Source organism: Sorghum bicolor, chromosome 1, assembly GCF_000003195.3.
Source record: "Sorghum bicolor cultivar BTx623 chromosome 1, Sorghum_bicolor_NCBIv3, whole genome shotgun sequence".
Classification (NCBI taxonomy): domain Eukaryota; kingdom Viridiplantae; phylum Streptophyta; class Magnoliopsida; order Poales; family Poaceae; genus Sorghum; species Sorghum bicolor.
In genome coordinates this window covers 62050832-62115230 of record NC_012870.2, presented here as the reverse complement: position 1 = coordinate 62115230, position 64399 = coordinate 62050832, and the positions used below count along the sequence as shown (strand labels likewise).

The following is a 64399-nucleotide window of genomic DNA, read 5'->3' as shown; positions in this document are numbered from 1 at the left end:
CATTATCAGAGTTTTGATAATCAAGGATTTGTGCTTTTCTTTTGAGGTTTCTTAATTCTTCCTTAATCTCTTTATATTCTTTTGAAAGGTTATCTAGGTCTTGCTGCTTACCTTTTGTCTTTAGATATTTATCTTTGGAACAAAACACTTTTCCTGACTCATCTTTTTTGTTTTTCACTTTTGATAAGAATTTTTCAAGGATAAATCCTTTTTCTTCTGGGTTATGCACAATATCAAAGGTATCTAGCAAGAACTGATCTAGATCAGTGAGAAGAACTGATCTAGATCAGTGAGAACCAAGATGTTTTCAACAATTTTTACTTTGTGCCTGCATTTTTTATGTAGGCTTTTGATTTCAAAAGGGTCTCTGAAACTAATTTGATGGCAAAATTTTTTCAGATTTCCGTTCATACTACCCTTTTGGTTTTTGGGCTGGTCTTTAGCGTCTAAGACACTACAACACTCAGCTCCTTCTATACGGATTATTTTCTTTTTATCTGATTTTTGATAGCTTATAGCTTCTTCCTTCTCGAAGGATGGGGAAGGCCAGCTAGAAAAATATTTTTCTTTCTAAAAATTTTGATTAGGTTCTGGAAGAGTATATAATTTTGATAGGAGATAATCTTTATACCCATTTGTTGTGGTTTTAGCTCTCAATTTTCTTTGGGTTTCATTAAGGTAGTGATCCCACCAAAAACTTATGTCGAACCTATAGGCAGCATTTATATTTCTACCTATTATGCCAGTCTTTGTACTCATAGTTATTTGATGGCTCTTAAACATTTGATAATCTGTGAGCCTTTCAGGATTCCTTATTATGTAGGGCATTTTGAATTGAAGGTCCCAAATAACATTGGATGGATAATTTATCATAGCAATTTGTACTGTTGTTGTGAGAGAATTTGTCACCCTTTTGCTATGTCCATAGATTTGGTTACTATTTTTATCAACCGCAAACTTTCCCAAACCATCTGGTGGTTCCTCTAAAATAGAGGATCTAATGGCCTTTTGTTTTTCATGTTTGAAGTTGGGAAAGATCATTTGTGGGATGAACAGTGGAATAAGTATTTGAGTATGGGGAGCGTTAGGATGAATGCTAGATGGAAGATTTTCTTTGACTTCACTTTTGCTAGGTTCTATTCCATCTACAACAATGGCTTCTTCATGCTCCGTTTGTTGGTTTTGTTGTTCCACCATGTGACCCTTAGGTTCAGACCTTATAGGTTCAGCATAGGTAACTTTGGATATACTTTTGAGTGGACAGGCTTTAATGCTTTCGACTTTTGCTTCTGATTGGATGGGTTCAAAGGGTGGATGAACAGCTTCAACCTGTTTACCACTGGTGGTCTTCCAATCTTTAGAAACCTTTTCTATCATGGTTATTTTGTCATTATCAGACTCAGGTTCTATCTTATCCTTTTGTTTTGAATCTGGTTTAAAGAATTCTTCAAAATGTCTGATTTGACTGTTTTCATACCAATCAAAGAAGAATATGTTCTTCTTTTGCTCAATCATCTCTTTGTGCCAAAGTTCTCTAATTTTCAACCTAAAAGGCTGATCCACATTTTTGAAATACCTTTCCTTTTTGGCTTTATTTTTGGGGAGTGCTATCTCTCTACGGAGAAGCTCTTTGTCTATTTGGAACTCCTTTTCCCTTACCACATAACAGTATGTTTGTAGTTCAGGATCATCAACCTCAATGACATTGATGTCAAAGTCAAAGATTGACGGTTTATGGGAGTTATCTTGATGGACAATATTTTGTAGTTCATTTTTTGTATTATTTTTTGAGTGGAGAGATTTATGCATACTAGTGATTTTTTTCAAAGCATTTATATGATATATTAGACATATCCTTAACCGACCTATCACTGCTACACGAGGCTTCAGACCTGTCAGAAGCACTAAGTGTCCTTACTAACCAAGACATCTTATACGAAGACAAAGGAGTTTAGATGGGGTAGTTTCCAGTCCAACGGCAGGGATAAACCTCACAATTAAGATCACCTTGTAGGGTATATGGTTTCCAGTCCAACGGCAGGGTTAAACCTCACAATTAAGATCGACTTGTTTCTATGTTCGAGCTGCTAGTCCAACGTTTCACTGCCTAAGCTGCTAGTCCAACGTTTCACCGCCTAAGCTGCTAGTCCAACGTTTCAACGCCAACAAACGCCTATCCTTCGGCTAAACAAGGCTAACGGGTCGAGGCAAGCTTAGACTAACGGGTCGAGGCAAGCTTAGACTAACGGGTCGAGGCGAACTCTTACAAGAGGAAACAGGATCTCCACGACTTCGGCGTACCAACACACTACGGGATCTCCGCGACTTCGGCCTACTACCGCACCCTCTCCCCCCCCGTTCGGAGAAGATGGCTTGGGGAGCTCGGGCGAACCTAGTGGCTCCGATACCAGCTTGAAAGGATCGAGTCCAGATCTAGGTGGAATTAGGATGGTATATATATATATATGCTTTATTTTGATTCTTTCTCAATTAAAAGGAAAAAAGTTCGATCTAAACCTATTAATGAAGTCCTTTGTCAATCTATAAGAAAGACAACCAGTATAGGAATTTAATGCAAGTGATGTATTGTTATCCTGTGGAGGAGAACCTTAGCAGCCAAGTTCTCGGAACATAGGGTACGTGGTACGGGAACGTGGTACGTGGTACGACATTCTCATAAACTCTGGAACGTAGGGGATATACAGCTTCGTCTCGTTCCTTTAAGTTGCGGAACGCGTTCCACTTTCTAAAGGAACGTGTGTCTGGGACGTGGTGGTTGGCTCAGTTAGTTTTACGTGTTGTTTTGAACCAAATGAGTTCGATTCCTAGCGTGGTATAGTTTATTGTTGTATTTTTTGTTTCATTTTGGGCTGTCCAACTCCAACCATAAGGCTCATTGTAGGTCCAAGCCAATGAGTCAATCACCAACTAAATTTTTTGCTGGTCGCCGCCGCCAGCTGCTCACGGACGGGTATGGCGTAGTATGCACGCACACCACGAAGTTCCATAGTCACTTGGGACTGACGTTTCTATGATTGTTTCTGCATATGATTCGTGTTCCACCGCATTTGAAAACGATGTTCCATGATGTTCTCGTTCCACGTTTCGGGACGAAGTTCCCGGAACGGGGAACGTGCCCATGTTCCCGTACCCTGGCTGCTAAGAGGAGAACTAGAGAAGATAAATCAAAAAATGATCTCGTCTATTCGTTTGGCTGAAAAGCTATGGCTGGAACTGAACTGAAAGTAATGACTGACAGATTCGGTAGATAAGCTTAAGCGGACAGGCTCAGTCATGTGGTCGTTATTTTGCCAATTGGAGTCTCAGGTGGTAGATAGTATGGGACTCGTGAAATTGTAGAAATATACATGTGGTTGGCATCACTTAAAATATATCAGTCGATGTTCACCCGTCGCAACGCACGGGCATTTACCTAGTAGAAACTAAACAAGGCCCAAAAGAATGTGGAACGGACCCGCGGCAGAGCAGGCGAAACGCGCGGGAGCTGGCAACGAGGCGGCGATGCGCGTGGGGCGAGTTCGCGGTCAACGGGAATGGGGAGTCCGAACCCTGGCGAGGCGTGCTAGTGGAAGCGCTTGCGGTTGCCGCCGGTCTGCTCTGTTCGTTCGGAGTTGTGAGCTGCAGAGCTGGCCTGCTCCTTCCCGCTCACGGCGACGGAGGGGATGGATGTGGGCAGCCGAGCGAACCGACACGAAGCTGTAGAGGGATCCAGCTAGCGGTGGCCGGCCGCGGATGGGACCGGGGTGGACGGCGGCGCTCGAGCGAGGGAGATGGGCGAGCGTCGGACGGACGCGTGCGGAGAGAAGCGAAGTGCGGGTTCGTCGGTCGTCTCCCACCAGCCCACACCACCCACTCGCGCGGCCACCAGACGCGCAGCCCATGGGCCCAAGGGCCTGTTTAGATTGGGAACGAAAATTTTTTTGAGTGTCACATCGGATGTGTCGGAAGAATGTCGGGAGGGGTTTTTAGAAACTAATAAAAAAACAAATTACATAGCTCGTCAGAAAACTGCAAGACAAATTTATTAAGCATAATTAATCTGTCATTAGCATATGTGGGTTACTGTAGCACTTAAGGCTAATCATAGAGTAACTAGGCTTAAAAGATTCGTCTCGCGATTCTTAACTAAACTGTGTAATTAGTTTATTTTTTTATCTATATTTAATGTTCTATGCATATGTCTAAAGATTCGATGGGATGGATGAAAAAATTTTGGGTAGGAAACTAAACAGGGCCTAAAACCAGGTGCGCTTCAGTTCGTACCGCCGAAGCCCGAAGTCCATAGCCCATGCGAGGTGGTTTTGTCTTTTTTTTTAATTTATTTCGACTAAATCTTTTAAAAATCATAATAAATTATAGGAAAATCATAAAATAGAAAATATAATTTTATTAGACTCTACATGAGTAGATTTACATATATTGAACATATAATATAATATACTTTAGTACAAAGTTTTTGCTATGAAGATTTTGTCTTGTTCTTTTTTTATTTGGCTGAATCTTTGAAAATCATAGTAAATCATAAAAAATCATAAAAATGAAAAATATAATTTTTTAGACTACATGAGTAGATATATACAATGTACATATAATATATTATGCTTTAGTCCAACAAAATAATTATAGAAGCTGCAGTTATGAATTATGTCAATTAATTACAGAAAAATATAGATCTCAAGCTACAAAAAAAAGTTGTACTAAAGCGTACCATTATATATTCACTATGTAGATATGCTCATGTGGAGTCTAACAAAAATTGGTTTTCCCATTTTTATGATTTTTCTGTAATGTACTATATTTTTTCATAGATTTAGTCAAAATAAATTAAATAAAAAGACAAAACCTTCATAGCAAAAAAATTGTACTAAAACATATCATATTATGTGTTCACTGTGTACATCTATTCGTCGGAGTCCAACGAAATTAGATTTTCTATTTTATGATTTTTATTTGGTTTTCTATGATTTTTTAAAGATTTAGCTGAAATAAATAAAAAAAAGAAAAAGACAAAACCACCACCACTGTAGCAAAACCGCCTTCAAAACCACTCCAGGGAGGTAAAATACACAGTTTGAAGAGTTGAGAGAGTTGGTGTACCCAGTTTTGGAGTTGAGGGAGAAAAAATGGACTATAGTGAAAGTTAAGGGAGGAAAAGTAGATTGTTTTTCTCCGTGCGTCGACCCTAACCCTCAAAGGAAACAAAAGAAACTTTCATTTTCAAATTTGGGTGACCCATATCTTTTTGGAAAGATGGTATGGGACTACCTTCACCACTTGTTACCAAGTTTCATAATTTTCGAGGTCATATGAAATAACTTTGGATTTTTGTAGCAAGTTCCCTATTTTATACAAAGGTCATCAATTTTCGAATTTGGGTGACACGGTTTTTCCGACCTGCCCCTCGGAGTTGATCAATGTTAGTGTTATGAAGTTTTAGCTCAAATTTCACAACTTTTGGAGTCTGTTGGAATGTCTTTTGTCTTTTTCTTCAAAACCTTGTTAGCTCAAATTTCACAACTTTTGGAGTTTTAGCTCAAAACTTGTTAGCTCAAATTTCACGGTTTTGCTATGAATTTCTTGCATTAAAATACTTACAATCTTTAGAGCAAGGCTAGTACTACAAACTCCGTCCCAAAATAAGTGATGTTTTACTTCTAAACATCTTGATTGACTATTTGTCTTATTAATTGTATTGCTAGCTCCATATATCATAACAATGTTTTAAAGCCTTTACTTGGCTAAAATATTAGGAATTGTTTATAGAATCTAGAAAAAATAAACTAATTCCTATAAAATTTCTTCTTGAAAAATTCTGCCTCCAAAAGCTCTCTTAGGCCCTGTTTGGTTCTACGTGCTAAACTTTAGCTCTCATCACATCAAATGTTTAAAAATATGTATGAAATATTAAATATATTATTTATAAAAATAAAAACACAGCTAAAGAATAATTTGCTAGACGAATCTTTTAAACTTAATTAGTCTATGATTTATCAAATAAAATAAAAATACCATAATTACATGCTTAATTTTATCACCTCCAACTCCAAGCCATCGCGTCTTAACCGCAGCAAAACTTCGAGAGCTGGTCCGCTCTCCCGCCCTACACCCTCCAGAGGCTCCAGTGTCCGGTCGATGGCGAAAGGGACCATCAGAAAAGAACTTTTCTGCGAACACTGGTCGAAATGGAGATGCGAAGCGAAGCAGTTAAAAAGCTCTGCCGTATCTTGGCCTTTGTTTAAATCAAGAAGTTTTTGGACTTTTGTTTATATTTGTTAATTATTGTTTAACTATAGACTAATTAAATTTAAAAGATTTGTCTTGTAACTGTATAATTAGTTATTTTTATCTACATTAGTTGCACTACATGTGAACGTTTTTATTGTTAGGCCTTGCTTCTTGGGTCAAAAATTGTTGTTACCCCAGGAATTTTGTTTGATTTGATAATTATTGTCTAACTATAGACTAACTTAGTTTAAAAGAATCGTTTTATAAATTATAGATAAATTGTGTAAGTAGTTATTTTTTATCTACATTTAATGCTTATATATGTGTCGCAAAATTTGATGAGATTGAGAATTTTGAAAAGTTTTTGAATTTCAAATGTAACTAAACAAGACCTTATTCTGAAAAAACGTTTTTATTGTTGGTATATACCGTATATGTAGGTCCCGCTTCCTGGTACTACTAGGGATAATTGTTGCAAATTGCAATGAGTGTTTCACGTTGATCGACAGTTCACGACAGCTCAGTCATGCATCATCTGTTCCGGTTGCATTTTTAATGTACGATATGATGGACCAATATTGTGTAGTGCAACTAACGTAAGCACACGTTTGTTCTAAAAGTAAAACACTTAGTAATAAAACACTATCACTAATCATAATAAACAACAATTCTCACTATAATATAGTTGGTAGGTAAAGTTTATATCAAATATTGAATATGAAAACACTAGGAGAACCCACTCAGTAGGAGAAGTTTAAAATTCTTTTTTTTTGGAAACAAAAAGTTTAAAATTCTGGTTTTGGCTAATAGAGACGCCTAGACCTGATATATGCGATGCAGACGGGTGGGCGCGATGGCACCATGGTTCTTGAACACCATGTCATGGGACGTGTGGGGCCGGCTAGGCATTTTTAGTGGCAGGCAAAAAATATCAGCACGTGTATATGTGTGCGCACTACCTGTTCTTGTAGCTCGAAAATGTTCGATGGGTGACATGAAATGGATAGGAGGAAACGACATAGACACCTTGTTGATGTCATCAAGTCAAGATTTAGCTACAGTGCATCGAAATCGAATGGTCCGTTAAAGCCAAAACACGTTACAAGGGCACGATCGCGTGTAACTAGCGTGAAAACAAATCGGATATAGACAGATATGACTTATATCATATTTATTTTCATATTTCTGATCGGATTACAGATAATGTCAATCATGTCGGATAAGATATAATTGAATGTCGACATCATAAATATACAATTTAAGTATTCGGATACGGATGATGTTGAATATTAGAATTCGGGTACAGATAAATTTAAACTCCTCTAAATGAATTCGGTGTCGAATACGATCGAAAAATATCCGTACCGTTTTCATAACTCACAAAGGCCTACCTCATCACAGTGCCTATACAGAAACAGGTCTAATTGTTTTTTACTCTCTCCATCCAAAATTATAAATTATTTAGGAATTTTGGAGAGTCAAAGTATCTTAAGTTTCACCAAATTTGTATAATCAGATAATAATATTTATGATACCAACTAATAAGTATCATTATTTTAGGGTGACAGGCTTACCATTGAGATGAATGGTGAGAGAGGTGATTACTTTACAAGCTTTAAAGGATTTAGACACCCGAGGATCCTCACTCTCCTTTGCTATTCAACATAGTAGCTGACGCTTTTATTTTTTTCGATAAGAAAAGCTCCATTAATTTTAAAATCGTTACATTGAGGTGATACAATGACCTTGAAACACTTCTGGCCTCTGTATAGCTGATGCTTTTATCTGCTCTTCTTCCTAGAGCTAGTAGAGCCTAGAGGTGGTTTGGTAAGGGTTTAGTCCCGAATTTAGTTGAAGGAGGTCTAACTCATTTGAAATATGATGGCGGTACAATCATATTCCTCTAGAATACAGAAGATAATCTACATGGCCCTGCCATCCCTCCACACCATTCGCGCTGCCCTTGCATGACCGTGCCGCCCTCCACACTGCCAGCCGCACTGCCGCTCTCCGGCTCCTGCACCGCATGCTCTCAAACGCGGGGGGAGGGGCACACTCGTTCCACGTCTTGACCAACCAAACACCACCATATATATATCATAAGTTACTCTAAGTTGTAGTGGTAAGAAAACAACCTATGAGGCCTCAGACTGTGAGTGTATTTCGTGTAAAAAATATTGATGTTGGTGTATTTTTCTATAAATTTAATTAAAATTAGAAAAGTTTGAGCTAATATGATCTATAATCTGAAACAAATGATTTATCCTATAACTTTAAGTGAGCTAAGATGAAATTTAATTCATGGGACAACTTCAGGAGCATGATGAAACGTCCTAATATGGCTAGAGGGGGTGAATAGCCTATTTAAAAATTCTACAAACTCACTAGAGCAAGAAGTTAGTAAATAACAATGCGAAGCTTTTTGCTCTAGCTCTAAATGGGTTCTTGCAAGCCACCTATCCAATAATTCTAGTTGATATAATCACTAGGCACACAAGAGCTATGTCACTACTTACACTAGAAAACTACCTAAAGTTTCTATACAAGTAAGTAAGCTACTCTAGTTTGCGGGAATGTAAAAGAGATGGTTTGAACTTTATACCGCCGCGTAGAGGGGATGAACCAATCAATAATATAAAGTCCAATCACCGGGAGAAATCCAATGAACAGTGACAATGGAGACACACAATTTTCTTCCGAGGTTCACGTGCTTGCCGGCACGCTACGTCCCCGTTGTGTCGACCAACACTTGGTGGTTCGGTGGCTAAGAGGTGTAGCACGAACCTCGTCCTCACTAGGACACCACAAGAACCTACCCACAAGTGAGGTAACTCAATGACACGAGCACTTTACTAGAGTTACCTTTCGGCTCTCCGCCGGGGAAGGTACAAGACCCCTCACAATCACCGGGAGATGGCCACGAACAATCACCAACTCGTGCCAATCCTCCTCCGCTGCTCCAAGCCGTCTAGGTGGCGGCAACCACCAAGAGTAACAAGAAAACCGCAGCTAGAACGATCCCCAAGTGCCACTAGATGCAATCACTCAAGCAAATGCACTTGGAATCACTCCCAATCTCACAAAGATGAATAATCTATGAAGGAGATGAGTGGGAGGTGTTTGCTTAGGCTCACAAAGATGTCTAGTAGTCAAGAATGCCAAGAGGGTGAGCCCCAAGCCGGCCAAACACGTATTTATAAGCCCCTCAAGCAAATAGAGCCGTTGGCTCTTTCACTGGGTTGAACACGGGGTCACCGGACGCTCTTAAAGGGGCACCGGACGCTCAACACCTGCGTCCGGTGCTTCAAAGTCAGCCACGTGTTAGAGTCTAACGGTAACCTGCAGAGCACCGGACGCTGAGCAAGTTACCACCGGACATGTCCGGTGCACACCGGTCCTAAACTCAGAGAGGTCTGCAAATGTGCAGGGTCACCGGACGCTAAGCATCGGACCGTCCGGTGCTCACCGGACTTAAACACAGAGAGCTCTACAAAGCGCTCAGGGCACCGGACGCACACCACCGGACGCTCCCTGAGCGTCCGGTACTTCCAGTCAAACACACCGGCCAAAGTCAGATAGCACCGGACGCATAAACAGGAGCTACCCTGCGTCCGGTGCTTAACCCTAGCACCACAGCACACCGGACGCACAGCCTCTGCGTCCGGTGCCTCAACGGCCAGCGTCCGATGAGTGTTTCTCAGCGAGGAACACTCCCACGACTTCTCCAAACTTCCCACCGGCACAATAGAAAATATGCACTTCATTTTCTCAAAAAGCACCGAATCCCGCCTCGCAAGCTCGGCGGGAGGGAGAGAGGAACCCATCCTCTCTCTACCCTTCAAACTTCAATTTCCTTCTCAAAGTGTGCCAACACCACAATGTGTAAACCAACATGTGCACGTGTGTTAGCATTTTCACAATCATTTTCTTCGAAGGAGTTAAGTTAGCTCACTAAGTTCTAAATGCATGCACATGAACAATGACATCTAGTGGCACTTGATAACCGTTTAGCCAAAGAATTCCCCTCTTTATAGTATGGCTATCTATCCTAAATGTGATCACACCCTCTAAGGTGTCTTGATCACCAAAACCAAAACCCTAAGCAATACCTTTTGCCTTGATCTCCATAGAATTTTGTTTTCTCTTTCTTCTTTTCCAAGTTGAGCACTTGATCATCTTGTGGTCATTACCATCATTACCATGATCATCTATTGCTCCATCACTTGGCATGCACCAACCTCATTAAGTCTACACACACTTAGTATAGAGGTTAGTACTTAGGGTTTCATCAATTATCCAAAACCAAACTAGGGCTTTCACATGCTCCAATATATAGTTTGTTAATATTTTCTGCAGATCATTGTATAGACGTAGATACTTACGGAGATGTTTTTTTTGCCCTTAAGGGCACATGCGCTCACTCTCCCATTCATTATATTCGCTTTGAGAAGTGTACAAACACATATATTAAAGCAGTTTCGCATTGAAATGTGTGTTTGTATACTTCTCAAAACGAATCTAATGGGTTGGAGAGTGAAGTCATATGCCCTCGTGAACAAAATAAACTTTACCATATACTTATACATGTACACATGCTGCCTCCTATGAATCGTACGTACACACCTCCAAGAGACTTAGACTAAATCTTTAGATATCGAGATTAATAGTCAGTTAGTCACTATAAATATCTGATTACCCATGGGCGTTTCATCTATCAAGAATAACACTATTAAACCATAGAATATATCATCTATAAATATATACCACCTAGTACATATACTGCTAGTTAATACTACGACTATATGTTAGGCTCTTAAATAAACACGACGAGGGATGGAAGACTACTGAGTCTCCTATTTGATGAGTTGGTCCATCCCGGAACGACTATAGTAACCATTGTTTTCTTATTGTCAGCGTGGTTGCATCTCGGTATCACACTATCACTTAGTGAGGTGGATATTATGGTTTTTTATGTCTCTGTTATAGATTTAGTTACAGTTTTCAAAGATGAGTATCTCCAAAAGGTTTCAAAATTTAATTATCAAAATCCTTGTTTTTCAAATGAGTAAAGTACGCTAGCTGTCCACCCAACAGTCGACCACATCATCCACGGCCTTGTTTAGTTACAATTTTTATTTTAAAATGAACACTATAGTATTTTTATTTATATTTAACAAATATTATTTAATTATAGACTAACTAGTTTAAAAAATTCGTCTTATAAATTATAAATAAATTATATAATTAATTATTTTTTATCTATATTTAATATTTTATATATGTATTGTAAAATTTAATATGATAGAAAATTTTTTAAAAAAATGTAAAATTTTTGGGAAGTGAACCAGGCCCAGCTGCCACCTTTGGGCGTTGGCTATTGAACGCCTACTCGCGGTAAATCCGTCGTTGCCATTCCTGGCGGAGCGGAGGCGCCCCCCGGGAGTCAACGCGGCCTCCCGCTTCGCCCTTTTTCTCACCGCGCGGCCGAGACCGGGAGCAGGCAGAGCCGGCCGATACGTGTGGTCCCCTACCCGCCCACGCCCGCTCGCTCGGGCAGCCGCGGCTGGGCCCACTCCCCAGTCCCCAGAAAAAGGGAAGGAGGAAGCCGCGCTCCAGCACAGAGCCGCACAGCTCCTCGCTGCCTCTCCCCCTCCCCTACTCCCCTCCCCATGGCGGCCCGCGAGGCCTCCGCCGCGGCGCCGGCCCCGGGCCCCGCAGGCGACGGGCCGAGCCGCCCGCCGCGGCCCACGCTCGCCCTGCCGCCGCGCTCCGCCGTCGAGTCCCTCTTCGCCTCCTCCGGCGCCTCCTCTGCCGGCGCCGCCGCCGAGACCAGCCCCGGCCCGCTCACCCTCGCCGCCGCGCTCTTCCCCGATGGCGCGCCCTCCCCGGCTTTCCACGGCTCCTTCACCCAGCTCCTCGTCGGCGCCATAGGCTCCCCGGCCGCCGTACCCTCGCCGCCCTCTCCGTTCGCCGTCCCGCCGGGGCTCAGCCCGGCCACGCTCCTTGGCTCCCCCGGCCTCTTCTCTCCCACGGTATTCCCTCAACCCCCGTCTACGAATCGGACCACCTCACGCCCTGCTCTCCGCTGGCTTGCTGCCTGCCTGCCTCGCTTATCCAGTTGTGCTTGAGGGTTTTTTCTTGCCTGCCGCGTCACGAGTCATCACTCATGAGTAGTACCACTGTACCAGTACCATTTAATCGAAACCGCAGGGAATATGCTTGGTACTACTATTACTGCTTCCGTAATAGTGTTGCGGATTCGTGAGGGGAAATACGGCGTGGAGGGTGCCTACCTTGGACCCGCCCTGGGAGATCTGCCCCAGGAGTGGAAAGGTCAAGCTCGATTACTAAACTAACTCGTGCCACTACTCCCTCCGTCCCTAGCTATTTTTAGGAGAAAATTTTGTCCACAAATACTGCTATTTCTACTAGCATACTCAGTCCACCAGCCCATTTAATTTCTCCTCGGAACTTCCATAGTCCACCAGCTCATTTAATTTCTTCTAGGGAATAGTACTTTGACGCATGGTAATTGTTTGAGCCTGTTTAGTTGGCATTAAATGCAGCTCGTTGGAACTAGAGAACCATGACTTAACGTGCATGATTAAATGATGGAACCCAAATTAAGTGAGGGTAGAATGGTCTTTTGTTTGCCACACTAATTTGTCTGAAATCTGCTAGAAATAGCGTATTTGGGGACGGAGGGAGTACTTTGGAATGTTGTGCGTTACTGTTCTTGATGTGAGACATAGTGTCAATGATCTCTCTGGACTGGACTTTAGCAATTTGGTTTTTTGGGATTACGCTCATATACTTCTGTTCCTTGTATAGTTGATGTCGGTGGAAAAGTCCTGTTCTCCACTTGGTTAGCATGAAAATTATAATATCTCATTTAGGAGAAGTTATGGAAATGGAACCTCAGTAGTTACGCATATTTCAAAACACCATTATTAGATATATAAACTTTGAAGTAGGGATAAATTGAAGATTGTCAAATGCTATATAGGCTTGTTTGACACAACTCAACTTCACTAGTAAAGCTGTTTTTTTAGAAAATAGCTTCATGAGCAACTTTCTAGGTGAAGCTGAGCTGTTTTGGAAAAAGTGTTTGGTAAAATAGCTTCACCAACTACTTCATGCATAGATGAGAGAGAGAAATGAGGGAGTGCAGTAAGCTACTTTTTTCAGCTTCATCCCAACTCATATCTTTGTGAGAGAAGAAAAACAGCTTCACCCATGAAGCTGTTTTAAAAATAAGTGTTTGGCAAAAAAACAGCTCACAACAGCTCATGAAGTTGTTGTGAGCTGTACCAAACAGGCCCTTACATTAAGAGACCAACTTATGCAGCTAAAAACTTTTCCTTCTACTGCTTGGGCTCTCCACAATGTGTGCCTTGAGTGATGCCCAAAATAGAGGGAGAGGGTTGGGGTATCACCCCTAACGCCGCGCCCGCTGGTGCCATCTATGTAAAAAAAAAAGTTTCCATGCTGCTGTCCCAACAGACACTCACTGTGATGGCACAAGGAGAGCTTGAGGACGTTCAGCCCAACGTGGAGGGGCGGCAGCCAGAGTCATTGGTGGCGTGGAGTTCAAGCGCGAGTTGGTCGTAGGTATCGTCATCGTGGTGCACAACTGCAGATCGATGTTGAGATGGCCATAGAGCCTTGACGTTGGGCGGCTCAAAGCTGCTGTCTAAGAGCTTCAGGTCGCGTTCCCTAGCATGGCCATCTAGGCCACCGTCCCCGCGAAAGGTGGCGCTGCCTTGTTAGAATCTGATACCCCTAGTTATGCGCAGTAGCTCAGATCTTTGAAAGGGTATTGCCTGTATGACACAAGTTTGCACTGTATCAAGAACGACGTAGACGAATCTTGTAGAAAACCCTAGAAGATGATGTTGAAGCAACCAAATACAAGAATCTAGTGCAATAGAGCTGGCTATCCTAATTCTCTTTAGCACTTCCAACTTCTCCTTACAAACCTTCCATGAGACATTGAGACCCTTGTGTGGGTTTGGTTGATTCCTGTGGCCTTCACCCCTTGTTTATATAGCCCTCTCCAAGACAAATACATGAAAGTAGGAGTCCTGTTCTGGTGGAAATTCAGAAACAGCCTGCAGTAGTGGTGAACCTGACTGCCTTTCATGGACAGTTGGTTGAAGAGCAGAGCTGGTGCTTGTGAGGAAGATGAGAGGAGTTTTTGCTTCTATTTTGTTTTTATTTAGCACATGTTTCCTGCCAGTGACACCTACATGTTGCAACCTTTGAAGCACAATACAAGTTTTTCATCGTGGGGCCTGACTTTTTTTTCCAACTTCATGTCCATGCTGTGGAAGGCCTTCAAGGCCATATAAAACTAAAACTTATTGGAATCAACTTAACAAAAGAGCAAGCTTTCTTTTGTTTAATTTTTTGAGGGAAAGCAAGCTTCTTAGTCTTGGCTTATGGGGATAAACCATAATTGCAATACATAAGCTTATGTTGCTCAGTAAGCATGCATTGCATTTTAAAACCGCAATACTATTTTGGTGATGGGAAATAAATTCCAAATGTGTTTTGCACACTCCAATTTTCTCTTTCCCAAGAACTTCAAAATTTGGATGCTGTGCATGAAACTGAGTGTCTAAAGCTCCACATGCTTTGCTCTCATTCATTTGATGCCGTCACATCACTGTCATATAGTTTTATTTTACAATTGTGTCAGCAAGCAGAATAGATGGCAAAAAATTTTTGTTTGCTAATCTCAAGGATAGAGATATTTGAGCTTGGGTAGAAAAGTAAACATTTTAGGTATATCCATTTTTCAAGTTTTTGATGCTGCTGCTATAGACTTGAAACAATGTCATAGAAATACTGTGTTGTAGTAGAGCACACAGTTTGAAGTGTTTGTTGCCAGTAATTGTGTTATGGTGAAAATTATAGTGATCTACAAACTTCGATAAGCACATTGTTACAGATCTGTTTCATGCCAAACATTTTCAGGTTACTCCTGTTTAATGTCTTTGAATGTCTGTTTTTTACTGTTTTTGCTAACAATTAGGTATTACATTTACAAATAAATATGTTAGTGCTTTGGATTAAGTGCTATTATATTTTTTTCTGCAGGGGAGTTTTGAGATGTCTCATCAACAAGCCTTAGCACAAGTAACAGCACAAGCAGTCCATTCTCAGTACAATATGATAAATCACGCAGATTACGCTATCCCTTTTTCGTCTACAACAACACCAGCTTTGATCACAGCACAGCATGCCAATTCTTCTGCCAATGTGACATCAGCACAGGAGAAACCAGCTCTGCCGTCACATACAGGTAATAGCAAAATTGAATCAAATGAGGTTTCACAAGGACTCAAACCTTCTGCACCCACTTTTGATAAACCTGCTGACGATGGGTACAACTGGCGGAAGTATGGCCAGAAGGCAGTTAAGGGTGGCGAGTATCCGAGGAGTTACTACAAATGTACCCACGCGAGTTGTCCAGTTAAGAAAAAAGTGGAGCGCTCAGCAGAAGGATACATCACTCAAATAATTTATAGAGGTCAGCACAACCACCAGCGACCTCCAAAAAGGAGATCCAAAGATGGTGGTGGTTTACTAAATGAAGCAGATGATTTCCATGAGAATGAAGACACTTCAACTAGATCAGAACCTGGTTCTCAAGATCACTCTGGAAAACATGAGGGGTCAAATGATGGCATAGCAGGGCCTTCAGTGTCAAGAAGGGGAGAGGGACATGAGCAATTGTCAGGCTCAAGTGATAGTGATGAGGAGCGAGATGATGAACAAAGGGCTGGCAATGGAGATCCTGGCTATGCAAATGCAAACAGAAGGTGGTTTTTGTCATGAACATTTTTTAATATGTTTTTCAAGATTCGATCTATAATTGCTAGTTTTATTGAGCAGACATGTGCCAACTCCAGCTCAAAGGATAATTGTGCAAACAAACAGCGAGGTTGATCTTCTGGATGATGGCTATCGATGGCGCAAGTATGGACAGAAAGTGGTAAAAGGGAATCCCCATCCGAGGTAACCACTTTTTTTACTTTGGCTTGTTGTCTGTCTTATTTGACTGGATCTAGTCTGCTGTCAGTTAGAACTTGCTTTGAAAACAACATTTTTTTTAATTGGTTAAATTCTGAATGGTGACATTCATCTGTGATCCGTTCATGATTCGTTACCGGAATGTAATTGTCGATGCATGATAATACCAGTGTTCTGCTAGTCCTTAAATGATTACCAACATTGCAGATGAATACACAGATATGATATAGGAATATACATGCTCTTTCTATATGGTGGTTTAACAAATGGTTTGGTGTCCTGTCATTTTTATTATATTACATCATAATACAGCTGGTGTACAAATGTAATTTGTTCTTTAGTGTGAAATCATAGGCTGTGCGCCATACAGTAACATACCTGCTTTTATTGCATCTAGTATATACTATATACGAGGATTTGCTTCCTTAGTCTTCTTGAAAAGAAAAAAAAAGAATGCATATTAAAGAATTACTAGCTCTTATCAGTTATCAGTAGGGGTAAATCGTAATGAATTTGTTAATTTTTATTTTAAGAATTCCTATACAGAACCCACAAGTTATGGAACTATAACAGCCTTCCATGAATCCACCCACTGTTTTAGTAACAAATGAGACCATTTGATACTCAGTAAAGCCCAAACATGTACATCACTGCTCAATGGTGCAACTCTTAGGGACTGGCACAATGTCACATCAAGCCTGCATCTTTTGAAAGTTAATCTCAATGAACCTGACGATGTTGCAGTTGCTGAGAAAAACTGACACTATTTCTCTTATCTTTGCTACATTTACCTTTAGTCCATTTCTTTGATGTTCAGTTAGAACCTTTCAGATTCCTTTTTGTTTGGGACCAGAAAGGATCTTTCAGAAAGTGACAAGCTTTAGTCCCTCTGATCCAAGAGATTTCATTTTAGTACCTGTGTTATAAAACAATTTTAGCTTTGGCCATCAGTAAAAACTACTTTTCACGATATTCTTTTATTTAAATGCATTTCACCCTGGAGACCGTGCCAATGAATTTTATTTGGCTACTTGCCCCTCTCAGTTGACTGAAATTAGAGAATATTTCAGTGAACAGCTTGAGCTAGTTGGATTCAAATCGAACGTGCCATGCTCTTTCTTCAACATCTAGCGCCTCCTCACTCTATCTTCAAACAAATCAGCACTGATGAGCTCCACTCCCTGCCTTGTTGACTGAATTTGCTGCAGGACATATTATTTTTGCACTGTTGAAATTTTGTCATATATTGTCTATTCTCCTATTGAAGTTGAACTGGAAGTTTTTCTAGTTCCTTGGTAAAAAGTGGACAGAATAAACTAGGTTTATGGGCTCAGTGACTTGTTCAATGTGCTGATTTAGCTCTCTTAACAAACCTTGTGCATAAAATTCTGATAGGAATATATGTTGATGTACTTATGTAACTACTTTGCTCAAAGTATCAAATTTCATGTTCAAATTCATCACCAAATAGGAATTACAAATAAGTTCTGACAAATACCAAACAGGAGGAGAAAGAAGAATAAAAACATTTACAGTTTATGCTAACTTATCACTTTTACTCTTCGAGCATTTTTCGAGTTCTTTTATTTGGTGAGGTTTGTGCATGTTCGCTAAATGGGGCTTGTGGAAGGTAGACACTAGCTGGAAGGCCTGGACTTTTTAGTGCTCTCTCCAATCCCAAATATAATTCCATTTAGCCTTTTTCCTAAATGCAGCAGATAAGTCAAATGACTCCAATGCATCTTTTTGCTTCATTCTTCCATGTCTGTTCTCTACTTAAATGAGCAATAATCAGTGCAATACACTTGCCACCCATCTTAACTCTAGCAATGATTGATGGCCAATATAGTCATCATACCTCTCACCTTAATCCTTCTTTACACATACTTGTTAACAATAACAATTCACAATTAAAATATGGCTTGACCAATAGCAGTGAACAATTCACACTGGTTCTATCTGATGATGATTTGTTTGGGGGAATTTGCACGGAGAAACAATTTTAGTTCTATTCATCCTTCACCTATATACTTTGTTTGCACTATGTAGGAGTTACTACAAATGCACCTATCAAGGGTGTGATGTGAAGAAGCATATTGAAAGATCATCCCAAGACCCAAAGGCCGTCATAACAACATACGAAGGGAAGCACAGCCATGATGTTCCAGCAGCCAGGAACAGTAGCCATGCTGCTGCCAATGCAAATTGTTCATCTTCCACCAGTGTACCACACAGGGTCCAGAGTTCAGCGTCCAGTAGTCGCAGAGTGGCAGACTTACAAAGCACATCCTCAGCTTCTTCTATGCTACTAAAAGAGGAAAACGAAATAACATAAGAGTTTTGGAGTGTGTAGCAGGGTAAATTATCTCTGTTCTCTCATCCATTTCCTAGGTGTGCTGCTTCACGCTCTGCGCCGCAGCAAAATTGGCATTGTAAGCTCCAGTCTTTGGTTTTAGTCAAGAGCGAGCTCTTTCGTTTGTGCCCTTCCAAAAGCCTGCACACCCAGTTTGGCTGCGTGATGTATGTTATGATGTGATTACGCCCATCGGTTGTAAATGCTATCAGTCGTTCCCCTGGAGAACTATAGTAGATGACAGCCTTCATCGGCGCAAGCATATATACTCGATTTAAAACCTTTAACTGAGATATGTTTGTAGATACACGGCTTCCTTCCTGGTCTTTGTAAGTGCTATTTCGACAGGATATACAAAGTTATATAGTTGCTGATGACTGATTTGCCGTTGGCCTCAGGCTGTGAGCTCACATCCAATTTTCCAGGTCTACTACCACGAGTTAGTGTTTTTTTTTTTTTGCAGACTTAATACCACGAGTTAGTTGAACCATGCTTTTATGATGTATAATTCTCATATGAAACTGGAACTATATTTTTCTGAGCGAAAACATTTTTTCTATAAATTTTCTAATATTAAATCAGATTTTAGTATTTTTCAAATTCAAATGCATGTTTGTTCTAGAAAAATATTTGGACAGTTTTTTTTTTTTGAAAAGAAAGTCTAATTGGCTTTCCTGAAGTATCGTGAAAATTCGATTATCTCCTTCGTTGTTAACGTGGTGTCATGTACGACAGCTGACGCAAGGAGGTAAATTGGATAGTTTCACGAGTTTGGGAGCATAAACATTCGGTTTTCTAGTCAAAAAGGGTAAATCGGACTACCCTCATAGTTGAGGAGAGTCAGGAGGACTTTCTCCCATGCAATTGCGTATGCCCATGTTGAAAACAGAGGAGCTCTTGGACCTTGGGTATGTCGTAACCTATGGGCTTGTTTAGTTCCGAGAAGTGAAAAGTTCACTTTTCGGTACTGTAGCACTTTCGTTTGTTTGTAGCAAATATTATCCAATCATGGACTAACTAGATCAAAAAATTCGTCTCGTGATTTACAGCTAAACTGTGTAATTAATTTTTGTTTTCGTCTATATTTAATGTTTCATGCATGTGCCACAAAATTCGATGTGACGGGAAATCTTGAAAACTTTTTGGTTTTCAGGGTGAACTAAACAAGGCCTATGAATCCATAATGGAAAAAGTCCATTCTACCTCGTTGACCCATTGCTATAGTATGATTTTTCTCTTTGAACTCTAAACAAAATTAAACATTTACTCCTGAACTCTTAAAACTGTTTAAATTACTTCTTGGTTTGAAGTGGTTTTGAAGGCAGGATGGGTAAAATATCTTACAAGGTTTCTAAACTACAAAAATATATCTAAACTTTCAAAATTTCCAAAAGAATTCTAAAGGTATATTAGGATAATAATCAATTTAAATAAAATACTTAAAACTCATGAAAACAATTTTAGAAACTATTAAATAAGGTTCAGCTCAGAAAAATAGGGAAATATCCATAAAAAATCCAGAAAACTCTCAAAATATTCTAATCGGTGTACAACTATGTGTTTAAAACCTTTGCACAATAAAAATCTGAGATGAAACCAACACAAATGCAGCTTACCTTAGTGTTGATTGCGAAAGATTTTCAAAATATGTTTACATGTCAATTTGTTTTGAGAACTTTCAATGCTATTTAGATTTTTTCCATTTACCTAGAGCTAAATATATTTTAAAAAGCATCTATACATATTTCCATGAGTTAAATATTATATTTGGATTTGTGTTATCCTAATCTATCACTAGATTCTTTTATCGGAATCCGTAAAACTCAGACACATTTTTCTGTGGTTTTAAAACTTATCAAATATTTGCCGAATTTTTTAAAATAAAAATTAGATAAAACCGCCTTCAAAATCATAAACAAGAACAGGAAAATAATTTGAACATTTTAAGAAGTGAGAGTACGACGATGATCCATTGAGATGGAATTGACCTAGCAATCTTCTTAGCTTGTGCGGAGAAAGCAGCAGACCTGGATGAGTCTCCTTGGCTTATCCACCCTTCTAGGTAGCAGAAGATCCAGAAACGAAAATCCGGGAGACCTCGGCCGTCGCTGTCCACTACATGCTCGACAAAATGCGGCCCCGGAACCGTGGCCTCCGCATCGCTTGTCATCGGCCCGCCCGGACACGCTTGTGTGCCACCGCCTCCCACGGCGCCGCCCACTCTCATTGTACTACATCGGTAAGCTCGGGCTTCGGTGACCTCGCTGTCCCGTTGGTGCAGGCGCCGGTCCGTTTCGAGACAGCGTGCTTTGGCCTTTGGTTGCTTCCGCAGGGAACAAGTGGGTGCGGTGTTCTTGACCGTGAGCCACCTACTCACCTGCTGCATTCAGCTCAGGATAATTTCGGCTGCCGATTTCTTCTTGGAGGCATAAAACTAGAACAGGCGGTGAAGAGTCTAAGAAAGCAGGTATGGCTCATGATTTCTGTCTGAATCTTTTATTTTACTCTTTTTTTAAATAAAAAAAACAGGTTGCCTCTGCTTTTATTACCGGAAGGTCCGGAACAAAAGCTTACAAAGTTTTAACATCCTGACAGGCGCGCCCGCAATTTCTGTCAGAATCTTATTATGAATGTTCAAGGCTGTCTGATGCATGGACATTTGAATCTTGTCAGGTTCAGTGTTTTTCTGCATCTAGAAGTAGGCATGTTGCAACCAGCAAGTGGAGTGGAAAAGGTTAGGATCTTGACCAACACCCGAAGGGTTGTATCCGCTTGTATATATACATTATTACAGTTAGAAAATTTCCGCGCTTAAAAGTAGGCAGAACGTCGAACATTTTAAGCAGTAACTAAGATGTGGAGCCATCAGTTTTTTCTCGCTTCCTTTTATCTGAACTCAATGGATCTAGCTTTCCAATTACTGGCTCGCACATGTGATGACTATGATCAAATGTGTCACTTGTCATCAGCTGCGACTATTGTTGGAACTCCTTCGTTAGTGAAATCAATCTTGTTCAGCCTAACACAGCAGAGGACCTGCTCAGGGAGCTCCGACTGCTTCTGGGCCTGCAAGGTTGTAATGATTAATTGAAATTTAGATGGATTGAATAAGATATTTCAAGAGTAATGCCAGACAATAATCTGCAGTGTTAGTTATTCATTCATAAGATAGAGTTTTTGGTGCAAAATTGGCCACGTAAAACTGTGATAACTCTATGATTAACAACTTAACAATATTTGTTGAAAATCTGTAATTTAGCTCACATGCAAATATAAGATAATACAAAAAGAAGAGGAGTACATAACAAGGACAACAGTTATATATGTATGAAAATAAATAGGAGAAGCTGAAGGAGATTGATAGCTTTTTTGTTGGAGAATCTAAAAAAATCTAAAGGAAAACTTACCTGAATTGTTAACCCCATATCGAGGATTCCATTCTTTAGGCGTTCCCTGAATGAGTCCAGTCCCTTCCTAGCAATGTAGCTGAACCGGTGTATGTCAAGGTCTACCTCAAAGTAGTTCTCTCCCTGGTGATGTAAGAGGTGAAACATTAACCAGTGTTTTTTCATGCACCTTTACAATCTGATAACCACCTAATGACATCGAGTGTGCTAAGGAACATCATTCAGTACCTCATAGAAAGTATGTTGGGGCCGTGAGAGGACTGGCTTCTCATTGTATGCTTGGACAAGCTTCTTCTCTGTAGAACCCAACTGGAGGTCATCTGGGTTGACCAATCCAGCCATGATCTTCAGTCGATCTCTGTAACTGATGGTAGATTCTGACGTAAACCCCTTTACCTTCTCAGTTTCATCCTCAAAAAATCTCTGTCATCAGAAAGATTCTATTAGACCACAGAAAATAATTGTGTTTGACAAGTACAGATGGTGGATTGAAAAGGGCCAACCATGATGGATTCCTTGAAATGTTCAGAAACCTCTTTGTCATAGTATTCAGATACCCTAAAGTACAAGACAAGGCTTAAGCCTTCTCCGTCACTGTCACCGAGGAACATAGCAGCAGGATAGGTAGGCATCTGTGAGTGAAACAAAACAAAAGCTCTTAACTTCAGAACTACATAATAGTCAACTATACTATACCTACTTCCATGCAAAATCTGTAGGGGAATACCTGGATGTTCACAATCAAAAGTGATGGGAGCTTGGGGTGTGTTTTGATTTGTGGAAGGTCGAGGTGCTGAGCAATGTGATGGACCTTCTTGGGGCAGGCAAACAGGTCAACACCTATTGGATAATAAGCAGCATAATTTGGAGCTGCACATTTCTTCTTATCTCTGAAAAGATTGAGATCAGAGGTTCGGTCTGTACAGTTCATGCTCATGCTTAGAGATAAACATATTTGATGGCATTATTTGTGAATTTCTTGGCATACTTTAGGAAGGTCTCACTCCTCAACTTGAAGATGGAAGGATCAATCCGTGACCAACATCCTGTTGTTGGCTTCTCTCCTCCATATGGGATTGTTTGCCCTACCTTTGGACGGACAACAAATTTCTTCGATTTACCTACAATGAGACTTTGCTCATTAGCTAGCTGAGAGGAATATCAAACTGAAACAGACACTGTACTTACCGCATTCACCGCTGTCTTCATAGTCATCACATGATGTTGTCTTGTATGAGAGCCGGATGACTGTGGATTTCCTTTTTGCAGGGCTGCCACCTGTCAACTGCTGCATCTTGTCATTGAAGCTGATAGAGTGCAGCAGCTGGCGTAAGCGGGATGGCGTGGAGCTCTCCTTGTTATCATCATCTGTATCATTTTTATCCTTCAAGCCCTTGAGGCTAAAGGAGGATGGTACACACTTGCTGGTACGCACGGTCATGCTTTGGCTCCTACGTCCAGGATCATCACCTTTCAATGCAAGAATATCAGATAAAGGTGTAGATGTTGAATCTTTGTGATGGTTATTCTCTTGACATACGATTGTCCATACCATTATCTTTTTTCAGGTACTGTTCAACAGATAATGTCATGGGCACACCACGGCACATGTCTCCAATGCGAGAGAGTGCATCAGCAAAACTGGAAGCGCTCTCATATTGCTTTTTCTGCTCCTCATCTTCGTCCGAACTATCTGCAGAAGAGTTCAAACCTTCAGCATTACATATACACCTTACCAAGACATCAATTTGCACAGTGGCCATTCCTAAAGGTTTCTAATATTCTTATTACCTCCATAGACACTCTTGAATTCATCATCAGAATCATCTTCAAGGATACTGACAGAATCAAACCAGGCATCTTCATTGCTGCAACCTACAACGGTATGAGAAAATCTGGTTGATTGTTGCCTCTTGCTTATCATCTTAAATTAACTTTTACCTTTAGAGTCCCTCTGGCTGTGGTGCCACTCCATCTGCGTAAGGTGGAATGTCTTGGAATGCTCTGACTTGCCTCTGTTGGCCGTCTCCACATGGACAATCTCGCTCATGGAGAAGCCGGTCATGCGTCCTCTGGGATCGCTCAACTGTTGTGACTGGGGTGCCTCTGGCATGATGGACCGACGGCTGCGGACTCTTCGCCCTCTGGTGTAATACCTTGCTGGCCTCCTATGCTCAAGGGCAGACTTGGAAGTACAGGAACCCATGGTGGATACTTGTGTGTGGTTGCTGTTTCTGGTATTTTTCAGTACTCTTTTAATGTAATTCACCTTCAGACTCTACAGGGTGTGGAGGTACAAATGAAACCCTAACCTGCAATCACAAGAAGCTGTGTTTGATGTATGCTTTAAGCGAGCTTGAAAGATTTGCCTGCACCAAAGACGGTATCCTCAGCTAGACAGACATTTTTTTTTATAGAAAATGGAAGATACTTGCCGCTTCTGCGTCAACTAGACAAACAAATGTGTGGGCAATGTACCAAGAAATCTGGATAAGAAGAATGGAGAATTACCAGATTGAATCCAAGAAACGCAAATGGTGTTGAAAAAAAAGCAGACCTACAAAGGAGAGGGTGGGGCGTTGGAGGAACCTGCAGCTGCTCTGCTATATAGTGTTCTAGGTTCATGATTGGTGTACTAGTTTATGGATCATGTGCTTGTTGGTAGGTTGCAATTCTGCGTTATAGGAATTATTCTAATTATATCAAATATATTCCTGGACAAATAATTAGGCCACTCTGAACTTCAGGGAAGGTTCTTGTTCAGTATGTATGATGAAGAAAGATTTTGCAGTTGAAGAGAAATATGGTTAAGCAGATTGTCTTGTACTGTCGGTAGGGGATACTATAGTATGCAATGAATGGATGCCGTGTTTAATTTGCAGGTATATCTACATTTTTTTTGAAAGATTTGCAAGGTCAAAGAGAAGGAGATATTCGAGAATCATCAATCGGACAGCCAGCAGTGAGCTGGAAAGAATTGATACCTGAACAAATGAATTATATGTTGGCCAAATGAATTAGGGAGTAATAGAGGTATCAATGCTTGCAAGAATTTAAGAATAATTGCTCTTGCTGCATTCTTTTCCTTTCTGTGTACAGCATATCAATCTTTGTTTTGAGAGAAACTATTCATCTATTCAGGAATACACCATTTGGGTGTAAGTTTAAGGTATTCCGGACAACTATTAATTACATTAATAATGTGTTTTATAATGACAGAAATATGCTGCAAAATATTAGTCCTATGTTGAAATGAGTACAAAACTGAGTGGTCGTTAGACCTGTTGCCTGTTGGGATGCAGATAATAATCTACGAACGTGTGCTTGCTCCTAACGTTGGTAGATCTTCGTTTGATTATTGTAATTATGTGCACATGCGACGCATATGATTTTTTTGTCTCTAATTAGGTGAGTACAGTGGGTCAAATGCTGGCACATGCATGGGCACTCACAGAAAAATAGACACTGCCCATTGTCTGTCTCCCCCAAAAGTGGTTGTTTGTGGGTATTATTAATTGATTACGTAAATATTTGTTCCTTTGCTGAAATCCATATATACACTAGAAATATGCAAATTAGCCCTTGCAGCCAGCTTAAGCGACCATTGAAAAACAGTGAAAACAAGAAACAATTTAGTAGAAATCAGTTCATTTTTTATAGGAAGAATGCAGAAATAGGAAAAAGGATCACGCATTCAAAGGGGGCCTAACCAGGCAAATCGTAGGCTTAAAAATTGACGAACCTAATAAGGACATGATGTAAGCCAAATCACTTTAGTTCAGTATCAACAGTACTATATCCCACCCGCAAAGAGTGATCTTTTAGTTTTATTCTAAATAAAAAATATCTTACATTTCATTAAATTTATAGAGAACATTATCAACATTTATAACACTAAAAAAATATTTTGTGATGGGTCTAATGATGTTTATTTGGTATAATAAATCTGGATATATAGTTTTAATGAAATTTAAAATAATTTGACTTAAATTAAAGCAAATGATGCTTAGCTAAAAAAACTATGTTATTTTGAAATGAAAGAATACAAAACAAAGCAAAGGAAGATAACACAGGAATAGGGAAATGAGTAGGTAGAAAATAAAGGATTGAAAAACAAACAAATTTTATAAGAATGAGTGTTTGGAACAGTGGCGGAGCTTAAGCCAAATTCTAGCAGGGGCCAATAACGAAAATAATTAGGCTAGTTCTATAGAAAATCTATTGGTCACTGGTTTAGAACAATAGGAATACTATAACATATTTATTCCTCCATTCTAGGCCTTGTTTAGTTGCTGGCAAAAAAAACTTTCGGGACATTGTAACACTTTCGTTTGTATTTGATAAATATTATCCAATCATAGATTAACAAGTCTCAAAAGATTCATGTCGCAAATTATAGGCGAACTGTCCAATTAGTTTTTATTTTCGTTTTATATTTAATGCTTCATGCATGCGTCTAAAGATTCGATGCGATTGAGAATCTTGAAAAGTTTTTGGTTTTTGTGTAGAAGTAAATAAGGCCCTAGTGAATAAGGATGCGCTCATCCCTATTTACATATGGATAATTTTTCAAAAGCTTGAAATGAATATTTTATTTCCTCCGTTTCATGAAAGAAAGAAAGAAAGCCTTTCCATATATGAAAGAAGAAAAAAACTTCATTCCTCCATTTTTTTTTGGGGAACCTTCATTCCTCCATTCCAAACACCATGCGATGTAAGCAAAACAAAAGGAATCCGATTCCTTTAAAATTTCTAGGAAAATCCTCCAATCAAAACAAGCTCTGAAATATGTTAGGTGAACCGAAATATACCCCTAGATTCATCAATTTGCACCCCTACGTACAGAATCAAATGTAAACACCACCACCAAAAGGCATATAAAAAAAAACAAAGCAAATGATGAGAGAGGGGGATGAGAGGACGGAATGGAACCTATGAATGCTCGGAGCAACTGCGAAATGCGTGCGTGCATCTGCACATTGATGAAGCAACACAATGCAATGGAAGCCCCACGCCACGCCTCTCCCTTCCGCTTCCGCACGGTCGACGTCGGGTCGCCGCCGGCCGTCGAGGTGGGGGAGGACGGAGGAGGGCGGTAGCTAGCTAGCGCCTAGCGGGAGGAAAAACGCTAGCTGTGGCAGACACGAAGCGGCCGGTCAGATAACGGGGCCCATATGCATGCATGGCGAAGCGCCACCGCCGCTTGTGCTTGAATTACTATTAGCAACGCCCCTATGTATAGTATACCACACCACTTTTTCGCCCTCCTCTTCTCTTCCACCTTGCATTATTGGGAACAAAAGGAATGGAACGAGGAAGGTGTGTTGTGCGCCCTCCAAATTGTTGATTATTATTGCTGCCCGTCCAATGTTAAATTTCCTCATCATCTTGTCCTATCTGCATCTTGACTGTTATAATTCAGATTCAAACTAATTATAAGTAAGCTATTACTCCCTCCATGCATAATTATGTTTTTGTTTAGTCTCTCCCTGGGCATGCAAGTATTGGATTGGGCGCATGTGTTGTTGTCCCGTTGTGCTACCCAGTATGGGTTCCTACCTGATTCGTTTCAGAAAAAAAAAAAGAGTATGGACTTGGTTCTGGTGCAGCCACAGTACCAACCACATCTTGCGCCATATATACTCCAAGCCCCAAATGGGGTACATACTATTCTTCATCGATATCATCAGATAAACATACTGGTGGAACTCATTTCTGTGGTATTGACAAGAAGTATCAAGCAATTGCAAAAACAACCTCTCCTCTTTACAATAGCATACGGATTATTCTTTTACTGACCGATAAAGTAATATCATCCTATAAACACAACAATCATTTGAGCCACTACATCTACATGCTAAGTCTTTATCATTAACATTGGTTCCCAAGGGAAGTTTCAAGTTGCTTGCTTGCTCATTATCCTTACAGCATAAGTGGTGCAAACTGAAAGGCTAATAATCTGGTATGGATGCAAAAGTGTACCCTGGTGCTCCCCGCCATGAATAGTAAGCAACTCGAGTCTCGTAGAAACCTGCAAGTATGTAAAAAAGAGAGAGAGTAAAGCTTCCACTTTCCACAACAACGATAGCACATAACTCCTTGCGATGCAAAAGTGTGAACAGTTTGCTTTCATCGATAATAAAAACTGTGATTCCAAACAGCATACTGACATTGTTTTAAGTGACCAAGAGACCTATTGATTACATAACAATGATGCATAGTGCCTTATTTTTATATGAAATTTCCAATCTTGTCTATGGCAATAAATTTCACTCTGAAGGCATGAGACGCAACTGGAGAATAACTAATTAACTACACAAATAGGTACTTTTGTAGCTAAAAGACAGTGAAAATAACAAAATAAAAAAAATCATTCATGCTGAGGAAATAAATGCATAAAAGCAGTTATATTAACATACCAGGAAGAAACGAAAGGAAACCCAGGAACAAGAGACCATATGCCTGAGAACTATCACCCTCCATGTGACCTGTGAATATGAAGTAAGAAAGAAAGAGAAGTGAAGTTCCTAGGAGGAGGAGGAACAATGCCAGGGCAATTGACTTCCACGGGATCCTTCTGTAGGATTTTGGAGTGTAAGTGTATCGGAGGTCAACATCTTCTTTAGTAAAATTGCTGTCGCCCCCATCCTCTGAAGGAAGAGGTGAGTACCGAACATTGCGTCTTGCTGCCATATTTGGGTACCTGAGCTGGAAATGTTTCCTGCAAAATACGAATTTAGAAATGAGATAAGGAAAAAAATACCATAGGACTAAATCTGTAAATCATGAAAGAGTTTGTGTGGACCATATCATATATACAAAGCTGCCATACAGCAAGGGAATTTCATATCATCCATTCATCCATCCATATCATAAATTCCTTGGTTGAGGCCAAATGGTCACATAAATTCTATCCTCTGGGGTTCATACTTGCATCGTTATCTGGCATACTTATACAAGTCAGATCTCTATTTCCATGCATCACAGATACATGTTTTGTTATCTATAAAGTGCAGTATTGCCATAAACATGTCTTGGGAGAGATAGAATTTCCGACTTGCAGTAAAAATGTAGCCTTGGTCATGCATCTCAGGCTAACTAAAATGCACATTGTGAGATATCCTGAAGCATATATTGTTTTGTGTTTTGCTTGTAATTTTCAGCAAAGCTACACTCAAGATTTTTCTGCTTTGGACCTGATCGAGCGCCCAGACAGAAGACTATTGTGAAAAAGGCAACATAACATCATCTTATTTTACATAAGTTGTTGTCGTATACCAAATAGACCTCAAGTTATTGCACAAAGATGGATTCCTTGCCATGTTTGTCATCAACATTTATAAGCAAAAGAGGAATAGAAAGAATAAAACAAAACATGACCATGCTTCAATAAGCAATGCTTGCCAAAAGGGTGAAAAAACAAAGCAAATCAAGACAACAGAAAAGGAGCAAAAAAAAAAAAACAAAAACAAAAAAAAGCATAACTATCATGTACGGCATTCCATACAAATGCTGGACACTATCAAACAGTGGCTCGACTCCCTAATTCTGCAAACAACTTGACATGCAAGATGATTAGAAGTACAACTAGATCTACTTTTCAATCCTTAATGTTTGGGCCACACTGTGCTTTCTTTTGCCAAAGGAAGAATTTATCATTAATCTCCCTAGAAGAAACATTGATCAATAAGTGACACTACCATGATGAGTACTAGACTCATTCTGAATAGTGAACAACTTCATATAAAGACTAAATGAGGTTTGGAGCGGTTTGCACACACCGGAGAATAACATGCACTATTATATACAATAAATCAGTTTATGCTTCACCAAAAACAAGAAAAACAAGAGAACATTATAGTTACATTAGGAATGGAATAAATCGCCAGCAAGGAAAACCGACCCACAATTAATCAAAAGTATGCATTTCTAACATTTCATCCGATATTTCTTCAAGGGAAAAAAGTACAACTTTTAAGGGGAAGGGATCCCGTACAAAATCCAGTAATAAAAAGGTAACACGAGAAGAAAGAGCACCGGTGGACACCCGCAGAGCCAAGGCCCGGCCACCCTGGGCAGCTGGCCGGGCTCCCACGGTACAGCAGAGGCGGGAGGGGAGAGGGAGGTGCGTACGCAGGGTCGCCGGCCGGAGCGCGGAGGACAGAGGCGAGGGGGCGAGGCGACTGGCGAGAAGCGGGAGAGGGGGCCGCCGATGCCGACGCCGCCGCCGAGCCTGGGACTGCCCCTCCGTCGCTGAGGGACCGAGCCTGAGCGCCCTAAGTGCGAGTGGGGGAAGGAGCAGAAGATCTGCGTGAGGGACGGAGCCTGAGCGGCGCTGCGAGGAAGATGGAGCGTCGGCGCTGGGCTGCAAGGAGCAGAAGACTATGCGGCGGTGCGCTGGTTTGATGGGCCACTAAATAAAAAGCCCATACAATTCTTTTTCTTCTTTCTTTTTCACTTTTTTTTAGCAACTTCTATTTTTTTTTCTAACATCTTTTGACAAATTAGCACCTATATAATCAATATATATATATATATCTAAAATAGCATATTTATCAGTAATTTTGGAAATCTACAACAGTCTCTATTATCCTCTATTGATCCCATGTATTTGTAATTAAATTCCTTACTCCACTAGAAGACTGATTTTAAACCTCGACAGACGTCCATTGGGCTTTCTAGGCTCCTGTCATGGTTTCACAACGAGTGATGTCATTTTCAAATTTCAATTAAGTTCAGATGGCAGTAAGTACATTATTACATAAATTAAAAGAGAAGAACATTTCATAAACCAAATCATTAGTACACATAGAAGGGTATAATGTTGTTTGTTGGCATCAATGCATCATATATGCATACTAGACCCGAAACTGGATCGGATCAGATCCGACTACAAATAACTTAAGCTAGGGTTTGGACAGCGGTTTCGCACATCAGGAACGAAAGAGAAGGGGTGGGCGCACCTGGTGGGTGCTGGTCACCGCGCGAAGGCCAGAAGGTGGAGACCTGGCGTAGGGCGGCGGCGGAAGTCGCGCATTCGTCGCCGCTGAAGACATAGAGAGCGCACGCGGGGGCCACGGGAGGAGAGGACGGCCAGACCGGAGAAGACACAAAGCAGCAGCCAGCCTGGCAGGGCCACAGGGGAATGAAATGAGATCGCACCCTTCGTTGAGATCCAACGGCGACTGGGGTTCCCACCAGGCTTCCATGCGCTGGGCCTGGGCCCATCTCGGCCCAAGACGTCGTTGTATTCCTTCCTCGTTGCCGAGCCGCCTCGTCGGTTCGCCGGGTCAGCGCACGCAACGAGGAAGACGACGACAAAGGCGAAGTGTGTGGCCACTGTCAGCTGTAGAGAAATCGGGTTAGAAGCATCTCCAGGGGCCAGTAGCCTCTTTGGGTTTTTTTTCCTTTTTTTTTGATAGGCACTTGTGATTGGTGTCTTCGCTTTGGACAGTGGTGCTTGTGTGATTTTCATTTTTTCTATACTAACAAATATATTTGTGCTTGCAACAAGAGAAAAAAATATCAAATATTGGTAAAAAATGACACATGTTTTTTATTTTGCACTTTATTGCTATAATTCATTTTATGATGGCCATGACATCCATACTATAATTTGAATGTTGACAATAACATAATAATGTCCTATTAAATTTGTATCAAATTAAAATACAACTTTGATAGATTTTTTTCCTCCTGTTGCAAAACACAAAATATTTACTCGTAAATATGCCTTAACTTTAGCTTCGTACGATCCATGTGTTGTTATAGTTAAATATCAAGTTTTATGACCTTATTTAAGTACTCATAAAAATCTATAATTCTAAACAGAAGGTCTAATTGCTGTAATTAACATCCAAATATACAGACCAACAATGTTTTACACAAGTTGCAATGACGCCACTGCTGCCCCTCAATCCGATTGCCATATATAGGAGTCGAGAAGCAAAGCCGGAACGCCTAGATATCGAATTGGAGTTATTGGACTGAGAAATTAAATAAAAAAGAAAAAAGAATTGGGGTCTCACCTACTCCCTCAGTCCAGAAAGAAAGCAATTCTCTAGCATAGTATCATATTTTAGTATGTTAGTCAGTTTCAGGAGGTTTATGAGTCATTAAATATGCTGATGTGACACCGTATTAATGAAGAGATAGATGATAAGAGTTTTATAGGGGTAGAAAGAGTTTCATGGAGATAAAACTCTTCTGCACTATTTCTAAAATATTGATGTGTTGTCATAAAACCTCTACTGAGATGGCTTTATAGGTTTGTCCGATTATAGATAAAATGCATCAATATTTATGTATATCAAATAAATACTATTATAATAAATTGATTTGGATCCATAAATATGGATATCATTTACTAGAAAACCACTTTAACTAGCATTGCACCCCAAAAGACACAAAAGGTACAATAAAGATCCATATTTAGCATAACATTCAAGCACAAAATATAAGTTCACAATTTAGCCTTACATTACACTTCAAGATCGTCAACTAGAACAAACATATGGCACTTCTCCTATAATTCTTTCTCCACTTCGTGTTAAACGGTTAATCCATATATCAATACTACTAGAACAACTTTTTTTTTTGTGACTAGGTACTAGAACAACTATTAGATGTAGTCAAAACACAAATTCAGCGGCGGGCACCCAACCTGTCTCTATCTAATTAAGTGTCTGTGCTAATCATATAACAAAGGCGTGCGATACTGCATGCCAGCCTCTAAAAATGATTAAAAAACATAAAAGGTTGATAAGGCCACCATTGAGCTTGGTACTGAGCCCACCGCCAAATCTGTTGTCATACCAAGGACCGTGCTGCCTGATCCATCGGATCTGCACCATCACCTCCTTTGTTGCCTCCTCTGTTAGATCCAACTTGTCATCATTGCCACTATATATCTGTGAGATCAGGCTGATGGGGTGATGGGAGATTGAGAAAGGAAACGGCTGGGGAGTGGATGGAAGGGCTCTCACCTCCATGGCTCCATGGTCTGCCGCCTCTTGAGCCAAGCGTTTCGCTTTCTAGCTAGGTTCTACACTTCCCTCCCCTGGCTCGTTGTCTTCTCACATCACACACCTGCTCGTCCATGGGGAGGGAGAGCTGGTGTGGTTTGGCTTTCGCAACATCTCTAGGCCTCATTTAACATAGGCATGCTCATGTTAGGCGGTGTTCAGTTCCCCTTTTATTCTAAAAAAATTTAGGTTTTGATCCATCATTTTATATAATGGAACTAAACATCATGTAAATTTTTTGGCAAAAGCTGTGTGGTTATTCTTCATTTTGGATTTTGGCCTCAAGAGACAAAAAAAAAAAACCAAAATAGCCTCAAGAGGCCCTCGTGAAGACAATAAATTCTACATTTTAGATGGAACTAAATATAACCCTGAAAATTTTGGCATTTTGCATTCCATCATTCCAAAGTAGTTGACATATTGCATTTTGCATTTTTTTTAACTAAACACCTCCTTAATCTATTTTCGTAGGCAGTAGTTTATCGGGTGTCTTCATAAATGTGTTAACCACCTCTGGAAATTCCTCTATATTTTTGGAGACGGGGATACCTTTTGATTTAAATAAGGTGGTTGTCTCCTAAAAATGTTTTTAGTAATATAATGGATGCTATGTTTGAAAACACAGGGACAACCAAGGTGTACCTAATTCCACCAGAACAACTCATGGGCCAGAAGGCCAAAACCAGAAAACTAATGGCCAAGATTCCATCCTTCTAGCTAACACCCTCAGTATAGCAAATGAATACCCAGGATCCCCCCTCTGCCACAAACATGCCATGTCCCCTGCATGAGCTAACGCACATGCACTTGTATAAAGAGTAGCTCTAGTAGCACCAAAATCTGATATTAATGCCCAGATCATCATGTGGAACAGACCCACAATTCTCTTACACTTTCATTCTCGCTTTATATTAAAGGTCCAACCCAAAGTTGCAACATTTAAAAACAAAAGGATTATAAGGTAGCCTAGATTTATATGTAAATGAATAAGCAAAGTGGAACTAACCCTATCAGAACAATGCATGGGCCATAACAAGCCTAAACCAAAACACTAACTGGCCGGAGTATTATAGTTACATCCGCAATATTACAACACATTTGCCAACATCTTGACCTAAATATACTAAGCTAAGCTAATAACTACTCCCTCCATACCAGGATTAGATGACGTTTAGGACATGATTGTGCTTACCAAGGAGTCATTAATTAGGGGCTAATCTTCCGATTTTGCCCTTATTAAATAGAGTCGAAGGTGTCTCATAAACATGAAAGATTCTCTTCTCTATTGGTTACTGGGGTCTGGCGCGCGGGCGAGGGTAGGGGTTCGAATCCCAGGCCTGCGCTTTTTAGTTAGGGCATGTTGAGGGAATAATTCTCCATCAAGCACCAACCGAGAGTAGGCAAGAGATTACTGGAAAATGAGAGAAAACTAAGCATGATTAAACCTAGCACTTGGTGATCCAACGATTCATCCACCTGCGATAAATGGTATCGACTCATTTGCAAGAACCAATGCTTTGTGCCTTGTTGTCGTTCAAGAATGTACAACAAGCTAGGCATCCTCAGTGAATCTAGCTAGGGAGGATGATGACAGCTAGCACTGTTAACCCCATGGTGTGGCTTAGTTTGGACTATTTCCTTGAAAGCACCCTACAATCTCCTTCGCAGCATGGACTGATGTCTAGACAAGCAAGCCATAAACGGTGAATTGTGCACGGCAAGGAGTCCTAACAAACTTATTTGTTGCAAAAGCACATATTTAGCGCTACAAACGCTGCGTCGAGAGAAAATACAGCTCGTCGCCATTCCGATATATATACTATGCTCTCGTGCATCCATGCATGCATGCATAACCAGGCGCGCTTGCTGTTCATGCACGCGAGTCGTCGACAGGTCTCCAGTCTCCACTTGATCCGACAGCAGCTAAAGACTGGCCGTTTCGCTCCATGGATAATCGATCAATGTTTCGACGAGAGCTGAGAGATCACACCTCACAAGCCATACGATAGCTAGCATGCATGCGCTATATATACAAGCATTCATGCATGCTCAAGCTGAAGCAAGCGGGGTGATCACACAGAATGACGATCATGGCTCTCTCCCGTGCCGCCGCGTCGAGAGGGTTCTTCTTCGCGCTGATCCTTGTCGCGTGCTGCAGCCTCATGCTGCAGGCGGCGGCGGCGGCGGGCGGCGGCGCGGACGGCGTCGTCGTCGGTGCTGATGGTGACAATAAGCTGATGATGGACCGGTTCCTCCGCTGGCAGGCGACGTACAACCGGTCGTACCCGACGGCGGAGGAGCGGCAGCGGCGGTTCCAGGTGTACCGGCGCAACATGGAGCACATCGAGGCCACCAACCGGGCGGGCAACCTGACGTACACGCTCGGCGAGAACCAGTTCGCCGACCTCACGGAGGAGGAGTTCCTGGACCTCTACACCATGAAGGGGATGCCCCCCGTCCGCCGTGACGCCGGCAAGAAGCAGCAGGCCAACTTCTCCTCCGTGGTGGACGCGCCCACCAGCGTCGACTGGAGGTCCAGGGGCGCCGTCACGCCCATCAAGAACCAGGGCCCATCCTGCTGTGAGTATATATATATATATATATATATATATATATATATATATATATATATATATATATACGCGTCCTTGATTTTGACCAATATATAATCCGGCCTGCACTACTGCAGCTAGCTGCTGGGCATTCGTGACGGCGGCGACGATCGAGAGCATCACCCAGATCAGGACAGGGAAGCTGGTGTCGCTGTCGGAGCAGGAGCTGATCGACTGCGACCCGTACGACGGCGGCTGCAACCTGGGCTACTTCGTGAACGGGTACAAGTGGGTGATCCAGAACGGCGGGCTGACGACGGAGGCCAACTACCCGTACCAGGCGCGGCGGTACCAGTGCAACCGCTCAAAGGCCGGGCAGCGCGCCGCCAGGATCTCCAACTACAGGCAGCTGCCGCAGGGGGAGGCGCAGCTGCAGCAGGCGGTGGCGCAGCAGCCCGTGGCGGCGGCCATCGAGATGGGCGGCAGCCTGCAGTTCTACAGCGGCGGCGTGTGGTCGGGGCAGTGCGGGACGCGGATGAACCACGCCATCACCGTCGTCGGCTACGGCGCCGACTCGTCGGGGGTCAAGTACTGGCTCGTCAAGAACTCGTGGGGACAGACCTGGGGCGAGCGCGGCTACCTAAGGATGCGCAAAGACGTCAGGCAAGGGGGACTCTGCGGCATCGCGCTCGACCTCGCATACCCGATTGTGTGATCGATCGAGGGTTCCTGAATCCTGATTCTTACTATATACACACACATGTAGCAACGGTGCTGCATTATATAATGTATGTATGTATATGTAAAAGCCAGCAGCTGGCACAGGGCCAAAAGCCAAATTACCACCATATGAAATATTATGGGCCTTAATGCTATGTGAAATTAAATTACCACCAAATTATATAATGTGTGTATGTATGTGGAATCGATCAGTACTACTACACTGTCCAATGTCGTTGCTAGAACTGATTTACTCCCTCCATCCCAAATTGTAAGTCATTCAAAGAATCTTGGAGAGTCAAAGCATTTTCACGTTTGACCAAAATTATAGAGAAAAATACTAAGATTTGTAACGTAAAGTGAGTAAACTATGAAAATTTTTAATTAAGAAAATATCTAATGATACTTAGTTAGTACCATAATAATTGTTATTTTATAATATAAATTTGGTCAAACTTAGAAAAGTTTGACTCTCCAAGATTCTTGGAATGACTTACAATTTGGGATGGAGGGAGCCACGCACTCCACCAAGCATAAAATTAGTCTGTTCAACGGGCTACTTGGGCAGCGATTACACGCGAGCGCCTCGATCCTCAGGTTGCACTTGCACCATGACCATGACACCGGCGCGCGTTTGCCGTTGGCTACTGCCATTATCATATCGACTACTGCATGCATGCATATATAGCTGCAGTGCTGCACCGCTTGACGATGCTCAGGTTGGCGTACGTCATGGTGTGCGTGATCCTCGACCTGGGCACGCTCGGCTAATATCTTTGTAGAACATATATATCTCTTTTGTCTATCCATACAGATTACATGCCAACATCAGAATTTATCGTTACCTCAACAGTTTAAAATACTGGTACAAATCCATCCGTAGCACTAAAGCGGTTCATATATATATGGGGGAAAAAACCTCATGGTTTGCAATATTATGTTCACAATGATATCCAATTGATTATTTAGCCAGAGAGGGTTCCTTCATCGCCAAACGCTTAGGTGTTGCACATATAGAAAAGACTTCCCTATATATTTCGTGTCTGCTTACATGTCTGGTGGATTTCGCCACGGATAAGCTAAGCTATGGAGGGCCATCAGTTGAAGGGAGCACTGCATCAGTGGTCTCAGAAGATCACATCTGTTGGCTCTTGATATGAGGTGGAAGCCCGTAATACATGAAAGTATCAGCCGATTAGCACAATACATAGAAAAATATAATCAATACACTATAAAAGGCCAAACAAAAAAAATGTTTGGTTCTAAATTAATATAACAACTAAAGGCTGCAATCACCTCATTTCGACAAATCCTGGGCATGTAGCTTCTTTGTAATATTTAAGGAAATAATTCAAGTGTACTCAGAACTACTTTTGTCTTTTCAAATTGCACAGAAAACCACTGATTAGCAACTACTATTAGTAGGACAACCATCGTTCCATCAATTACTATCCAGCCTTTCTGGTCATAGGATACTGACAATTATTACATATGTATGTGGAGGAACAGCTAGCTTGCATGTGATGGGAGTAAAAGACAATGGAAAATAAATGATACTAAACAGGAGAGGGTTGAGACTGGATTGCTTGTCTGTTGGTATGGATAACCAGTACATGCTAATGTCCACTGAACATCTGCGCTACAAAAGGTTCAAAGTGATTGAGCTGAGATTGAGTCTGAGGCCCACAACTGTCTATCACCATCAGAGATATAGCTACATGTTATCATGGGTGCAAAGACCAAAATTGACTCCAGCACTAATATGTGTGAGCTAGATCCATCTATCTACCATACTTTGAATTCTTATGCAGATAGCAACTAAGCAAGGCATGCCAACAAGGCACACATTTTTTTTCCAGAACATATCGGATAACTGATTGGTTTATACAATTTGAAAATCGACATGCATCTGCATGGCAATACAGAAAATAGTAATGACAATCTCCAGAATAAAATTACGCAGATCCTCTGTTGGGATCTAGCTAATTTAGGTAACTATCTGCTGGTTCTTACACTGTGATCAAAGGGTCGAACATATCCAAGTATAGCATCTACGTACGGCCACATCAATTAGCATTAAAGATAAACAAGTAAACTAACAAACCTTGGCCCTGCCTCAAAACCATATGAACTTTAACTATGTCAGATATATTTACATATGAAGCAAGCCATTTTTCTATGGAAAGGGAATTTTCATAATTTCGTCAAACATACCATAGCCACACACAAAGAACTCAGACTACGGAAAAAATAGAAATACAAAGTAAGGCATATTGCATACCTTTACCTTAATGGTACTACTATAGGAATGTATAGAAATTGCCGACCTGCATGGAGGTGGGTAACGCATGCATGCTGTGTCTCATTCTAAAATCCTACAATTATCCAACCGATAAATGTTCACCTAAACATATATGTTTCACTATCATAATAACTAACAAAATTCTAAATACTGAACATTGACATGATGACTAAAGTTGCCAAAATGAACTTAATAAAAGTAAAATCATCTTAACATCTTAAGGAAAAAGGCACTGCATTTGATTTCAAAATTGGGATTGCACGTGTTTGAGGTGCTTACGATAGGATTGTGCAATTCCCAGCCGCTTGTGTGTAAATGCACCTAGGCTGAGCCGAGAAGGAAGAAGAAATGTCCTGACAAGCTCTATTCCACTGTCATCCTCATCAGGTTCACAAAGCCCAGATCCCATTTTGTCAAACCTGCAGTGAACTAAGAACCAGAAAATTTAGGTAAAACCGTAAAAGGCTTGTCGGAGATAAAGCAATCTGACCAAAGGAACATCCGCGAGTACAAGAAACCATTGACGCAAGTCGCCAACAACGACGCTGTCGAAGCTGAATCCATGAACCCCATCAAGCAACAGGCACCAACAGGGCCATCTGGATTCACGATTTGGGTGGCTGGGCGACCGGGTGGGGTTCAGATGGGTGGTGAAGGAGGAGCAGTGGAGGCAAGGTATGAATCCAGCAGTGTCCAAATCCTTGCGGAGCTTTAAATGAAAAGGAAATCCATGCTGAGAACCTGGCCGTTCACACGCACGAGATGACGATCTCAGCCAGTGATGGAACCAGCGAATTGAGAAAGGGAGGGGGGGGGGGGGGGGGGGCAGTGTGGCCAGACAAAGAGCAAGGACCGGCAAAGTGTATTATATATAATATATACAAATATCCATATAATCATAGTTTTTGTTGCGACAACACATAAAAATGAATCTTTTCTAAAAGAGGATAAAAGAACCATACTTTTGTTTCATTTAAGCCTCACTTTGCACGTCTTCATAGCATAGAAATCATCTATAATGTCTGAAGTTGTGAATTGTACTACTTCTGGTTCTGCAGGCCTATTTTCTTCAGGATTGGGGGCTTCTTCATGGACCACAGCAGGAGAATTATCTTGCTCCAATTGTCTATCACCACCTCTATCTACCCTCTTGAAAAAAGAATCAATTGTACTGTCAATTCTTCTTTTAGGCGGCATTATCTCCTACATGAATACGCATGATCAGTGGATCATAGATTATTGAAAATTATCAATTAAAAAAAATACAAATTGCATCATCAATAAATTATTCTTACCTAGCGGTTTCTTGCACAGGAGTTTCAGCGTTCCTGGCTTCCTGCTTCTTGAATTCTTGCGTTCCTGCTGCCCTGCTCCTCTCGGCCGATCGGCTGCTCCGCTTGCTTAACTGCAAAACTGGCGATGGCTGATGGGGGGAAGTGGAACGGTGGAAGCGAAAACGACGCGACTACGCGAGTGGCGAATACAGCGGCAACACGCGACGCGAGGCGGCGAGTCTACGTACGTGCTCCTTCCTTGCTGGGCTCAGAAGTCAAAAGAGGCTGAGCTGGGCCGTCATCGCTGAGGGAGGTTCTAAATTTTTTTGCGGCATGGGGGGGGGGGCATGGCCCCTGCTGGCCCCTCCCTGGTTCCATCTCTGATCTCAGCAATGCAGAAGAGGAGGCCGACAATTTGAAGACGCACCTCATGCTGCATCTGCATTTGGGGAGGCCGCCTTCACATGCCGCCGCAGCTTGTCGCTGATCTCGACATTGTTGTACCATCTCTGGAGAAGGGAGAATGGGGGAGCCGGAGAGACCAAGAGCAGTATTGTTAGGTGCGCTCGATCGCTCGAGTGTCGCCCCGCCGAACACCTGCCACGCGTTAGCATGCCGAGCCATGAGTGACCGCGTGAATCGCTTTGGTGCAAGTAGGGATAAAAACGGTACGGATATTTTCTGACCGTATTCGAGACCGAATTTGAGGGGTTCAGATTGGTCCGTATCTAAGTCTAAATATTTAGGCTTCGTTTAGTTTCTATAAAAAAATTGCAAAACTTTTTAGATTTCCCGTCACATCGAATTTTGCGGCGCTCGATGTTGTTGGCCACTCTTGTTTCATCGATCAGAGCCCCCGATGCGGCGATGCTGTTGGCCACTATTGTTTCATCGATCAGAGCCCCGATGCTGTTGGCTTTCGCATTCGATTCCCTCATGAGAAGCAAAAGGAACTTATTTTCTTTCGAGTTGGATTTGTGGCTGAGTTGTTGATTTTCAAAGTCCCTGATCGAGGAGGGCTCGTTGATCACGGATCGAGCATGGGAGAAACCATAGATGGCGGAAGCCAGAGTTTCCTCGAGATCAAGCGATCGCATCTCGAATTCCCCTGTAAGTCCTCCAAATCTCGTATCTAGGTAGAGCTGTTTGATAATGGTGGGATGCTGTTGTGACTGTTCTTTTTTGATCTTGGTCAAAGCTAGGATCTTGGTTGGGAAACATCTCGGCAATCCACCCTAGGTGGACTTGCGACACCCTACCAGGGTCTTTTTAAGTTTTTCATAATTTTTGCAAAAATTTTTAGATTCTCCATCACATTGAATCTTAGGGCACATGCATGAAACATTAAATATAGATTAAAAAAATAACTAATTATACAGTTTGCCTGTAATTTGTGAGACATAAGTAAAAATTTTATGAGACATAAGTAAAAATAAAATCATGTAGACATAAGTAAAAATTTGAGTTAAGGTAAGTAGATTTCCTAGCATCAAGCTATTGTTTCATGATGTTTTGGATTTGGGTGCTACCTGTAACATCAAATGTTGACCCAGGTAATACAATGCTAATATTAGGACGCTCAGCGTATTGCTTTTGATTGGTTGTTTTGAACTGTGAATCATAGATGAGATATAAGATTTGAACATGCTCCAAGATATTCACTTGCTTGGATAGGTTAAACTGTTAGATGCAAATCTTATACCTCATCTATGATTCACACAACCAACCAAAAGCAGTACGTCGTGCGTCCTAATATTGGCATTGTATTACCTAGGTCAACTTGTGATGTCACAGGTGGCACCCAAATCCAAAGCATCGTGAAACAATAGCTTGATGCTAGGAAATCTACTTAGCTTAACTCAATTTTTTTTACTTATGTCTACATGATTTTATTTTTACTTATGTCTCACAAAATTTTTACTTATGTCTCACAAATTACAGACAAACTGTACAATTAGTTACTTTTTTAAATCTATATTTAATGTTTTATGAATGTGCCCTAAGATTCGATGTGATGGGGAATCTAGAAAATTTTGCAGAATTTGTGAGGAACTTAAAAAGGCCATAGTTAGGGTGTCGCAAGTCCACCTAGAGAGGATCGCCGACGATGTTTCCCAACTAAGATCCCAGCTCTGACCAAGATCCAATAAAAAAGAATAGTCACGACAACATCTCACCATTATCAAACAGCTCAATCTAGATACGTGAGATCTAGAGGACTTACAGGGGAATTCGAGATGCGATGGCTTGATCTCGAGGACACTCCGGCTTCCACCATTCATGGCTTGTCCCATGCTCGATCCATGGTCAACAAGCCCTCCTCGATCAGAGACTTTGGAAATAAATAACACTCGGCCACAAATCCAACTCGAAAGAAAATAAGTTCCTTTTGCTTCTTATGAGGAATTGAATATGAAAGCTAACAGCACCAGGCCTCTGATGTAAAAAGAGATAAAAAAATTATTAGCCAGATTAGGCTCAAAAATCAGTTAACCTTCATTTTTTTTTTGAAACGAATGTTAACCTTCATTATGAAAACTAAGTAGACTAATCATGTTGATAAAAACAGTTGGTTGTTTATGAAATTTACTAAACTTGGATGGATCTCAGTAGACTAATCATATTACATCAGAGGCCTTTTGCAAAGGAGACATCTTATTCATCGGAAGAGATAGCCATGGCTGCGCAAAAAGTTGTATGCATTAGTTGTACAAGGAAATTTGTTTAACGCACTATGCCAGTTACCATTGAACAGTACTAAGATTTGTCAATGTTTATAAAATTTTAAGATTTGAAAACTGCATATGATGTCATCAGATCATTTCCAAGCAATTAATCATTTGTATGGTCATTATAAAGATTCATATAAATAGCCGACAAACTGAATGCATAAGAGAAAATATACATTCTTTGCATAACAAAGCTGTTATATAAATTCCATAGACATGAGTACTTTATTTAGAAACCATAACATGAATTGAAATCAATTACCTACCCATGAGATGAAAGGCGATGCCTTGACGAGACAGCGCAATCGAATCAAGAAATCGAATAGCGCAGCGGCCAGCGGGAGACCGGATCACCTTGACGCTGCCGCCGCCGGAGCCTGACGTCACGCGGGGGGCTGTCGCCCTCTGCTGCCGGCGGCGCTGGCCACCGGATCCGCTAGCATCCCCAGATCTGGACCTAATAGGCAGGCCGGGTTCGTGTGTTGAGGGAAACGAGAGAGGATCGGATAAAAGCTTCATGGGGAAGAAGATAGCTCCTCGGAGATGGTTGGGTGTCAGCAGACCGGAGGAGGAGGAGGACAAGAGACGGGCGACGTGAGCGACGGCGGCGGCGGCGGCGGTGTGGCGGCAGCAGAATGCGACAGGAGAGATATAGTAGAGGCGATTAGGGCTGGACGAGCCCCCGGACGCGTTGAGCCGAACAAGCACTGCGAAAAGCGCGCCATGCATGTGGGACCCATAGGTCAAAAAGTAACCAATCAGAGCGCGTGAATAGGCGCAGCCTCCAACAGAAACAATCTCCTGCCTCGTTGAATCTGACACGTACACCCGGCCATGGCGCAATAATGCAATATCCGAGGTGGCCGGGCCGGCGCTCGTGCATTGATCGCCACCGCCATCCATGGAGCTTGGCGCTGTGGACTGGAGACCCCATCGTGTCCAGGGCCGTCATCGATCGCGTTCCTTCCTCATGTCGGCATGGAAATCTTGTTTTTTTTTAAAAAAAAAAAAAATTGCCAGCGAACTCACGGGCTGGGAATGGGCCGCGGTCCAGATGAGATCGAATGAAAAAATAATTAAATTAATTAATTAAGGATTTACTTTAAGATTCGTGTATTTTTTTTTTAAAAAAAGAGGTGTAGTGGAACACGAATGAAAAAAAAAATGAAAAAGTAATTATTCTTTTTTTATACTCAGCTCGGTTCTAAGACCTTATATTATGGGAGAATTAGGTGTATGGCCCTAGAAAAAACTTGTTTTAGGTATATAGATCTTTTTTTTTCCGAATTTGGCTCTATGACCTCAAAACAAAATTTATTCGGCTCTATGGCCTTATGTCAGTTTTGAGCAGCTAACGGTGTTAAGTCAGAGATAAAAAACACTATAAAAAACTTTTATGTGGATATAAATATGTAATCAAAATATACAATAAACAAACAAAACTCTATTTTTTATTTTTTTTCACCAGGGGTAAAATAGTCTTTCTACCCTGACTTAACACCATTAGCTGTCCAAAACTAAAAAAAGTCCATAGAGACAAATAAATTTTGTTTTGAGGTCATAGAGCTAAATTCAAAAAAAGGTCATATATCTAAGGCAAATTTTTTTCAGGGTCATACACTTAATTCTCCCTTATATTATTAGTAGCCAAACCAATTACAAATTCTGGAAGAGGTCCATCGAGACATGATTGATCCGGTTTCCAACCTCATCCCTCTCTTTGCAAGCTCGTGCGCAAATGAGTTATAGGATTGGAACATTACAAATTTTGGGACAACTAGAATGATCAAGAGAAGAGCATGCATGGAGGTATCTGAAGAGGCTCCCATCAAGTGCTAGATCCCTTGCAGGTGTTGTAAATTAGTCTCTAGCTTAGGAGAGGCCTCTGCAAGGGATCTAGCACTTGCACGAATTAGTCTCTAGCTCTAAGAAGTGCCAAAGTGTTCAACTGCCTTCAGAGCTGCTGACAAGCCATCGTTTCTGCCATAAGTGCGTCGTGGGTCGTGTCTAGACGTCCGACACCAGCTAGGCTCGGCTGACCTTCATGTGTCTCACCAACACCCCAGCCTTAATTGTCTCCTATATATGAAAGGGCCATCAATTAAGGTAGAGCATGATCTTGGATCCTGTAGTTCTCTTCCAACCTTGGAGCTTGGTGAATGTTGCTTGGGATGAAAAGTTATTACGCGACCTCAGTTCACACGAGGGCACGTTACAACTAAAGATGAAAACGGTCGGCATCTATTTTCTACTTTTACATTTCAATATGAAAACAAAAGCGAAAACTGTAAAGTAAGATACGAAAACGAACGTGAACTTACGGAATTTCGAAAACGAACCAATTCGAACCAAATGCTACGGTTCATGTTCGTTTTCGAAAGCCGGACATGAAAATGCATATTCAATCACATTAGAAAATGATACAGTTTGGTTCGGGATATTTTTGTTTCGTTTTCGTTGTTGGATTTATTATGCTTTAGACCCATTTATATATTCAATAAATCAATAAACTCTATGGTATGTAAACCATTTTATACGGTACGAGTTTTTGACTGAACGATTGAGGTACGTGTCACGCATCGTGGACGTGATGTGGCGAATGGAGAGACTTTTCATTTTGTTAATCATGGTGATTGAATATGGGAGTTACTTCCATTATTCTAATTAATTAAATGAATTGTCATTATCTCCACTAAGGGAGTGGCGTGAGCACCATGGGCTTTTGGCTATCTTGCATGCGTGTGAGGCTTTTGGCCTCTAAGCCATGATGCTCCTTGCCTTTTGGCTTGCCCACCTCTTGCTTTGCCTATATATAGAACATACTACTACGTCAGTCAAGGGTGAAGAACACAATTTAGAGACACAATTCCGCAGCAACGTAGGCTTCTCCATCTCCTCGATCCGCGTGCACGGAGAAGGGAGAGGGCAGGTGCCTCTGAAGCCCTTGTCGTTCGTGATCCTTGCACGGGGAGGACGGCAATTAGGTTTTTGGGGAGCGTCTACGCGACTGCCCAATCCACCGCCGCTGTTCGTCTTCCTCAAGCTGGTTCGGGCGGATTTCTTCTTCCCGGTGGAAAGATCGTCTTCATCCTCTACATTATGGAAGTTGGTCAAGGATCGGGATCATCAGAGCGCATGGGAGGGTATGATCCGTTCATCTTCCTGTTGTGTTTCGTCTTCCTGTTCATACATGTTGCAGTAGTGTGTTTGTTTTGTTGCGCTTACTATCATGGTTATGTTTCATATGTTTTACCATATATTTTCTGTTTTTATCTTATATATGTTTCTGGTATAAGTTATATGTCATGTCTGCTTGTCTCGCTGGTTAAGTTAAAACGTTTCATATGTTGTTGTCTCTATGTTTCACTAGTGGTTCAGTCACGTCGTTTGATATATTGTTTCTCATATGTTTCAGTAGTTCTATTTCGTCGTTTAACATACAGTCTCTTGTTTATTGCCTTTTTAAGTTATATGTCTTGCCTTGTTATTATATTTCATATATTATACTTTTATATTTTTAATAATCACATGTTCTACATGTTCATGGATCACATGTTCTATATTCCTATGAACATGTTTAATATCATGATTTCTATGATTAATTATATTATATATGTCATCATCATAATGTTGATTTATGGAATTAAAATGATATGGAATTTGCCTATTATTCTAACATTCGTCCTTAGTTACAACAACTGACATGTTGTGGACAATGCTCAGATAATATAAGCCCATAATTGGTCAAAGGTGAGGCACTTGCAAATGAGAATAGATCAATTTCAACAAGAGGTGGCCACGTGCGGGATGGGTCGTGCCACCATCCTAGGAGGAGAAGGGTCACAGAGTCGAGAGTTCACGGTTTGCAAGGGCCTGAGTTCATGGATAAATGGCTAAGAGACCCACGTCTATTAGCCTGGTCGAACGGCGGTCCATATCATGTTTTTACAAGATCCAAGGGTTAGTGGATTAACTAGTTATTACATGACCTTTATCTCTGTTGCTCACTATTTGATCCGAGTAGAGGTTAGACTAATAATGTTGGTCAAAGACAACAAATTTTGAATATGTATCCTCCTATATTTTAAGGTATGATAAAGAGTACTAAATATGTTTAAGTAGCTCACGGTCTGACTTTTGCTGTATTTTTACTAAAAATAGTGTCCTGCACTTCTTTTGCCTAACACCAGGACAACACAGAGTACCTAGCACGGACCTATTTGTGGCAATTGATCGATCGAACAAGTGTTCGGCAGCAAACAAGCCGGCCAGAGATCTTGGTGGGGAGCCATACATCCATGCCTAATTTTCTTGCCTACGCCACCCATAAATACGCATCCAACTGCTGCAACCCCACAACAAGAATCACCACACACATCCCTCCTGCCCTCTCAAGAAATTTTACTCCTGCCAACAGCTGCTTGGTAGCTAGGTCACCAACAATGGCCTCCTCGTCCTCCTTCCTGCTCGCCATGGCCGCGCTAGCGGCATTGTTGGCTGTTGGGTCGTGCAGCACCCTAATGACCTGGACGATCGGCAAGGACTCCACCTCCACCCGCCTCGTCCTCGTCGCCAGCGCCGACGTCTCTGAGGTGGCTGTCAAAGACAAGGGCGCCACGGATTTCTCAGACGACCTCAAGGAGTCACCAGCCAAGACATTTACATACGAGAGCAAGGAACCGATCAAGGGCCCCCTCTCCGTCCGCTTTGCTGTCAAGGGTCAAGGCTACCGCACCACCGACGATGTCATCCCTGCCGACTTCAAGCCTGGCTCAGTTTACAAGACTAAGGAACAGGTTTGAGGAATTAATTGATGGGCAAATCTGCTCTTTGAGAGAGAGAGAGATTGAGCATATAAATAAGCAAGCCAATAATTCATTTACTATGGTTATTTATATCTTGTGGTAGACACTATCGCAAAATAAAGTACACTATGTTCTCCTGCCGCGTATTGCTGTAGAGCTATATATACGCGCGATTATTGTAAACCTTTTTTGTCAAGATGGTTGTGTACGTTTGATTTTTGTTTAATAAGGTTCCAATACATGTGTATATGTCAAAATTAATCAGTGAAGCTTGTTTATCTTATTTAGCAAGTCAGAAATGTCATGAAAGTTGCATTTACAGTTGTGGTTTTTCTTTTTAACGCAAATTGTTCAGAAGACATATATACTATGTGATGACGCTAGGATACCTACGATGTGATGACTGAAGTTGAACATATCGTGAGCTTGTTTCTATGTTTACACAATGATATGACTAATTAAGAACATGTCGCTACAATGATATATTTAGGGAGACGATTTAAAGATGCCAGGTAATTGAGAAGGACGCTTTCTATGGACTTCACAAATAAATGGGGTGTGAGTGCACCAGTACATAAGAACCATTTTGGAGTATAAACCCATGCAAGCCGCCCAACATCTAGTTTGCAGGAAACCAGGCATTACCCTGCTGCAATGACCATAACTCTTTTCATCCAAAGTCCAGCCCATGAATATTTGATGGAAAGCCAAATGAATCTTTCACACATCTTTATTTTAGGTCAGCAGGCCATGAAATTGTCATGACAATTTTTTTTTTTTTGTCTTTGCTGGGTGTTGCACCACCTTTTAACGGGCCTTAATCATGCAACTTGAAGTTGTGTTTATGCCGAACTTGGACGACATGTTTGGCTTCTATCTCAAGTTCTCAACCTGATGGCATTTATACTTCTTATGAAACTCAATAAAGGGTTTTATTCTCAAAAAGAAAGAGAGAAGGGGCCGCGTGTCTAATTAATTAACGTTAAGGCTGTACGGTCAAGGTAAGCTTGGTGCCCTTCCTGAAGACTGACCCAGCTATCCCTGCATCACGCAAACATGCATCCCCATGTTCGCTTAAACTTATCAGCAGTGTTTTTATCTCACACAAATCAGCCAACAATACTTTCTGTCATGGCTTATCAGTCAAACGAATATCAAGACTCCAGCGGCACTCCAAGCATCCTTGATCTATAGGTTAGTACAAACCTATCCCTATGACAAATTATAAAACATTTGAATTTTTTGACTTCAAATTTGATCACTTGTCTTATTCAAAAAAAAATATATAAACATAGTCAAATTTAAATCATTCTTAAAGAATTTTTTATTAATAAACTAACCAAGACAAAAAAAGTGATGTTTTACACAAATTTTTAAATAAAACAAGTGATCAAATATGACGTTTAAAAAATCAAAAGTCTTTTAATTTATGATGGATTCAGTATTAATCTAGGACCTAAGAGCATCTCCAATGGTTTTGCAATTGAGGTTTGCATTTGACTAGTTTACCAAAAAGCTCAAATTGAGGTATCCAATGGTTTTGCATTTTGGCAAATGAGGGAGGAAACTTGACATTTTTGCCAAACCCCGGACGACTTGGCAAAGGCCGATCGGTCTCCTCCCGCGCGGTTTCTGGTCTCCCGCGCGTCTCTGACTCCTCTTCGCGCCATATAGGGAAAACTTCCATCGCAACATATCGTGACACAAAGTCTCGATCGGCCTCTGACTCCTCTTCGCGACACAAAGTTTCACCATGTGTCGTCGTCCGCCTCGCGAAGAAACCCTCCACACGCCTCAGAACATTGAACAAAATGAAAAAGATACGCCGGCCACAATGATTTACGATGGACAAACACTACACCACAGGCCCAGAATAGCGATGTACCATTAGTCGGTATAGGTGGATATAGCGACACTCCATCGGTCGGTATAGATCTATGCCGACACTTATGTGCAGACGCTGAAAGTCGTGTTGATATAGCCTATGCCGACCGACATATTTTTAGCGACCGACTGTGTGACACCTTAGGGGCTACATATACCGACACATAGTTTGAGGCTATAAATACTTTTAGCAACAAACAGTCCAACGCGAAACATTCACATAGAAACAATATATATGTTGCTAATTAGCAGTATATAATGAATCCAAAATTATATATTGTCAATGCACAAACATTGAAATACAATATATACATTGACCATACATATAAGGACACTGATTAATATAAGCATAATACATTGATTTATTCATATATGAGCTAGCCCAATGTATGGTCACACAAGTACAAAATACATTACAAGCTCGCAGACATGAAGTTTGTGCATGAGAAGCCATCAACATCCCTACCTATCTCATGAGACCAAAAGTCATACATCCACTACTTGTAACCAAAAGCTTAGCTCACTAACACTTAAAGCTCATTGCTCAACTTTTACTAACAGTGAGCTCATAGTCTTTTGTCTAATAGGTTCAAAACAAAACACAGCTTCGATGAGCACTTTTCACTTGTCGACACCACCAAGTACGCTGCCTTGGTCTTGTAGGATGGCTGAAATGCAATATGAATATCTAGTTAGCAACAACTTTTACCAAAGTTGGAGAAAGACGGTTCTGGAGGGTAACATATAAGAAGAACTCCAAGAGTTCTCTAAAATTAGTAGCCAACTTTCATCACAAGAAAAGCTCAATGTCCCAAGCCATTGTAAATGAAATAAATAAGTAAATTGATAGTACCTAAATCAAAGCAACATACAGATTTAGTATCATGGGCTGCCACTAGAGGGAAACATATATGATGATGAATTAAACATAGCCTATACATGCTGATATAACTAATGAAATAACTATCAGTGTGTAAATACTAAATATGCAGTGCCAGAAACATAGATATTTATGGTTTCACAAGATGTATTATACCCTCGTTTCTTTAAACTGTGCAGCCTTGTAAAGGAGGACAATCATATGAACACATAAGCAGCAGTATATATATACTAAAGATCCTACATTGTACTGGAAGAGGAATCATATGATTTATATGAACACAAGCAGAGTGCAGCAAATCAAAAACGCAAGCAGCAGTAGTACCAAACACTCAGGCAGCAACATATCAAACGCATAGTAGTAGCAGATTAAACACTAATAGAACCACAACACTGAACCTTATCTCAGCTTGCAATAAACAGGTTGTCCATGTTTCTTTCCTCTTCTCCACACCTGAAAAATGAATAAAAATATCCTTCAAATAGCGCAGAAAAATATCCTTTAAACTTTTGATGTGTGTCAGGTGTAAAGATAGGAATAATGTCCATATACGCCGAATAATTAGTAGTTAGTGATGTGAGAAGTAACAGAACATGGTATAACATGAAGTTGCTCGGCAGGTGTCTGATAGCAGAAAAGGATGCCCCAATAGATCTAACAAAGTTATTACAATGCATATAACTAGGCACCATGAAAGCAGATATATTGAAACATACATTTTATTTACCTCTGTCAAGTTAAGTTACCCATCTCTGCAGGAATTAGCGCTTGCAAACTGGGCACCATCCTTAGGTTGTAGACAGACAACACAGATTCCCATTTCATGACCTGTCTAACAAGCAATTTTCAGTCTATTTTATTTTGCAAACAAATGACTAACACCACTGCGTAGTCAGCAGTAAGGCTGTAGGGATCACATGTTGTGAACCAGCAAGAACTCCTATATTTTATTTGGCTAGCCACACAGATCAGAATGTAACCAGGATTGAAATGCTTCCTTTTGACTATAAATTTTGCACAGGCATGTACATTGCCTTAAGTTGAGCAAGTTAATTATCTAGCATAATACTTTGTTAAGGTAAAATATTTTATACTATTTGTGGCTTAATTAAATGGGTTACATGTGTAGACACCTACTACCCGAAAATGAGGGGAAACCTATCCAATCTAAATAATATAATTGTCCCCAGATTTGAGTGTCAGCAGATATGTACCCACTTAGCAGATGGAGGGGCAGAGAGGACACTATTGGGGTGTCATCCCGTAGCATCCATTGAACTAACCGGCATCATCAGCAACTACGGACTACGGTCGGAGCCATCCCAGCTCCTCCTCCTTGGTCGATCCCCTGCACTGCTGCCCACGGATGCACACCTCCTGCACACATAGAAAGAAGAGATGTGACCCCTCCAAAAAATGCTAGCCGCACGAGAGTACAGATGAGGGACTCCCCGACATGCAGAGTCAGCTCGGCCTCCTCAACGTCAGCCGCTGCACCGGGCCTAGCACCACCCCGTGTCCCCGTCAATGCAGGAGAGGAAGGGGAGGCAGCGCCACCAGTGGAGGAGCGGCCGCATCGGTGATGGGCTTGGGGGCGCTTCAGCCGCGCACCCTAGCTAAAGACGGATCCGACGACCTGGATCTAGATCTGCATAGCAGCATCGTTGAAATTGAATCAGTGAGAGATGGGTGGAGGGAAGGGGAATGGTGGTGAAGGGCGCAGGGGTGGGACGGAGGATGGGGACAACCTAGGTTTCTGGAGGCAGCGTTTTTATTCTAAGGCTCAATGAATCTCGATCGTTCGTCTCACCATCTAACGTACAACAGTGAGGCAGAGTTTGATTTGGGCTGAGGTGGGCTGCGTTGGGTTTGATTTCTAGGCCAAATAGTGTGAAACGGTGAATTATAGTCATTTTTATCCAGAGTTATAAAATTCTATAATTATGGTAATTTTAGCAAATGACTCCAAAAAATTATCAAAATTTCACAAGAAACAATATCTAGTTTTGAAGTGAAACTTCAACTGGACACTCAATTTGACACCGGATCTTACCGGAACCTTCTACACTATTTATAACTTCTTCGGAGATGTTCCACTTTGTAAGCATCGTACATGACAACTTTCGTGAAATCTTAATTGTGTATCCAAAAAGGTTCTATATATATCAACTCCAATTTATATAATCTCACTATCCTCCTCAACCTAGATAAAATGGCTGATATATTATTGGAACTTTTTAAGAGTTATTTTCACTTTTAAAATTTTTTAAAAAATAAAATAGACAAAAACTGTCGAGGGTGTCAATAGGGGTACCCCAGCGGACACCCCTGACAAAAAAGTTGTGCTGCTTAAGAGAAGGGGGAGGGGACGGGAAAGGAGGAACTGGAGGGCGGCGCAATTAGTTGGACGAGCTAGAAGGAGATGGCCAGCACACTTTGATTTTGAGAGGGGGGAGGGGACGGGGAAGAGGGCGGCGGGGCAGATGGGATAATTTTGGGAGATGAGCAGGGTAACGAGAGACTAGGGTTTAGACATGATGGGCTCGTGGGCCTTGAAATTTTACCATGGACAGGCCTTAAACTTTCACGTGTTTCTTCTGTACGCTCAGGAGCCTCGGCTCTATAGCGACGGATGGTCTGCCTCCTTTATTGTTCTATTCCAACTCACCATTTGACGCTATAGATAAAAACTTGTAGCGACCAATTGTTCGTTGGAACAAGTACATATACCGACTCATAGTTTGTGGGGGAGTTATAGCGACCAACTGTGTAACGGTGATAATGAACCTATAGCGACACACATGTGACGTTATATTAGTGTTGTGGTGTAGTGAAACCTTTGAGATCCACAGCGCAAGCCTACTTGATGGAGTCATCGATGACATGGCGATGACGATCAGAACAGCAACCTGGCGACTGACCCCACGGCCGACCAGCTGGTTCACCATCCCTTGGAACAACAACCTCTTTAGGACGGCCTTCTATCGACGCTAGGTGAACCACGATGCCCTGGCGGCTTGCAGTACTCGTCTCCCACTTTTTTCCTTAAAGTGAACGCACCCGCGCGAAGTGAAGGAGGCAACGGCGCAACACAACGCGTGGGAGAACGCGCGAGACTTCCCGCGCGACGGATTGAACGGCGCGAGAGAAAAAGCGCGTGAAAAAATTACGACCGGGTCCACCATTTGGTTTTGCAACTCAATTTTGCCAAAACCATTGGAGACACTCAATTTTGTGACTTGGCACATTGATTTAAGACTTGACAAGCTCCTTGTTTTGCAAAACGAAAATTACAAAACTGTTGGAGATGCTCTAAGTGTTGTAAAATGAAATTAGAGCATCTCCAAAGTTTGGTAAAATAACTTTGGCCTTGTTTAGTTCACCCCAAAAACAAAAAACTTTTCAAGATTCTCCACCATATCAAATCTTGCGACATATACATGGAGCATTAAATATAAATGAAAATAAAAATTAATTGTACAGTTTGCCTGTAAATTATGAGACGAATCTTAAGTCTACTCCATGATTAAACAATGTTTGTCAAATAAAAACGAAAGTGCTACAGTGTTAAAATCCAAAAACTTTTTGGATCTAAACATTTGTATCTCAATTTTTTAGCAAAAAGAGAAAAAAAATCTCCTTCAGCAATTTGGTAAAAGAGATAATTAAAAATAGAAAGTTACCAAATATCCTCGTTAACTTATAAGTTTGCAAAGCAGTGAGCTATCTCTCTAGTAAAAGACATGATCAGCTCTAATAAACCCCAAAAAACAAATAGATGTGGACTTTACTATAAATTTTAATTTTTTTAGAAAGTTATTATAGGTTACTGTTAGAGAAGAACAAAATTTGAAGTCATTATTTCTTTTATTAACTTACTAGACTTAGTTTGGCAAGTAAAAATTATACCAAACTTCTAGAGATGCTCTTAGATGCTTAATTTTGTCTCGAGCCCATGGTAACATGGACCCCAAAAAAGACAGCTGAGAGAAGAATATATAGAGCTGAACAAAAGGTAATGACGCAGGGCAATTCTCTAAATGATGAACACTAACAGAAAATTATCTAGTGCTCTCCATCTCTGCTCAAAATGACAACTTCTTACAGATACAGCACCAGATTCAGCCTGTTACAACTGCCATACAGGCGTTAGTTCATTGCCCAGACAACCAGAGTGAGAAATCATCTTCAGATGCAAATTGGCGTGTCATTGCTTGGACTTGTCATCGTCATCTGAACCTTCATCATCATCAGACGAATCCACTCTGTTAGGATCTTCACCACCATTATTACCAGTTTTAGCTCGCTTCTCTTTCTTACGCTGCTTCTTCTTTTGCCGTTTCAGGCGCTTCTTGGCTGTCCGCTCCTCAGCAGCTTTGATCCTCTCCTCCCTCCGCAGTTCAAACTCAGCCATCTCTTTTCTCTTCTGGTAGTCAGCATCCATTCGAGCTAGCCGGTCCTGCTCTCTCCTCCGCATTTGCCGATACTGTAAAACGAAAAGTGCTTACATAGTTACAGATCAGGATATTTTCATACTAATTCTCATGCCCCAAAACACTAAATGCGTAATTTGTTAAACTGGAAAATCAATCTATAATCATATTAAAAGATTCAATAAACAAGATAGTTTAGGATACATGTGGAAAGAAATTAAAGGCATGACATGGCCATAAATTTCATGATTTGCCAATCACATATCCTGATATATAACTTAGTAGCTAGGAGTATATGATTATAAAAGCATATACCAATATGACCATGACATTATTCAGCATATGGCCGATATGACCATGACAGTATTCAGCATATAAATATGACCATGACGTTATTCAGCATCTAACAGAAAAGTTGTTTTAGAATTCCTGTTGGTTGTCTTTTTACCTGTGACCATTAATGTATAAAACAAGATACACATCCATCAGTAACATAAGATTGATGTTACTATATCCATCACGAAAGTGCTTCCATACTATTGAATTCTTTTTGTCCAAAATACCATCTAGAAATTGCTAGTCAAAGTGTCCACATTGTGGACAGTGTCCATATGTCTTAAACGAATTATAGTCTATAGATTAGACCAGAGAAAGTATTACAAAGTTTGTACTATATTACTTAAAATTCAATTCAACAACACATAATCACAATAAAACTTTGCCTCAATGGTAAACATTGCAGGTGTTCTATGACGAAAAAATTATTTTTATTGAAGTAAATAAGAATTTTGACTACAAAGGTGCCATGGGCAGTCAGCTAGGTCTTACGGACCGGGTCGGTAGTATGAGAGGGCTATTAGGGTTAATTAGAGATAAGGGTATGTTGCTTAGGGGTCAAGTAAACATCTCTAATATAAGGAGAGATGTATCAAATATCAATATAATCAAGCAATAACAATATCAATCTATTAAGGGCAGCTCCCTTCTATCCCTTCCCTTGATCCGGCCGCCACCTACAGGTTGGTGGGTGTTGTGCTGCTTGGGTTTGGGCCCATCCAGATCCATATTGATAACACAAGGTTGAACATCAGAATATATGCTCACTTACTGCACATTTGATCTCAAAAACTCCTTCTGTTAGTTCACTTTGGCTTTTCCAAAGTCAAATTTCTCTTATTTTGACCAAATTTATAGAAAAATGCATCAATATCATCAAATTAGTTTCATGAATTTTTTTTTGATAGTGCATTTATTTGAACCTGAAGATGTTAATATATTTTTCTAAACCAATGTGAACTATAATTTAAGGGAGTGCCTATCTAAAATACTGGCAGCTACCAACCAACGAGTACACTCATATATGGAACATGCCAAGGTTTCATGTTGAATAAAGCTGACAACAGATGCTCGATCAAAACCTCATGGAATAGCAGGTTTGCATTCAATGGATAGACTAAGTAGTCCAGTCACATTATGACAATCATGTGAACTGAGAATTGACACATACTCTACATGGATCATTGCTTGTAATATTAGCTAAATATTAGTTTTGAGTAAATTTTGGTACTGTAGACAAAAAAAAAAACTACTGTGAATCAAGAATCATCAGGGCCCTTCTTTTGAAAGACATATATCAAACAGATAATCTGTGTTACTTTAACCACCAACATATGGAGCTATCTCGTTTATGAAATGAAAGCGCAAATCCCTGTTTTCAAGGGAAAAGAAGAGAAAACATGTGCAGCTAGTTGTCAACAGCAAGAGTTCCCATTTTGACAGAATATTTTTGCTCGAAGTAAAGTTAAATACAACATCAGTTATGACTAGAACATTTAAGCTTCAATGGATCAGAAGCATTTAATCCTTCTCCTTACAAAAGTGAGTTCAAAGCATATATTTTTCTGGAGCTATAACAGCAAAACCATACTGAAATTAGTAAATATTTCTGCAGCTTATAGTAACCACAATTGTCCTCACAATGTTACAGACATACAGTACATACAAACAAGGGAGATTGCAATATTTTTTTCCCTGAGAAAAAAACAACTTGAAGGCCCAGTCTTCTGTTTACCTTGACACTAACATTAATTAATTCTATTCAGGTTCAAAATTTACAGGAAATAGCTGTAAGCACATAGAACCCTGTAAATACTAAATCTTTTCCAGGTGGAATTCTAGTCTTGTGGATATTTTTGACATACTAAAACTTTAAAAGGCAAACCAACTGTCCACAAGTATCCACCTTGCCTTTCGTTTAATCATTTTCCCAATCAACCTTGGTTGTTCCTCACAGAACAGAAACACATTTTCATCAATGCTATAAGGCCTAATTGATTGATCCAATGATTTAAGTCAAAATACATCTCTTCATTTTTCATAGTCATGCTGAATACATAACCCATATAATTAGACAAACTAAAATCTGTACAGTCAGGGGAAAAAAAGTAAAGCCATGTTATATGAGTATAGCCATGTGAAGCATTAGTTTTTTTTTGATATCCCAACAACGCTGTATGATTGTAAGTCGTTAATGCCTAACAGGAGGACAAGGAGTTGGGGTGGGGGGGTAAATAATATCAACATTTTCTTGATTCCTAGCAATATAATTAATCCTGGTGTTAATTGACAAATAAATCACATCATAGCTTCTACAAAGCAAGAGGTGATTAACAACTCCAAAAATCAAACGCAACAAGCAAAATTTTCATCAAGCCCAGATCTTAAAAGAAAGTCCACACTGGTGTATCCACACACATAAGGAGGGAGGGAAGGAGAGTACCTGGTGGAAATCACCAGAGCCAGAGCCAGCAGAGGACCCTGATGTGTTACTGACACGCACAGGGACATTCTCCATGATGCGCCTGAGCTTCACCTCCAGGTCCTCCTCGTCCTCTCGCAGTTTTACACCTCCTGAACTCTTACCTCCAGGATCCGCCACAACCAGCTCCTTCCCACTGTCAGCACCAGAAGCCTTTCCTGGTGGTGCTATAGGGACTAGCTGCTGCATGTTGCTATCACTGTTGGGAGCTGACATTGCGGGATGCCGGGATGCAACCCTGCTTGTCTCTCAAGTTGCCTGCACATTAAATGATAATGGATATGAATGTTAGTGTTTATGGACACATTCAGATTTCAAACTTCAAGTTCATACTATGCGCTTCAAGTTCCTGTGGCAGTGGAAAGGAACTGGTTGTAGTGGAAACTCATGTCATTTTCATCAATACAAGATACACAAAAACGACTATCAACCATGGTTAACCTAGATTTCATTATCTCATGCCCCTCTGAACAAAATCTATACCCACTCACATCATAACCTCGGTAGCTGGTCACCATTTTGCAAAAACCAAATGATATTTGAAGCAACACATTATCAAGAAATCTGTAAGCACTGAAAGTTCATAGTAGCAACGACAGGTTACTTTAGGAGTATTCAAATTGCTACATCATATCCTATCCTATACTCTTATAAAGCAAAACCCCACTACCTATTTCTGTCAACATGCAAGCTATCCACCTAGGCAATCCACTATCACACACAATTAAAATCCACTAGCTCATGCAATTGTAATGTCCACGTCAGCAAGTCACATATTTCTTTGAACATGCAAGCTGTCCAACTAGACAATACACATTCTAACCTATTTATATTCCTTCTTCATACCCGCGGCAACGCGCGGGGAATCCTCCTAGTTAAGTTAATGTGAAAGTAAGAGTATGCAGAAACATTAGTTCTGTGAACCAATCAAAGAAGTTAGGCCCATGCTGCCCACGGCTATTCTTCCACCCATCAAACTCAATGCACGGAGCTGATTGGAGTTTGGCCTAGTTCGGCTCTAGCAATGTTCCTTGTCAAATTTTCTAAGGAGAGAGTAAGTTAGCCATGGAAAACCAACCAACCAGTGTTTTTTATCGAATCATTAGAGGGAGCCTGTGTACGAGACAAGCTAGTGTACATCCACTATCGTTCTGCCATGGTATTGTCTGTTCCAAATGATGAGTGATTTTAGATGCACAGTAATTTAACACAGATATCAATCAAATTCTAGTACTATTAGCTACATTTTTATGAAACAACCCAATACACAGACCATATATTCGATGTATACAAAAGGAAAATAAACATTGAACTAGTTCACTGGATCAATGATATAAGGCATAGTAACTGTACTGAACAATATAACCACACAGAAATTATAAGTAGAACTTGATGTACTTAGGCATTATAGTTTCCAAAACCACCGTATACAGGAACCAAACTATATAAAGGGAAGAGCAGAATGCACGTACTGATATTATATATAGTGAACCAGTCAGCGCCAAATCCATTCCACTTTTACTAGTGTCCAAATCTATTACTCAACTAGAAGTTTCTAAATGGAAATTTTATTCCAAAATTTATTCCCTAAATAGACAGCAAATATCTAAGAGTTCAACACATTCCTCACACAGCTCGTGCACTGAACACTTGTTTTCGTCTTAAAATTCATTTATCATGCAGACAAGTGCACAGAGCACACAATGAGTGGCGGGTACAGAAACAGGTCAAGTGGGGGCCTAAATAACAGAAGGCTAAAATTGTTACTAGCCATATACTAAAATATTAACAAATAACATAAATGATGATATCGATTCAATGTGCTCCTATGCCCTATAATATGACTGAATCACTAAATATTCAAAATCGAAAAATAGAAGCCGATCTGGATCTCAGTAAACCAGTAGGCAGTAGCTCACCGAGATGTGCAGAAGCAGCACAGATGACAGATGCAGGACTGCAGGAGCCAGGAGCAGGGGGAGTGCAGCCGGCGAGTCGGGAGCAGGAGCCTGGGCGTCTCAGGCCTGGCTGCCTGCCGCGGTGCTGCCTACTAGACGTGGACGAGAGACTGCGAGGAGGGCGGCCGGGCGGGACCGCGGCTCGCGGGGGCGGTCTGCCGGCCTGGGCGCGGGGCGCGGAGCGCCTGCTGAGTGCTGCTGGCCGTGGCCGCCGGCAGGGACACGGAGGAGGGCAGCCGGCAGGAGGTGGCTTGGCCGCTTGGGGAGAAGATCAAGAGAAGCCAAGGAGGAGAAGGGGCGGCGCCGCGGCGGGCAGGGAGGGAGAGCCGGGAGGACGAGCGCCGGACGTCGGACGCGGACGGGGTGCGGAGTCAGACTCGAGAGGTGGGCTGCTGGTGCTGGCTAGGGTTGGGAAAGGCCGCCAGTTGGGCCGTGAAAAGGCTATTGGGCTGAGTCTGGAGACCTGCTCCCGACAATATTTGGCCCACAACCGGGGTACGATCGAGAATTGCTCCCTATCGCGAGAGAGAGAGTATTGTTGCTCAAAAAAGAGAAAACACACAATCGAGAATATTATAGGAAGACGACCCTTTTCTTCGGGTGCCTTGTGCTCTTCGATCTTGGACGATGAAAGGTGTTTTGATCTTCAATGCACTCTTATTTTTTATAAGATTATTTTGTATTAGGTGTCCTTTTGTATGAACTAATGTTTTCTCGATATATGTCACATTAGAGATGAAAATGGATCGGATGGATATCACTGATATTATATTTGTTTTTATATCAGATTCAAATACAACATGTTAGCTTGTCTAGAAAGCCATGGACTAAAATATTTTTCGCTGATTTATTGTGAAAGAAAAACACTGTTGAATAAATAGTAGATTCGACAGATAAGTTCAAGTGAATAGGGCCACGGATAGTGTCAGTCATGCTAGATATGATATGATTTGGGCCTTGTTTAGTTGGTAATTTTTAGATAATAGATTCGACAGATAAGTTCAAGTGAATAGGGCCACGGATAGTGTCAGTCATGCTAGATATGATATGATTTGGGCCTTGTTTAGTTGGTAAATTTTTTTATTTTTGGTATTGTAGTACTTTTATTTGTATTTGATAATTATTGTCCAATCATAAACTAAGTAGGCTTAAAAGAGTCGTCTCCCAAATTACAGGAAAAATGTTGCAATTGATTATTTTTTTAATCTATATTCAATACTCATGCATGTGCTGCAAAATTTGATATGACGGAAAATCTTGAAAAAATTTTAGAACTAAATAAGTTCTAGATAATATTGATCTCATAAATATGATTTAAGTATTAAGTACGAATACAATATGGAATATTGAATATTCAAACTTAGATGCGGAATATAGTCGAAAAATATACGTGCCGTTGTCTTCGTTTAAAAAAGCACAGGGCCTCGCAATAAAAAAGACACGGCCCTCTTCCTACAAAAGAAAAACACGGCCCTCGTTACCTCTTTCGGCGGGCAGCACAGATGTGAATTGGGCCTTTAAATTTTTTTATAAAATAAATACTATAGCGTTTTTTTTATATTTAATAAATATTGTCTAATCATAGACTAATTAGGTTTAAAAGATTCATTTCGTAAATTACAGACAAATTATATAATTAGTTATTATTTTTATGTATATTTAATACTCTATGTATATGTTGTAAGATTTGATGTGGCGAGGAATCTAAATTTTTTTGTAAATTTTTTTGGAAACTAAGGTCTTGGTGTAGCAGGTATTTTTCATGCAACCAAAAATAATCGGCAAAATTTTGTACTATCCCCCACCGAGGCACGCAGGTTCAACTAGCGATGCAATACAGGCAACCAACCACCACTAATAATCGGGTAAAAAAAGCCTTGTGTCGAATCGCCCCGAGCGGTGCACGCTGGCCGCAGCTGTACACGGCATCGAGGATCCAGAGGAGAGGGGGGAGGGCCCCGGTGTCTGTGACAACTCAATGCAGCTGCTGCAGCAGGGCAGGGCAGTGCCCCCACGCCACATCTCGCTCGTCGTCTCCCGTGCAGTTGCTTTGCTGCCACTCTCATCTCAACTCCTTTCTGTCTCCCTCTCCTCTCTCTCTCTCTCTCTCCTGCAGCAAGCAAGCAATGTGCACTGTACTTACGTACTGTACGCGGTCTCTCTCTCTCCCCCTGTCCCTGCCCAGCCAAGTGCCCACTGCACGCAGTAAAAAAAAATCGCTTTTGCAGTTTGCTTGCAATTTTGCAGACTTTTTGCTTTTGGAAGATAGAGCACCGCTGCATGCAAGGATCATGCAGGGAGGCAGAAAGGATGAGTGGCCAAGGAGATCAAGGTGCACAGTACGAGCTGATATGCCCACCACACAAGCCGAGGATGCATGCATGCATGGGTCCAATAACAGCAACTCGAGCCGAGCCCCTACTCAAGTCCCAATAGCTGAATATGGGTACTCAGGATAAAAACATTACTCCAGCAGAGCCCCTACTCCATACCCTATATTTGGCTGGGCACCCATATTTCTCCCCCAGACCCCATTCCTGTTGGCCCAACAGGGCAACCCCCATCCTCCATCGCGTGTCCTAGCCCCAGCGTATGCTCCCTCTCTCTCCACCCTTGTATGTGCATGACATCCTACGGTAACCGGCTCGATGCTCTAATTGTATCCATGTCCAAAGAAAGAAGAAATAGGAAGAAGAAAAAGACACTGACGAGTGGGTCCCTTATGTCATTCTCTCTGGAATAGGTTTGGGGACCCAAATTTAGGTGCTAATAAGGACACTCACAATACAGACTCTATCATAAAGTCTAAAATTATTTATTACCTCGAACAATGTGGACTTAGAGTCTAAATAAGACTTGGAGTCTTATTTTTTCTATCTCTTTCTTCAATAAATATGCTGCCACATCAGCAAAATATCATAAATAATATGTAATTGATTGTCTTGGACTCTGTGATAGAGTCTTGCATTGTGAGTGCCCTAATACAACCGTCTCATGTTTACAAGATTTTTTAGTGCCTTGTTTACAACTACCAAAAAACCAAAAACTTTTCAAGATTTCCCGTTGTATCGAATCTTACGACATATGCATGAAACATTAAATATAGATGAAAACAAAAACTAATTACACAGTTTGTCTGTAAATCACGAGACGAATTTTTTAAGCCTAACTACTCCATGATTGGACATTGTTTGTCAAATAAAAACGAAATTGCTACAGTAGCGAAATCCAAAAAAAAAATCACAACTAAACAAGACCCTGTTTAGATTGGAGATGAAAAATTTTTAAGTGTCACATCAGATGTGTCAGAAGGATGTTGAGAGGGGTTTTTAGAAACTAATAAAAAAACAAATTACATAGCTCGTCTGGAAACTGCAAGACAAATCTATTAAGCATAATTAATCTGTCATAGCACATGTAAGTTACTGTAGCATTTAAGGCTAATCATGGGCTAATTAGGCTTAAAAGATTCGTCTCACGATTTTCAACCAAACTATGTAATTAGTTTATTTTTTATCTATATTTAATGTTTCATGCATGTGTCCAAAGATTCGATAGGATGGATAAATTTTTTTTGGGTGGGGAACTAAACAGGGCCTTAGTTGGGGAGAGAAAAAATTTTGAGTGTCACATCGAATGTTTCATCGGATATCGAAATGAGTATTTGGATACTAACAAAAAATATATATAGCTCGTCTGGAAACTACGAGACGAATTTATTAAGCCTAATTAGTCTGCCATTAGCACATGTGGGTTACTATAACAGTTATGGCTAATCATGGGCTAATTAGGTTTAAAAAATTCGTCTCGCGATTTACAACCAAACTGTGTAATTAATTCTTGTTTTCGTATACATCTAATGCTCTATGCATGTGTTCGAAGATTCGATGTGATAGATGAAAGGTTTTTAGGTGGGAAACTAAACAAGGCTTCCCAATCCAAAAAGTTTTTACCATCACATTGAATGTTTAGACGCATGCATAGAATATTAAATATAGATAAAAAAAATAAACTAATTATATAGTTTAGTTGAAAATTACGAGATGAATCTTTTAAGTCTAGTTAGTCTATGATTAGCCTTAAGTGCTATAGTAACTTACATGTGCTAATGATAGATTAATTAAGCTTAATAAATTCGTCTCACAATTTTCTACTAAGTTATGTAATTAGTTTTTTTATTATTATCCAAACACTCTATTTTGACATCCTATGAAACATTTAATGTGACACCCAAATTTTTCCCCCTCCAACTAAACAAGGCCTAGGCCTTCTACAATGTCGAAGTGCAGCCAGCAAAAAGACTAGAGCCCACAGTTAAAGATGACAATTTTTACCCGAAACCCGATGGATAATTAACTCATTAGGGCAAGGGTATGACTATTTTTTACCTATGGGTAAGATAATAGGAAAAAAGCTTTACCTAGCGGGTAAAGCGGGTAAAGGTATGGGACTGCATTGCCCGTACCTATTAACCCATGGGTAATTTTTACTTGATTCAATAAGTTAGAATCATAGACCAAAATCATCATACACAGTTCAAGCCCAATAAAAATAATATACAATGCTGTCAACCCCTAGGCCCTCACCTTAGTACCTCACCCATCTGCTCTCTCCCCTTTCCCCTATCTCCATGTGGCGGCCGCACAACACGGGAATTTGTGAATTTTGCCACTTGTTATCAAGTGATGATAGATTTATCTATTAGATTACTTGATCAGGTGTTCATGGAGCTTGTATATTTGATGATTTTATTAATGACTTGTGATGCTTTGGCTGAAATTAGGAGCATGAAATATTTAAACATATATTTATTTTTTGCAAGTATTTTTGGAATCATGGGTAAAGATAACCCATGGGTTATCCATTATCCGCGTGGGTAAGTATATGAGAAAAAACTCTTATCCATGCATAAGTATGGATAAATTAGCAGGTAAAATATTTTATGGTGGATAAGAGTATGGGTAGTATATACCAAC

At 40.9% G+C, this 64399-nt stretch overlaps 6 protein-coding genes and 2 long non-coding RNA genes across 16 annotated transcripts; 3 read left to right on the top strand and 5 right to left on the bottom strand.

Annotated features, from left to right (window-relative positions):
* On the top strand, positions 11966-19034 carry LOC8066274 (probable WRKY transcription factor 4). Its single transcript, XM_002467632.2, has 4 exons — positions 11966-12278; positions 15349-16073; positions 16147-16269; positions 18334-19034. Exons 2-4 carry the CDS (start codon positions 15361-15363, stop codon positions 18617-18619), a joined length of 1122 nt encoding a protein of 373 aa, XP_002467677.2. The 5' UTR covers positions 11966-12278; positions 15349-15360; the 3' UTR covers positions 18620-19034.
* On the bottom strand, positions 21292-27112 carry LOC8066273. 2 transcript variants are annotated; one of them, XM_002465060.2, is made up of 11 exons: positions 26977-27112; positions 23986-24356; positions 23836-23919; positions 23597-23737; positions 23233-23514; positions 23033-23165; positions 22772-22934; positions 22548-22676; positions 22273-22467; positions 22045-22167; positions 21292-21703 (listed from the first exon to the last, which is right to left on the bottom strand). In XM_002465060.2, exons 2-11 carry the CDS (start codon positions 24248-24250, stop codon positions 21593-21595), a joined length of 1626 nt encoding a protein of 541 aa, XP_002465105.1. In that variant the 5' UTR covers positions 24251-24356; positions 26977-27112; the 3' UTR covers positions 21292-21592. The 2 variants fall into 2 exon arrangements, with proteins under 2 accessions (XP_002465105.1, XP_021306933.1); XM_021451258.1 differs by lacking the exon at positions 26977-27112 and adding an exon at positions 24556-24655.
* Positions 27742-31025, bottom strand: LOC8064443 (transmembrane protein 230). 2 transcript variants are annotated; one of them, XM_021451259.1, is made up of 3 exons: positions 31008-31025; positions 28464-28765; positions 27742-28075 (listed from the first exon to the last, which is right to left on the bottom strand). In XM_021451259.1, the coding sequence occupies exons 2-3, from the start codon at positions 28735-28737 to the stop codon at positions 27996-27998; spliced, it is 354 nt and encodes a 117-aa protein (XP_021306934.1). In that variant the 5' UTR covers positions 28738-28765; positions 31008-31025; the 3' UTR covers positions 27742-27995. The 2 variants fall into 2 exon arrangements, with proteins under 2 accessions (XP_021306934.1, XP_002465104.1); XM_002465059.2 differs by lacking the exon at positions 31008-31025 and adding an exon at positions 30178-30421.
* Positions 35125-36552, top strand: LOC8063229 (ervatamin-C). Its single transcript, XM_002467631.2, has 2 exons — positions 35125-35648; positions 35758-36552. Exons 1-2 carry the CDS (start codon positions 35150-35152, stop codon positions 36333-36335), a joined length of 1077 nt encoding a protein of 358 aa, XP_002467676.1. The 5' UTR covers positions 35125-35149; the 3' UTR covers positions 36336-36552.
* On the bottom strand, positions 37221-43243 carry LOC110436537. Of its 4 annotated transcripts, XR_002454312.1 has the most exons (7): positions 42912-43243; positions 40344-40513; positions 39938-40047; positions 39605-39845; positions 38922-39071; positions 38622-38715; positions 37221-37490 (listed from the first exon to the last, which is right to left on the bottom strand). It is a non-coding gene; the product is annotated as an uncharacterized LOC110436537 (long non-coding RNA). The 4 variants fall into 4 exon arrangements; XR_002454310.1 differs by lacking the exon at positions 38622-38715; XR_002454314.1 differs by lacking the exon at positions 38622-38715 and having other exon boundaries at positions 38922-39061.
* On the top strand, positions 47008-47741 carry LOC8066272 (pollen allergen Phl p 2). The gene has a single exon (XM_002467630.2). It carries the CDS (start codon positions 47088-47090, stop codon positions 47445-47447), a length of 360 nt encoding a protein of 119 aa, XP_002467675.1. The 5' UTR covers positions 47008-47087; the 3' UTR covers positions 47448-47741.
* LOC110431938 lies at positions 49673-51943 on the bottom strand. Of its 4 annotated transcripts, none has more exons than XR_002449410.1 (4): positions 51429-51943; positions 50942-51046; positions 50613-50667; positions 49673-50002 (listed from the first exon to the last, which is right to left on the bottom strand). It is a non-coding gene; the product is annotated as an uncharacterized LOC110431938 (long non-coding RNA). The 4 variants fall into 4 exon arrangements; XR_002449409.1 differs by having other exon boundaries at positions 50942-51042; XR_002449412.1 differs by having other exon boundaries at positions 51433-51943.
* Positions 54199-59809, bottom strand: LOC8066271 (PRKR-interacting protein 1 homolog). The gene is made up of 3 exons (XM_002465058.2): positions 59385-59809; positions 57427-57723; positions 54199-54700 (listed from the first exon to the last, which is right to left on the bottom strand). The coding sequence occupies exons 2-3, from the start codon at positions 57679-57681 to the stop codon at positions 54422-54424; spliced, it is 534 nt and encodes a 177-aa protein (XP_002465103.1). The 5' UTR covers positions 57682-57723; positions 59385-59809; the 3' UTR covers positions 54199-54421.

Excerpts from the sequence above, each read along its gene's own strand:
- LOC8066274 (XM_002467632.2), top strand. The coding sequence starts at position 15,361 with ATGTCTCATCAACAAGCCTTAGCACAAGTAACAGCACAAGCAGTCCAT. Across the intron at positions 16,074-16,146 it reads TATGCAAATGCAAACAGAAG|ACATGTGCCAACTCCAGCTC; the intron begins GTGGTTTTTGTC and ends TTTATTGAGCAG. Across the intron at positions 16,270-18,333 it reads AAAGGGAATCCCCATCCGAG|GAGTTACTACAAATGCACCT; the intron begins GTAACCACTTTT and ends TGCACTATGTAG.
- LOC8066273 (XM_002465060.2), bottom strand. The coding sequence starts at position 24,250 with ATGGGTTCCTGTACTTCCAAGTCTGCCCTTGAGCATAGGAGGCCAGCA. Across the intron at positions 23,738-23,835 it reads ATTCAAGAGTGTCTATGGAG|ATAGTTCGGACGAAGATGAG; the intron begins GTAATAAGAATA and ends ACTCTTCTGCAG. Across the intron at positions 22,677-22,771 it reads TTTTGATTGTGAACATCCAG|ATGCCTACCTATCCTGCTGC; the intron begins GTATTCCCCTAC and ends TTTCACTCACAG.
- LOC8064443 (XM_021451259.1), bottom strand. The coding sequence starts at position 28,737 with ATGGCAGCAAGACGCAATGTTCGGTACTCACCTCTTCCTTCAGAGGAT. Across the intron at positions 28,076-28,463 it reads TTTCCTTTCGTTTCTTCCTG|GTTTCTACGAGACTCGAGTT; the intron begins GTATGTTAATAT and ends ACATACTTGCAG.
- LOC8063229 (XM_002467631.2), top strand. The coding sequence starts at position 35,150 with ATGACGATCATGGCTCTCTCCCGTGCCGCCGCGTCGAGAGGGTTCTTC. Across the intron at positions 35,649-35,757 it reads GAACCAGGGCCCATCCTGCT|CTAGCTGCTGGGCATTCGTG; the intron begins GTGAGTATATAT and ends GCACTACTGCAG.
- LOC8066272 (XM_002467630.2), top strand. The coding sequence starts at position 47,088 with ATGGCCTCCTCGTCCTCCTTCCTGCTCGCCATGGCCGCGCTAGCGGCA.
- LOC8066271 (XM_002465058.2), bottom strand. The coding sequence starts at position 57,681 with ATGTCAGCTCCCAACAGTGATAGCAACATGCAGCAGCTAGTCCCTATA. Across the intron at positions 54,701-57,426 it reads GCTCTGGTGATTTCCACCAG|TATCGGCAAATGCGGAGGAG; the intron begins GTACTCTCCTTC and ends TTCGTTTTACAG.